General features: G+C 47.1%; 1 protein-coding gene across 1 annotated transcript; it reads right to left on the bottom strand.

Annotated features, from left to right (window-relative positions):
• Positions 1–17,279: 17,279 nt before the first annotated feature.
• Positions 17,280–66,226, bottom strand: ADRA1D (adrenoceptor alpha 1D). The gene is made up of 2 exons (XM_086464269.1): positions 65,260–66,226; positions 17,280–17,848 (listed from the first exon to the last, which is right to left on the bottom strand). Exons 1-2 carry the CDS (start codon positions 66,224–66,226, stop codon positions 17,280–17,282), a joined length of 1,536 nt encoding a protein of 511 aa, XP_086320395.1.
• Positions 66,227–71,574: the final 5,348 nt, after the last annotated feature.

The raw sequence follows: 71,574 nt of genomic DNA, 5'->3' as shown, positions 1-71,574 counted from the left end.
GGGTCACAGTTCAGTGCTTGGTCCCAGGCGTGCTGTGCTGGTTAATGTGCTGATACATGGCTTGGAAACAGAGGCAGATGAATCCGCTGATGACACAGAACTAATTTAGGTAGTCAAAAGCAAGGAGGAACTTCAGAGACACTTAAACAAGCCAAGGGAATTAGCGTCACTGTAGCAGAGGAAATTGAGCACTGATAAAATGCAAACTAACACAGAAGAGAGGAGGAATGAAGCAAATCCTGAGCTGGACAGGATTCTCGGATAACTCGTGCCTGGTCAAGAGTGCACCTCTGTGTCAGGACAGACAGTTCAATACCAACCTGTTTTCACTCTATAGCTGCAGTCAAGAAAACAAACAAACCGGTATGTTTTATAAACACTGAGATGCTGAGTAATACTGATAGCGCCTTCACGTAAAAATCAATGTGTAGTCCTCAAAGAAATAATGGCAAAGTCACTCAGATGGTGGTAGCTGGGATCCAGGACCTAGAGACAGCTGAGTCACTGGGAGAGACTGACAAACTTTTGCATTATTTACAACACGAATAAGGGAGTTATTTGGCAAAAGCATATGAAATAATATAGACTGTTTGATGTTACAGGCTGCAGAAGACCACAGGTGTGCTAGGACTTGTTGTCCTGCAGATGAAAAATGAAAATAACTCCTGGGATTAGGTTGTCTGGCCAGCTCTCCTTCCAGAGGAGGCTAATGAGCACGGCGGTGAGCCTGCACTGCTTTCCTGCAGTCCCATCAATACAGCACCTCACTGGGCCGCGGCATGGCAGGACCTGCTCCTACTGTCAAAAGGAGGTGTATGTTTTTATTTAATCTCACGTCCCCCAGTGACAGTTCCTGTCACCCGAAAACACCTCTGGAGCCCTGTGTCTCCCTGGTACAGGCTGTTTGCTTCTGAGAGCTGCGGTAGACGTACTGCTGCTCTGACCAAATGCAATTTTGAGATGCTTGATCACTGGGTTTTTTCCAGAAAGTCAAAATCTTGGGTAGCAAGAGCCATATGAAAAATTTGACAGCTTCTCTGCATATTTTGAGTCAGTCACGGAGGAGCAAAGATACACTTTGCTGGCTCTCTGTTTCTGATGTAGGTACTTGCTGGTGGATCTCTCAATTTTGTCCCTTCATGTATAATTATTTAACTTTCTTCACTGACGAGTTTGGGCAGGGAGTTGGACTCGGTAATCCTTATGGATCCCTTCCAACTAGAGATATTCTGTGTGAGTGCGATCAAAATATTGAAATTCCTCTCATGTACTTGGCAAGGATCTCAATCCATTAGGGTGTTTCAGGCTTAATCTAGTGGCCTTTTGTGAGGTCCGTGTCACATTAGGTCTTCAGCAGGTCCTTGGGTGCCATGTCTGTCCAGTAGAGACACAAGACAGCTTTCCAAATCCTGGAGCTGCTCTATCCTCTGGCCTCATCCCACCTCTGTGCCAGGGCAAGACCAGAGGTGCTCTGTCACCTTCGCTCTTGAGCTGGAGGAAATGATAGTGTGGAGATGAGGGGGAGCAAGGACTGAGGAGTGCACCCCCAAGGGCAATGCCCATGTTATGAAAGACCCTGATTAGGCAGGAGGGCTCACTGGCTCCACTAGTCCCAGTGTGATCACCCCTGTCAGGGGGTCATGCACCCCTCTTGGGATTTGGTAGGCTGGTTGTCGCCATGCTTGCTCACCCTACTTGCCCATGGGTTTCTTGGGCTATAGTGGAAGGAGACTGTAAATCTTGTGAAGTTTAATGAATTCCAGGTCATTAGCGTGGGAATGGTGGAGGGATGGTGGCCTGGAGCAGATGTCCTTACTATGGTGGAGGTGAGGGTTAAATTGCATGCTGGGGAAGGGGGGCTGGGCGTGGGGAGGTTTTCCCAATCCCTGCATGAATGAAGGGTATTCTGACCACAATCAAAATTTTTAAAGGGGGTAGAGAGATGAGGAGAGATGCTGATGTGGTTCATGACACTCCTGGTTAGAAAGAGATCTGAGCCAGCCACAACCAAGAGATGTAAAGCATTAGGAGAGATCAGAGCAGGATCAGTGGACTTTAATATGGGAATGCTTACAGGCAGCCTTCCTGGAAGATCAGAACAACTGTAAGATTTCTATTTATTTCCTTTGGAGTTGATTTTACCACCCTAGACCAGGGCACTTTGCAGTTAAGTGCTGCATTTTGGGCCTTTATCGAACGACAAATATTTTAGATCAGAGCAACAGCCTTTGAGTAATTGCAATATTTTTCTTCTTAGCTCAGAATCATTAAGGAGGAGGATAAAGAGAAGGAAAAGGCCATGAGAAATGAAGTCGTGCACCTCAGCAGCGAGAGGCAATCGGTGTCACACCAGTTGCAAGTGACCCAGGGACAAAGAAGATGGAGGTGTGGTACCCACGTGAGCCAACGTCTGCCTTTATACAGCTGGGAGAGATCTCTGCTTGCTTTGCTTGAAGGCCACACTTTCCAAAGAGAAAAGAATGGGGAGAAGTTCCTGAGAACAAAAAAGGGAGCGAGAAATAGGTTCTTCTGAATAGCTGTGTACATACACAGGAGTCTGAAAGCACTTTTATAATAAACTTCAATTACAATAAATAGACCATTTTATGTATTCACTGGGGAGGTCTGATGAAGACGTATTAGCATAAAAGTGACTCAGTCTCTCTATGTCTAGATGCTTCTGAGTACACCCCATTTATTTTCCACTCTTAATGACAAATTTCACTTTCAGTCACCAGCAATCTTTTCTAGCTGATGATATTTACAAGCCTTTTGTTTTGGAGTGAGTTGAGAGAAATCCAAACGAGACTGGCATTTTTGATTAAATTTCTCCATTATCTGGAGAAATGCTGTTTGTGCCCCCAAATGATGGTGGGTTCAGCCTCCCAGACCCTGCTGAGCTCAGGAACATGGGCTCTGGGAAAATGTTGGCTGTCACCCATGTGGGGTGTCCTGGAGAAAGGGGTCACAGCCAGCTGAGTCCTCTTCTCTCTCCTGGTACCCTCCTTGGTGAGGCTCAAATAAATACTGGGGTGTCAGGGTGGGAAGGTCTTTTCTTTGGACGTACACTGCTTGGCCTCGGTGCCCTTTTTGTCACTGGTGCTTCTGATGACAGGACAGATGTAGTGAAGAGCTATGACCAGTCAGAACAAAGTCTGGTGATGAAAACTTAGGTCACTAATGATTTAGGAGCAATGTTGGGGTGTAGGGTGTGCCGATCTTAAGAGCACATCTGCAATGAGACAACAGGGACTGTGCTTTCCCCTTGAAGTAAACAAATCAAAAGCAGCAGGGAAGAAGAGCATTTTTACTTTTTTATTATGGTTTTAATATTCTGGACAGCGGCCAATGTTTCTCAATGAAATGTCTTTAAAAAATGTGCCCAGCCGACTCTGAGGCTGTTTTGAGGGGGGTGTGTATGGCTGCTCTGCAGCCTGATAAGAGCTGTTTCTTCTGGGGCTATTCAGAGCCTCTAATCACACCCTCCTGTCGCTTCTTTCCAGAACAAAATGACCGCTGTAAAGCTCTGCGCTTGGCATGTCATGGAAAAAAGGATGGTGTTTCTCACTGGACCCTCCGAGGAATTTAGCCCAACACTAATGGTTGCCTAAAAAAGCATCTCCTAAAGGGGAGAGCTGGAAGCCTTACACATATCTGCTCCGTGTTCCATGGAATTGCAGGCTTGAGGAACAAATGAGGTTGGACATCCTATTTCAGCCCCTTGCTCACCATTGGGCCAACGTCAAGGTTGCTCAGGGTCTTCAGTCTAGTTTCAAGGATCTCCAAGGATGGAGGCTGCACAGCCTTTCTGGATCCCTGGTCCAGGGCTGCAGTATTTTTTCCTTTGCATGTGATGGGAATTTCCCTTGTTGAACATTGAGCCCACTGCATCCAAAGGGAGCCTGGCTCTATCTTATCCGCAACCCCATTAGAGCACTGCAACCAGATGCTCACCTAAAACCTGGTTTTCTCTAGGCTTGATGAACCCAGCTCTCTCAGCATCTCCTTGTTGTGCACATTCCAGACCCCTGACCACTGCCACGGCCTCCTCTGGACCCTCTTGTCCGGGTCTCTTTGCACAGCAAACCAGCCTTCCAGCGAATTGACAGCCCTCCCCAAACTGGTGGATCCCAGGGGCACCACCCAAAGAGCTGCTGATGCATCAGGATCAATGCCCAGATGTTTCCCCCAGAAATACTTGTTTAACTTTTCTTTAACAAGAACACTTATTTAACTTTTCTTTTCCTTTCTCTGAGTAATTATTTCTGACCTCTGCAAACGCAGAGGTTAATTTTTATTTTCTTTTTACTTTTTTTCCTTTCCTTTTCAACTAATGGTGGTGTTCTGGCTGCTCCGTTTGGTCTAAGACTCTCAAAGCGAGAGGTTCAGCCAGCTTCTCTTTCAGCCTCTCTCATAGTGAGCTGCAGAGCAGGAAACCTTTTTCTCCTTTGTTCTGCACTCAGCTGAGAGATTCCAATTTCATTTGAAGGTATTTCCAAATCCTTTTTCAGTTATTTTGGTACCTGATCCCTCCATTAGGTATTACCTGTTGAAGAGACCTAGGGGTTGGAGTGGTTTTAAGCTACTTAAGGTATTTGTAACCTAGTGCAATTAGGGATTTTTTTTTTTCATATTTACCTAAATTATTAATGGGAATAAGATAATTCATGCAAAGCTTGAGTTGTTCATTGCCCATGGCTTTTTTTTTTCTGTGTTGCTAGCAGTGTTTTTAAGAATACGTTGGCATAAGCACCATTTTCTTGTTGAAAATAAGTACACGGCCTTTTACTTTGCAGTTGCCTCTCACACTGACTTTTGCTCCCATGGAAAAATGTATTTGATCTAGTGAAGTTAGCATGTGACGCATACCGTACACAGTATCCACACACTAATGGCCTTTGCAAATTCCTCTCAAGTGATATCATCTGTTACTCTTCCTCTTCTTTTTCCCACATAGTCAATAATGCCTTCTTTTATGAAGGTTTCACAGAGTTTAGTCTTATGTCTAGTGTTCAGCAGCCTATCCTGAAAAACTTCCTATCTCTTTAAGCTGTCATGGGACAAGGTAGAAGGTCTTCTGGTTTAATAACTGGTGGAATAAGCAGAGAAGAAGCAACAAAAAGTATAATTAAACAGTCATTACTCACAGTGGAGGAAAGCTATTAGAAATTTCCTTATTCACTGTATTCCAAAAAGATCTGGGAAAAGCTGTAAATCGGTTGGTGACAGTTTGCTGACAATCCTTCATTATTCAGGGTAGTCAAAGCTAATGCTAAATGTGAATATTTGTGGAAGAGATGTCATGGTATTGGATTAGCAGGTGGTGAATTTAATACTGATGAATGCAAAATAATGTAGATGAGGAAAAAACTATGCATAGGTGGTTATGCACTCGAAAGGAGTCATTAGCATTCAGGAAAGAGGTGCTGGATCTTTGTGAACAGCTGAAATGGGAAACTCGGCTCTGTGCTCAGTGGTGGTCAAAAAAGCCAATAAAATGTTAGAAATTACTAGGAAAAGAATTGAGAATAAATAAAACTATCGTTATGCAATATGCATGATGATGTTACGCGCTTAACGATACCTCTGGTGGAAGTACAGCTGAAATAGGATAACTTTGGCCACACACTCTCAAAAAGGATGTAATAGGCCTAGAAAAGGTCAAGGGAAGGAGAGCATTAAGAGGTCTGGGGAAGCTTCGTATTCAGACAGAGTAAATAGGATAGCACTCCTTCACTGGAAAAGAGATGGAGAGGATGGGCATGATGGTCTATAAACCGTGAATTGATTACAGCCATCTACAGAGAGCAGATAGGGAACAGTTATTCATCTCACGTCAGAGTTTAAAATGGGGAAGCCCTGGGCTGCCCATCTACAACAGGCAGAAGTAATTGCCACAGGGTAAACTGGACACGGAATGTAGAGGTGGAACCAAAAGGGGATCAGAAAAATTCACCAATCTGAGGCCCATTGGTGACCACTTCTTTACTTGCCTTGAGTGCCAAAATCCAATTCCCTGGCTTAAAGGGAGGACAGATGAAAGGAGACACCTCTCTGTCTGTCAGTTCCTTTCTCTGCTAATAAATCCCTCCAAAATAAATACCTAAATGAAAAGAGTAAAAAAAATAACTTGCCTGGCCCATTTCCACCAGATAAAAATAGCTGCAGGGGCCCTTGATAGAAAAATGTAAAGCAAAGAAAATGGATGCTAAAAATAAAGTAAGAAAAAAACAGATTAGCCAGAGGAGAGGAGAGGAGAGGAGAGGAGAGGAGAGGAGAGGAGAGGAGAGGAGAGGAGAGGAGAGGAGAGGAGAGGAGAGGAGAGGAGAGGAGAGGAGAGGAGAGGAGAGGAGAGGAGAGGAGAGGAGAGGAGAGGAGAGGAGAGGAGAGGAGAGGGTAGAGGAGACCTTTTCTTCTGCTTTCCTTTGGGTCAGCAGCAGGTGCCTCAACAAGGTGTTTTTTTCTCCTTTCAGCAAAACAGGTGCAATCTTTGGGCAATATTCTGAGCTCAGCAGGACCTGCCAAGTCAGGCAGAAAAACATTTACTTTTGAGGCCAGGCAGCATATCTTGATAATTTAGCCTGACCTCCTGTATAAGCAGGGCAGGAAAGCAAATTTTTACATCAAGCCCATTACTTCTCCCTGAGCCAGAGCATGCATTATAAAATAATTCTCTCTTTTCTTCTCTCCTAAGTTTTGCATTTCAAGAGCCTCCCACATTTTTGAGAAAATACGCTCCAGTTGTTAATTACTCCCTGTGATCACTTTGCTTTTAATTTTAATAACCTCAGCTTCCTGCAAGTGGATGTACTAGCCCTTTGCCTGCTGAATGAAAGCATCCTGCTTACCCAGATCCCAAGAGGTCACTGCTGTAGCTGTGGTCTGCAGAGGGAGGAGCGCAGCTCAAGCATGTATGACTCTGAGGAGCAGCGCTGTGCCGGAGCAAGGGTGATCATTTAGAGGTTAACAGGAGAAAGTGGAGACTGGAAAGAAAAGCTAAACCATGTCTACTAGTAAATTAACCATCAGGGGAATGTTTATTCCCTTCTACAGGCAGTTTGTTAGCACAGTCCCTTGTTCGGTTCGAAAAGCTGGAGGTGGGGTTAGTACCCATAGTGCCATCAGCAATAGGTGGGCAATTCACAAAACTTGAAAAAAATGGGGTTTAATTCCTCAGGGGTGCGGTAGGGAGGAAAACATATGGAATAATATAGAATATGGAATGATATGGCTCACAGGAACCTCAGAAGGCTTAGATTGCCCCACCACATGCAGTAGGATTTGTCCTATCTAAAACGGTACCAAAGACAAATATCTGTCTGAACTCCAGTGATGGAGAATCCACAACCTTTCTGGGCAACTGATTTCAGTAACGGGATATTAGAAAACTCATTACTGATTTCTGCATTACCCACCTGCTGATTCAGCAGCTGACTTTTGGGTAGTGGCTTCTGGCTCAGGAGGACATGGGACAAAGCCTGGGTATGAAGGTAGCCACAGACAGAAGAGTGCTTTTGCCAAGAGAGCACAAAAACGTATTGGAAGGATAAAATCCATACATATTTATAGGTGTATCTGTGTGTATCTATATAGTCATATCTATTTATACATACATACGAATATATACCTATATAAAAACATATTTATACTGTCAAAACCCCCATACCCTAAAGCTCTGAGAAGAAACATTTAAACTTACAAGCCCAAAACAGGTTAGAAATGAAAGTGCCACACCAATCGAAGTGAAATTGGGTTTGTACTGTGAATCATCTGTTGAAGCCTGTAGTAATAAACACACATAAACCAATGGAAATTTACTTCCAGGTTAACATTAGGGCTGTCAAGGTAGCAATCCTTTTAAACCCATAAAACTACCTTGCTGTGATAAAAAGAGGGTAACCCAAGGGCATTCCCTTTTTCTGATAATTTGTTAAGAAATTCCAATCTGTGTCAAAGCGACTTGTAAATGACCAAGAGTTTTTGGGATAACTCGGTGTAGCTGTAGTTTTGCCTTGCGTGTTCTCGTCGGTGCATGCTGGGTCTTTTTTTTCTGTTCCTGCCAGGTTTCTGCATTTCAAACACCTTCTGTGAAACTCTGGAAATGAGAACTCTGCATTTGACAAGGAGAAAGGCTCTTGCAATGGTATTCCTCTACCAGCCATGCCACCTGAAGCCTCCTGGCCACAGATCGGGCTGGGCTTTTGGACCTGCTCTTTCCAAAAACACCCTCCTGCCACAACTGAACTCAAATTTCTGATCCGTGTGTTATTCTATCAGGCTTTATAGCAACCCCAGCTCTGCTAGGAGAGAGCAGTGGGGTTTGAACAGGCAGTGCTGTGTCTCTGAGCAGTGGAGCTGCTCCTTAATTATGGTCAGATTTCAAGGAATTTCAGAGTCGATAGCCCTCAGGGTTTTGGGTTTTTTCTATCCAGAAGGTAGCAGCTGCGGAGGAAAGAAGAGTAAATATTCAGCACGGGGCCTTGATTTTTTTTTGTTAAATACCTAAATGCTTTCTTTAAGTTCTTAGTGAGATTTTTAGCATTGGTCAACTGGACCTATCACTGGCAAAGTCCCTGCATTGCTTCAGTCTTCTTGAAGGTAAAGGAGAGAAGTGCATAAAGTCCAGCCATTTCCAAACTGTGCAAAATGTGTTTTAGGCTGTGTTGTGAAAATGAAACCAGAGAGCTGGGCATAATAAACAGTAGATAATATTTACAGAAAATGCATAAAAAATATTTTTGATGTCTACACCCCGCCATTCAAACCCCAAGACATCTGTTATCCAACAGTATTGCACACAGGAAATCTTTAAAGGTGGCTAAGTTTGGTTTATTGAGCTGAACAGAACTGAACATTTTGCTCTAAACCCTTTTTTTTTAGCCTCATGAGACTTCAAGATAGATTCCTATCTCTGACTTGTCCTTCCCACCCTCTTGGCAGGACTCTGTCTCCCAAGATGCCATAGGGACTGGGTGGTATGGTCCATCCTGCAAGCCAAGAGTTGATCTGGCTTTTGATGGTACATTCAACCACACTAAATATCCCGTGTCCTCTCCCCCCTGGGGAAAAGGGAGGATCAGACCTTTACTTTCTGTCTGTTCTTCGCCCAACATTTACTTCTGCTTCCAGCTTCCAGATCAGGTCCTTCTGCTATGTTCCCAAGTTTTGCACAACAGGTTTTCTGTCCTATTTCCTGGCTATGTACAGATGTCTTGGATGGCCTCAGATGGCTCAAATGGCATGAAACATCTACATTCAGGCAATAATTTTTTTTTTTTTTTTTTTGCTCAAGATCTCCATAATCGAGTTTAAACGTTTGGCTCATACATGGACACCTTACTGGAGCGGAGATGTTGTAAGTTGTGAGCTGAATGCCACTAGAAGCTACCTAGGGAAAAGAAACCTCCTTGTCAGTTGCCTTAATGTCACGATGCAGGATGTGTGTCTCCATGGAGGGACATTTAGAGGCCTGAAAGTGGAAAAGAAATTGAAAACTTTGCACAAGATGGCTGAAGTTTCTTGAGAAGAAACTCCAAGCCCCAGCTACAAGCCCGGCCTCTGTGGAAAGGTCTTAGAAGTCGACCTACCGAGGAGATGGTTTTCACTTCCTGAGTGGTGTTCAGTAACAGACGTTTCCCTTCAGGAACTGGCACACAGCGATGGCAAAATGGTATGACCTGGTTGATTGAATGTGCATTGGAGACTGACCTTGAGCTTTCTGTTTTCTCAATTTAGCCTGTGGGAAGAGAAATGAATGATGCCAGTGTGGCATGGATGGGCTACTCAGCATGCAGATGAAGGGGACATGCAAATAGCTGTACCAGTTCAGAGCCTGGGTCCTTCCAGCTGAGTCCCCACTCTCTGACGATGGAAACTTCGGAAGTGATATAGAGGAAAAGAAAAAGCCTACACCGAAATATCCCTTGAAATATTCTCCCAGCTGGCAACAATTGCTGCCTTAGGGACGTCTCAGCTCAGAGATTATATAAATGTTTCCAACAGCCCTTGATGGACTTTTCTGTCATGAAGACACCTAACTGCTGTTCTAACCCCCATAGAGTTTTGGCAGATTCAATATCTCCTGGTAATGAGTTCCCCCATTTAAATACGCACCCTGTGAAGAATTACCTCTCTTTGTTCATTTTGGTAATTGGGTTTGATGTCATTTAGTTCTTGTATTATGAGAAACAGTGAACTATCATCCACTATTCGTCTTCTCCCTGACATTCCTGATTTTATAGACCTCCATTGTGTACTTCCTCAGTCATCTCTGTTTTCCAGGAAAGTGCCCTTTGATTTAATTGTTGTTTGGATGGAAACTATCCCTTACCTTTGGTCATCTTTGTCAGCCTTTTCTGAACCCTTTCTAAATCCCTTCTGTCCTTTTTGAGGTGGGCTAATCAGAAAAGCAAACAATAGTCAAATTACACGTGCATCTAAGATTCAGAGATGCGAAGATATTTTTGAGGTTATTCTCCATCTCTTCCATTGCCCATTTCTTTCCCAAAATTCCCTAACATGCAGTTTTCACCTGTGACTGCTATCAAATACTGATCCAATGTTTTCGTAGTATATCCCCTTTTGATTGTCCCTTTTACCTTTCGCTTTCTTGTCTCACATAATATATAATACATATACACGTCTCATATATCCCAACAGGTGGTCTTCTGCAAAGCCTCAGCAGCATTTTTGGTAAGTGCTGTGCTGTCCTTGGCAGATTTTCCTGGTGAGGTTCCCATCTTGTGATGTGCCAGGCTCAGGGTGTGCAGAAAACCCCACAGGAAGGTGTCGGGGCAGGACCACCTGGGTTTGGCTGGTGATGTGGCAGCCCTGGGGTGAAAGCTTCCTAGATAGAGTCAGGGGAACAGAGCTGTGGGAATTAAATAGGCAAACAGCTGGGCAGGACAGAGGAAAGCAAGCACAGACTTGGTAGGGTGAGGTGGTCTGTTGGCTGTGGGGCTAGCCAGGTCCACAGAAAACCACTGGAGGAAGCAAAGAGAGACCAAGATGAGACGAGATGAGAAGGCAGAAACTGCCTAGGAGTGTCCAGACATCCCTCAAAATGGGGATGCAGAAACAGAGTAGCCAAATATATCCAGGTGCTACAAATGTCCTTTGCTTCCTAAAGGAGTGGTTGGCTTTTTGCAGTGTCTTTGGGCTATCTTCTTTAGCCACCAGGCTATTCCGTAGGCTGGAGTGGAATCTGGAAGTGAGTGTACTTAACTTTTTGGGGAGCCTGGGTGGTCAGGCACAGATCACAGGGCCTAGTGAGCTCGATTGCCTTCTCTGGCCTCAGAAAGGGTGCTAAACCCCCAGAAGTGTGCTGATGCTCCAACCTCCAAGGCAGTGTCCAGGCTCTGCCCAGGTTTAGCTGCAGTGCACTGGGACCCAAATACAGCAGCTCAGCAAATGCTGAGTCTCACATGCTGACAGGTCCATCACACAGCTGAGAGCAACCAAAATACCAAGTGGTGGCTTCCCTCCAACCTCAATAAAAATGAAAAGAAAGAAAATAAAAATAGTAATGAACTTACTTGGACCAGTTATCACCAGGCTTTTAGGGGTGCACCTTACCTCACTGCAATCGAAGAGCTCGTGCTCCTCGTCACTGACTGTGCTTTGGATCACGGCCAACAGTAGGGAGGCTGTTTGAGAATCACTTGCCCACAGGTTGCCCACCAGAGCAGAAGAAAGCCTCTTCTGCAGCTGGAGGCTGTCCGTAAGGGCTGTGGCATTGGGAAGAGACACCAAGGCCTTGGGTGAGACAAGAGAACCGAAGTCCTCCCAGGATCAAGGAGCCCCAGCGCTCTTCCCCTTCTGAGTGGAACTGTTCTGCCCAGGCAGTGCCCAACTAGCACATGGAAAGCCTGAGGAGCAAGAGCGTAGATTTTGGTGGGCAGGAGGAGCAGATTTGGGGATGCATGGGGCAAGGGAGAGAAGGAGGCACTGGGAGTTGCACAGGTCACATACAATCCCTGTGAGGCTGCATTAAGAGGTGCACAGCCTTTTTACGGGCTGCTGTGAGACGAGATTGCTGAGCCAGACCAGCACCAGCCTGGGCTCTGACAGACGGCAGGACTGCATAGTCCTGGCCCCTGACCCTGTCTGCGTAGCTCAGGCCACACAACGTTCTTAATGGGTTAAATTTGGGGTGAGGAAGGGTGCCAAAAGAAACATGCCCAGCCCAGTGGCTCCCAAGGCTCATTTGATCCTCGTGGCCACGGCACGTGCCTTTCCTATCATACCCTTGGAGAATTCAACAGCAAAGCACCTCATGCTTTCTTCCCGTCACCCGAGCTGGGCAGCAGCCTGGCTTGGCAGTCATACGGAAGGGAAAGACGTCCCTTTAAAAAATATGAATACCATCAGTTCAGGAACGTCCTTTGCTGGGGGCTCGCCCGGGGACACGGCATCCACCCCCCTTCCCCAGCATCAGTCTGACAACCATGCACGAGCGTTAGCAAAACGCACGCTGAAGTCGTGACAATCTTTCCCTGGAGCTGTTGAGTTGCGTGTGGTGGCTCCTTGCTTTGCCTCTGCCTGGAGCTGTGCCTGAAGGTCAGCCAGCCTTCCGCCGTGTTTGATCATCTACATGGTAAAGAAATGTTTCTGGAATACGTGTGGGATGATTTCAGAGCTCTGTTTCTCCCCTCACCACATTTCAGACTCTGCTGTGTGATATTACTCTAGCATCCCAGAGGTGAGGCAGGTGTTTTGTCGTCTTTTGCTGCTTTCCAATTTGGACTTTCCAGCTCAGAGTCCTTCCCGTGATACCCAGCCCTGAGACACCAGTGCCCAGTATCTAGAAGTGCCACCAGGCTACATTTTGTGGAGTACCTGGAGTGAGACAGGAGCAGAAGAAATGCTGTTTCCATTTCACCATGGGTACTGGTTTTGTCAGTGATGCTGGAATTTTAACTTCAGAAGAGAAATTAAAATCTTCCAGAGATATCTTCAACTAGTTAAAATTTCAGTTTTCATTTCAAAACCCTACTCTGATGGAAATCCTTTTCACCAGAGCTTGTTCCTCACCACCAACTACACAACAGCCTTCCCTCCTCCTGCCCTCCTCCACTCCCATAGGTCACAGCTGCATCCCGATTCCTCCTGCTCCAGGGAGCATCTGGGAGAAGACATGGCTGGTGCAACCCCTTCATCCCTACATGTCACAAAGCTGAGAGTGTTCTCTTCTGACTTGTTTTTATCATAAATTCTTGCATGTGGGAGTGATTATCCTTGAGAAATTACAAAGAGTCTTTGAGAAAAAAACAATGGCGGATAATTTGCAGGTTTTTCTTCCTCCCTCCCTCATCCCTTACAACCCCTGTTTCAAAAATCAGACACAGAACGGTTCACAGCAACGGTTTAGACAGGTTTGTGCATGTATTTGGTACAAACAAACAAAAATATGTGCATTCTGTTTCATAGAGTTTACATCAATTGGACAGAACTTGAATCACAAAACAGAAATACTCTGGCTAATAAATACATCTGAGGATGAAAAATAAAAATCTATACATAAAAAAATCCAATGTCTGCTAAAGAAAATGTACACTTATATACACACTGTAAACAATAATAATGCAACCCAACTGCAGTCCAGCTCAGGCTGACAGGGACCTTCCTTCCCCCTTAAATAGGACTTGTGAGCGTCTACTGACATAAAAGCTGCTGTTCACCACCCTCAACACTTGGTTTACTGAAGCAGCAAGGTCTGACGATGCAATAGTGACACAAAGCCAGCGCAATGAGGTGAGAGCTGCTGGATAACCAAGGTACGAGTGCTTTGGGAAATGGCCTTTTTTTGGCAAATTTGGAGAAACGGGGCCATACCCTCAGCTGGTCACAACCTTGTGGGTCCAGAGAAGTCAGTGGGATCAGACCAAATTTACCTCCTGAAGGTCTGAGTGCATTTTTTCCAAATTTGGGAGAGCTTGGAGATTAAGGGAATAAAGGAGAAATGCACAATTTTAAACACTCAGGTCGTATTTCCTAGAATATTTTCCTTCTTCCCCTGCCAGCAAAGGCAGCCCTGTCTATTGTAAACGAAGCTCTACGCGAACAACCTCAGAGTCCAGCCCTGGCGTCGCTTCTTCTGATGCAAAATCCTAAATGAAAGGGGGGCTCCGGCTTAGGTGTGAAACATGTATTTTGCCTGAATGCAGCACAGCAGGGCTTAAGACTTTCCTACAGCACCTTCTAGGGTATCTCTCAGGGCCCGATTAAATGCAGCAAGTAAATGAGCCAGAGTTTGGGCATTTACGTATGTGTCTGCATATGTGTGCTTAAACAGACTTTATCCTTATTTTCTCCCTCGTAGGTCTGCAAAGAATTGAGATGGAGAGGCAGTAAACCTCCAGACTAATCTTTCTTTCCCTCCTGGATGCTTTCAAGGGGCTGGAGGCTGTAAATGTAAATATTTCAAAATTGTTAACAAAGAAAGAAGTATATTTAAACAATCAGGGAGAAGCTGTGGCTGCCCCCTCCCTGGCAGTGCTCAAGGCCAGGCTGGATGGGGCTGGGAGTAACCTGGTCTGGTGGGAGGTGTCCCTGCCCATGGCAGGGGGTTGGAACTAGATGGTCTTTAAGGTCCCTTCCAGCCCAAACCGTGCCATGATTCTGTGAAGCGTGAGAAATAACGTCAACACATTCGTGGGAATGAACTGCTTGCCAGCAATTGACAAGAGCCCCTGCAATTCTCCATTTACAGGAGAATGTCTGCCCATTTGTAGGAGAATGTCTGCTATTTTGGAGATGACATGTATATAAGTATAGTGAAGGGTGTATGTGTATTTGTATGGTCATGGATGCGCATGTTACCATGTGCTATGGGTGCCTGGCTGTGGAGAAACATGAGATAAAACTATTCCTGAGCATCAGGGAGCATTTAATGGCAAATGCCCATCTTCCCCCTTGACTAGACTTTCGCTTCTGGTGACATCTGTATCAGCTCATCTTAAACTGTGCCCCCAAATTGCTTACATCATGTATTTGCATGTGTTAGACCTGCAAAGCAGCATCACCAGAACAGGGTTCAAAAATGCAGATCTGGGTGCATTTACTCCCTCTGGCAGTGGCATATGTGCACGCGCATCCTGAGAGGTGAGTGGAAGGTGGGAAGGGTAATGCCTTCACCTTGACCTTCCAGGCATCTTCTGCTCTTCAGCAACTGCCCTCTCCCTGATGGCTTCTCTGCTACATCCCCAGTGCCAGCAGCGTGGTCTCCCATCAGGATGCCAAAAAGGCCCAGGAAACCAGTGGCAGCTGCAGTCCTTACACTGTAAAATGACTTTCTGTGTCACCTCATCACCACTGTAGGGTCTCACTTCCCTTGAAGGCTAAGGAACCAGGGGGAAAAAACCCATGCATTTCCCCACAGAGGTTCCCATGGGGTATTGGGCTCTTGCTTTGGTAGGGTTGAACCTCTCAAGCTGGCAACCTCTGGCTGATTTTGCAGACAGTGGCAAACATACGTCTGGGTTCAGTGTAAGTGCAGTGCTACCTGTGTGCCTTGGGTGGGATTTGCTGCTGGAAGGAAGATATTTGGACAAAACCTGCAGGTCTTTGTGCCGTAATTCATCCAGTTTGGAGTCTTGCTTTGAGTAAAGGGCAGAAGGGTGTTAAGGGTGTTGAGAAAGGGCCAGCTCCAGATATCCTATTTCAGTATGCACTGCACTAGAAAGCAAAACATCAAAGAAGTCCAATTTTTCCTCTGTTTTGATTTCCTTCAAAGCAAATGAACGTCAGAAAGAAAGGTGACATTCTCTTTGCTATGCCTAGGAGCTTTTCATCTTCCTTTGATAGCCACCCTTAAGAGGATTAGCTAGAGGTGCTGCAGGCACGTTCATGAAAGAATCCTAATGGGTTTGGGGGACAGTGCTGATGTGGATGTTTCCATCCAGGACACATCCAGTGTCATGTTTCCACCCCTCGACTTCATGTTCCTGTTCTTTAGTCACCTGGCTTGAGACACAGCACCTTAGATCCAGATTTGTGTGAACCTGGCCGAGGTGGGCCTGTCATGGCTCCAGCCTCTCTGAGGTTCCTGGAGGAGGCCATGGAGGACACTCTGGGGCTGTGAGCAGGGCGAAAATACCCGTTATTGACATTGCTTTTGACCATGCTAGCAGATATAACCAAGGGCAACTTCGATTGATAGCCACCAAAGGCTTTGTTGTATCAGGTATGTGGGAAACCACTTGGGAGAACAGTCATGGGCGCTGACTGGGGAGAAGATCCATCTACGTGAGGGAGCTCCAACTGCACATCAGCTCCATTTAACTTTGACTTTATATGTAGTTTCTACAGGTGCCAAACTCAGCCATCCCACCTTTCCTGAGCCACAAGCCCCTAGGATGAGTCTTTGTTCCATGTTGTTGGAGAGAGACAACAACAAGAGCAAGAAGGGGACAGAAAAGGTTGGGGATGACTGACACCAGAAGGAGCTGCTTTCTCTCTGTATCACAGATGGGTGTGCACTAGAGCAAGGTGGGTTGCAAATGTTTCACTGGAAAGTGAAACGAGAAACACGTCACGGGTTGGAATTAGAGAAGAGAGACCTGCACACCCATTGACATCAGCACACACATCTGGACTGCTCCTCTGGCCCAAAACCAGGTTATGTGGAAGGGGCAAAGCTGTGGTCAGTGCAGACATGATGGCTGAGAGCTGAGAGGACCTCCCCACCTTGCTTGGGAATACCACAGTCTGCTTGCCTTCCAAAGCAAAGGCCTCAGCTGGGGTTCCTGTCCAGCCCTGAAGACCTACAAGATCCCAACCCGTTACCTAAAGGATCAGCTGTCAGCTACTGCTCAGCAGTGTCCTTTCTGGGTGCTACCTCTGGAAGGAAACATGATCACACGTACTAAGGCAGGGTTGGCACCTCTTGGGGTTTGATCTTTCTGTTAGATTTTATTTATGGTAGTGTATTTAAGGCAAAGGAGACATCCTGGTTTCCCTTAATTGCACATCTTCTTCCAAAGTTGAAGATAACCATCCACTGGAGGAAACAGCTCTTGTCCTAAGGCAATATCCACCCACATCTTCCCCTCCTGCCACCGCTCATTAAAATGGGATATGCCATTGGCTCTTATTTAAGGAACCCACAATCCCACAGAAGGGCCTGACCTCCGCATAGGGGATGCTTATATGACCTTTGGGCAACTGCATTTTATACCTGATTGCTGCTTCCAGTCTGCCTGACAGACCCACAGATGGTATTCCTTCACTTTTCTGCTAGATACCTCTAAAAAAAACCACCGACAGCTGTCCCGGGGGCTTCAAATATCCGTTTCTCGCAGCCTGCAGCAGTCTGTTAAGTCATAGGTTTGATAGTCAATGGTTTCCGTGAAGTCATGAGGGATCCCGATAGAGACAGACTCCACCTCTGTCTTGTAAGTGGCTGTCACCCCTCCTTTGCTGGAGCCACCCCGGATTTTGTTAGAAAGGCTGTTCATCTTCTCCTTCAGCTGGGTGGATGCTGGTTTCTGGAAAGGAGTGAGCATTTTCCAGCCCTTGAAGCTGAGTGTTCGCCTCTTACTGGCTCTCTCCTGCAAGGAGGAGTTAAATATGAACGAGCTATTCAGCGTGTTAATCTTGGGCCTCAGGTCCGTTTCAGAGTCTTGCACCGAGCTGTTCATGGAGGCCCCTCGCCAGTGGTGGTCGTAGACGCGCCAGATGGGTCGTCTTCTCCGGTGGCATTGGCACTTGAGCAGCCTGATGAAAGCTCGCTTGAACTCTTTGCTGGAGCACGGGTAGATGATGGGGTTTACACAGCTGTTGAAGTATCCCAGCCAGAAGATGACCTTGAAGACAATTTCGGAGGGCTTCAGAGATGGGAAGAAAGAACCTTGGAAGAGATTAAAAGAAATATGGTCAGAGGAAGGGGAAGGGTATGGCAGCGCAGGGTAGCAAGGGTGGTGGTCAGCCCAGTCTGGAAGAGGCGACAACTGCATAAAAGGCTGAAGGTGTGACTCTGCTATTAGGTCCTTGGCTAGCAATGCCGTTGCCACCAGAGTGAAGACCTGGCCACTGCAGGACTGCGAGGCATCAAACCTGAAGTGATAATGATGGATAATGCTATGTCTTTGGCAGGAGCCTTCTAGCCCCCATTGCAAAAGGCTCCTAGCAATGGACCCAGCACCCTCAAACGCAGCGGTGAGCCATCACGGCAAGCCCATAGAGCTTGGAGGGAGGCTGTAAATTAATTCTTGCCCGAGCTACACAAGTATGAGGGATGGTAGGGATAGAGGATTTTTCTCGTACCTGTCTCCAGATAACCCCTCCCACTCCAAATCCAGCATGCACTGTGTTTTGAAGGGGATCCACTCCAGAGGAGAAAGTCCTGGTGCAGGACCCAACAGCCCCATGGCCAAACCTGCTTGCCTCACTGTGGATTCAGCCATCCTGCTCAGAATTGATGCAGGAGATTTGCACCCAAGAGGTATCTTCCATACCTGAGCACTGGGCTGCTTTCTGAGATCCTGTAGTAGAGGCTGAGGTCATAATTTTGGGGAACAGCTTCAGTGGTCCCCCTGCCTCCCTGGTTTATCACCGTAAGGCAGCCAGGCCCTGTCCCATTCCAGATCAGACATAGAAAAGTGGTGTTCAGCTGGTTTGCATTGATCTATCTATCCTTGGTGCCTGCCTCTTCCTACGTGTTGCACTGCATGGTTCACCCCTGCAACACAAGAGGATGGATACAGCCCTGTCACCTGCCCTGATGGACGAGCAACACCCTGTCACCTCCTACAGCCATGTATTTTGGATCATCAGTGTCACACACTCTCTGTTCAAATTTGCAGTTATGCTAAGATGGACTCTTGCCGTGGTCTCAGGTAATATCCACCACTCCAAGCTTGTGCCTGCTGCTTGAAAACTCTTTTGTCCACCTATTTATGTTTTTGTGCTGGAGGTTCCCTGTGGTTTTCGTGGTGAAAAAGCTGGAGATTTTTTTTTGCAGCCAGAAGATGTCAGTGTTGCTCCCACATGGCCCCATCACTTAGCATTCCCCACTCAGATCTGAAATAACTTTCTGACTCAGCCTTAATTTCTTTTAATTTTAGCTCTGGATGACAAATCGTACCGCCATGAGACTGAGCGTTAATTTGTATTTTAGTAAATAACATTATCTCTGGGTATCATTATTATTTTCCCTGTGCTCAAAAGTCTGGTGTCAAAACAGTGAAACAGGTGCCAGGAGCCAGAAATTCGGGACTGACACTACATAAAAGCTCCCCAAACTGCTTAATGGAGAAAAAACATCATCCAGGAAACCCAGAGCACTGGTTTCAGCAAAGCTTTCTTTCACCCATCCCTAAAAGTGCAAAAACTACAGCCAGACTCAGCGTTATGTACATAGGCCACTCCATCATGGGGCTGCGGGAGAATGGACAGATCTCAGCATTTTCTGATGTTGGGCAGGGAAAGCACAGATGCAGCCATGCAGCTTAACTCTCTGCTGAAGGCCAACCCAAGTTGTAGGGCTGGAGTACACGCTGGCTGTCAATATGCGCTGAAGGAGTCATGGAATAAGGACAGTAAACAGGTCTGGCATCTCTGTGCTGGAAAGACCCGAAGTCTTCATGGAAATGAGTGGCATTTTCAGTTTAATGAGCAGCCGCTGGTGTTGTAGCCTGTGGTTTTGAACAGAGCAATAATGCCGGGGTTAGGTTTTGTAGAGGCAATGACCCCACCTTGGTTGTTTTTGACTGAAGGGCTTTATTCTTTCTGGGAGAGTGGTGCGCTTTCTAAGTTGGTGCTAGGCTGCTGGAATCACCACATCCGATTCTAACCACAGCAGACACACAATCCCTGAGAGCTTAGCCAGGAGATTTTAAACACCCCAGTAGTACTGGGGACAATCCCCCTTTGCATTGTACGTAGCATCTCCTGAGCAGCCTGGTCTAGTGGAAGGTGTCTCTGCCCATGGCAGGGGGTTGGAACTAGATGACCTTTAAGGTCCGTTCTATGATTCTGTGACTCCTCTGTTCTCCATCCGACCATGGCTTTGAGCCTTCCCCTTTTCTTGCATTGCCCCCAACCCACTGCCCTGGGCCTACAGGCTCCGTTTGATGCTTTGGGCAGTACGGATCAGTGGTGGCTTTCCGAGCCTGGCATCCATTCCTCTCCTCAACCTCAGGTCTTGGCAATCACAGATGGGCCTGTTTTTCTGCCCAGATTCCCCCCCACCTCTTTCCATCCTGCCCAGGGACCAACCTCTACCCAGAGCCCTGTGCTCTCTGCAAGGTGACCCCTGGCCCTCAGCCCTGAGACATTGCGTTGTCCCAGATTGACACTGCCATAGCTCAGTGTGAATGTTTGGGTCCAAGACAGGTGAAGGACTTCATTAAGCATATAATCCCGCTCATTCCCTTGTCAGGGAAAGGCTTCATGCCTCAGTTTCCCCACGGGAGAAAGCAGCTAATTACCATAAATTCTTTCACAGTGTTGCTATGAACCCTGTTTGCAGCGCACACTGGGTTCTCAGAGGAGCTGCAGCTTTATGTCACAGTTTTTAACTTTAAGAGAGAGGAAAAGAAAACAAAAAGCTATGGTAACAAAGCAAATAAAAGCAGGGTCTCTTTAGAAATGAGACTAGTAATTACTGCTTGAGCCAGGCTGCTTAAGAGATTGGTGCTTGCTTAAACAGCCTGATGGTTGTTAAAATAATAACTTATATCCAGTGTTTAATGGTTCATTGCACAATGCAGTTTCTGTACTTCATGCTTTTGCATCCACGTAAAGAGTACAAATTGAAAAGAAAGAAAAAAAGCTATGAATTCTCTGAATTTCAACTTTGGCTGTTTTTCACCCACTAGAACCTTGTGTCCATCTGAAGACAAGGGGCTCATTACCATCCTCATTACCATGCAAATAAGCGTGCCCCTTGGAAGAGGCGCGTACAGAGTGCATCCATAGTTTCCTCGTTTGATCACACTGGGATGAACAGAACTGGGCAGGGAGTCTCCAGAACAGGTCCTTGGCTGCTAACTTCGTACATGCTGGAGCACCAGACTCTCTTGATAGGCACTGGGAGGCTGCACTTAAGGAAGAGTTGCGGGGGTCTTATTTAGGGAGTGGGTAAAGAACGGAAGAAATCAGCTCTTGCTTTCATACACACAAATATGCAACATCATTTTGAGAGAGAGAGGCTTTTTTTTTTTTTTTTTGTAGCAGTTACTATATAGGAGCACAGGTGTTAGGATGCATGAAAGGCAGTACTGAGTAATGGACACTTGAAGAGCTCAGGAAACACAGCCCAGAAACAGAAAATGGGAGTAAAACAACATGTATAACAACACAGAGTGATGCACCAGCACTTTAGCCTGATATCTTAGTGGAAGAGCACTTTTTGATTGATCTGGCTCCGAAAGCATCAAAGCCAGAACAGGGCAATATCAAAGAACAGGAAGCCCAAATGTTGTAGGACCTGTGGCACAGTACAAGTTTGTGAAACCTGGTCTTGTTCCAAAGAGGAGCTCTTCCTACTCACTCAAAACCAGCCCTGTGGGCATCTCTTTTGGGCATCCAGCTTGACGCTTCATGGCAAAGCTTGGTGTATTTTCCAAAGCGGGAGGTGCTGACAGCTTCCTTGGGGACAACCACCTATAGGGTGGTCTTGGTGTGGTGAGCAATGCATTATGTGTGCTGTGATCCAGCAAACCCTGCTGTGCTGGAGCATCTGGAACCCCAGAGCCCTCACAGTGAGAGGGCAGTGGAGACATGACCTGCTCTGCTTGAACAGGACTGCTGCTTTTGAGGGTAGTGCTCCCAGCAGAAAGGTCTCCATCCAACCTAACCAAATCCATGTGTGAAACACAGAGACAGCCTGGGGAGTAGGGACAGACCTCTGAGGTGCCCCTTCTTCATCCTGACTGCCTACCCAGTGATGTTCTCTCTCCTGGTGGTTAGAGGGTCCTGGTTGTATCTCCGTGTAGGATGCTTCCGAGTAGGGTGGGATGCAGCTGCCTTGTTGAGAAGGTTCTGTGTTGGCTTGTAGGGATCCTGCTGAGGACTTTGTCTTCCCTAATAGACTCAAATTTTATAATAACACTGCTGGGGGGCTTGAAAGTCTATTTGGGGCCTTTATACATTTAATCATTTTATAAAAGGTCATTCCACATCTTGCAGAGTCTGAAGCCTAGTGATACAGCTGGGTCTGAGCAAGGACTGCAGACCCTCTTGTAACCCTAGACCGTTATCTTCAGGATCATTAATAAATTAAGAAAGCTGCAGGTGAGCTCAGGGAAAGGCTCCCCTGGACAGTGCAAAGTGACCGGAGTCATGGTCTAAACATGATCTGAAGACTGAATTTCATTTTTTTGGTGGTGCAAAAGTTGAGCCAATAAGGTACGTGCTCTGAAGTGAAAGCAAAGAAGGAACTTATTTGGTGTTCTTACAGCTGGTGCATATGTGTGTCTGTGCTGGATGTGCATATGTTTGTGTATACTGTGTGTGTGTCTGTGTATTTTTTTTTTCCTAGCTAATATCACCCTGCTCGTATCTTGGAAAAAACCCCATGCCCAGCTGTGGGCATGTTCCCCAATGCCGTGACACCCTGTGTTGTGTGGCTAGTGGGTGCAATCTCCCCCCCACATAGCCAAACACATATGCAATTTTTTTTTAGGTTGTTTGAGCTAGCACAATCTCATGATCTTTCCTTGTCTGCACTTCTCCACCCTGCCCTCCCCGTGACTCACTCGAAGGTGATATCACTGGATTGTTTGGAGAGTTGCTGGTCCCAGCGCTCAGCACGCAAAAAAATTAAAGCAAAACAAGAAAAAAGACAAATGCACAAATGAAAATGGACCCAGTCCAACCTAAATTCTGGCCCTGGCTCCCAGTACGCAGACAGAATCTGCGAGCAGGCTTGCTTTCTGCCGCAGTTGGCAGAGGCGTTTTTGTTTTAAAAGGTCCCTGCTTTACAGCATGTCCTGAACAGTCCATGGCGCAAAAGTGGTGCAGACGTGATAGCATGTGGGCAAAACAAAGTGCCAAAGTCATGCCCCAGTGCTGTCCCACCATGAATGGGAAATGTGAGGACCAGCAGGATTGTTCACACTGAAGAGGGGCCTCACCGGTTCTGAGTGTGGGCTTTGTGTGGGGAACGGCCCTGGACAAAAACAGCTTATGGAGAGCTGGACATTGCAGGTGTTGGTGGAATACCATGGAGAAGGTAAATACAGAGCTATTATTCACTGCCTCTTCCACTACAAGAGGCATCACAGGAGATGGAGACTAGTGGGTGGGAGGTTCAAAGTGAAGAAGACGTGTCATCTCCCAGCCTGTTGCTTCAGCTGCGGATATTGCTGCAGCAGGAAGCTGTGGATACTAAAAAATGGTTGGCCAAACTCATGGAAAAGAAAAAATCTACCATGGTGCAAACCACTCTGTTCTCGAGTTAAGAAGCTCCAGAAATCCATATATAGGATTAGGCCTGTGATGAGGACAAGTGTCCCATCACTCAAGCCTCTCCTGAATGTGACATCAAAGGTCAGGAGGGGTCTGAGGACTCCCTTGGGATGTGTCAGAGCGGCAAGGCAAGAGAATTGCAGATGATATAGGAAAAACCCTGACCTAGGAGGTACTGTAGTTGCAAAGATCGCTGTGGGCTCTCCTGGCCAAAGAAAGAGCCAGTCTCTTTGGTCTTTTCTTTCCAGCTCTCACAAACTAGATTAATTAAATATGGTCCAAATCAATCATGAGCTGCCATTTTCTGCCCATTATTCAGCTTGCATCGCTGCTTGCCAGCTCCTTCCCGGGCCCCTGTGATGGACAACCTCCTTGATGTGGCTGCCAAGCTATGCGAGAACGGGCTGGATATCAGCAAGGATTTCTGTCAATGTGTGGAACAGAGTCTCAGCTTCTGACCAGTCTTTCCCGACCTTCACCTACATCTGCAATTAACCACCTCCACTGAGCATCTTAGGCATTTCAGGGTCCCTAGAGGGTTAATACCTCCTTGCAGCTGGTGGTGTGTCATGGAGTGATGGAGGAGGTCACTGCCCTCCTAGGACAGATTCAAGAGCTGCTTGGCGTAGGGAGGAGGACAGCATGTTCACAGTGACTCCGGCGTTTTCCCTGGAGGACGATGGCGTTGGGATAACGTGTGGAATTCCTCAGGGCTGTGAGCCTTCCAGCTGACCCCATAAACAATGTCACAGATAAGCGACAGCTTCCGTCACGCCAATGCAAGCCCCGATGAGCTGCCTGTGTGCCTCTCTGTGCACAGGCATGCCTACTTGCTCCAACATCTGCACCCTGATCTGATCAGGAAGAAAAGCAGGGAGAAGCCACCCCTCCCTTGACCATTGCTGACCTTCTGGGCAGTGCTGTTTTGACCCAAGTTGATGACTGGAGAGGCCCTCCTCGAGAGCTCCTGGCAATGCCAAAGCCAACGGTGGGGTGTGCATATCTGGGGGGCGGGGTAGGCAGGGAGGGCAGCCTGTGGTGTGGTGGGGCTCAGGGAAGCGTGGTTTAGTCTGGGAGTAGTGAGGCAGTTGCAAAGGCAGGAGAGGCCAACCAAGAAAGGGTCAAGGGCTCTGAAAAACACCAACACTCTCAAGCAGTATCTCAAAGTTCAGGCCTGAGTGCAGTTTGTCTGTCAGTAAGAGAAGGGTGATGCAGCACAGCCTTGTTCTGATCATTCACTAATCTAATTCATGGTCCCTGAACCTGTCCCCTAACCTCTAGTACGGTTCTAGTGAAGTCTCCAAAGCTTTCTTTTAAGTTGCAGCACATTTGACTGAAATTGCCCTTCATTCCTCCTCAAAGCTCATATTGGAGCTTTTCTCAAAGCAATCCCATGAATCTAGACCACTTATGGGAGTCAGTTCCATGAGGATCTGAGGCATCAAATTCCTGAGGCACCAAATTTCCTGAAAATTGTCAGTCTCTGTTGTGAATCATCTAACTGAATTTAGGTATCTGAGCAGGTCCCTGGGCTTCTCTTACAGACAATGCTATTGTCAGTAGACTCTGGTGAGAATGGAGTGACCCATCTCATCCTAACTTTAAGCCTCTACTGCGCAGTTGGATCACACTAGGTCTCAGATAATTGGACCTAGACTCCTGGCTCATGGGCAACAACATCATGGGCATCCAAGGTTATTCCTGATGGATTCCACCCTTAATGTCATTGGCGTCTGGTGGTCTCCTCCTCTCTTATGAGGAGTTGCCAAAAATTCCCATGCATCTGTTTCTCTCCTGTGCAGGGCAGAACGTTCAACACTGAAAGAATTTCACCAGTGAGCCTCCCACAGTGGTGAAGGGTGACACAGTGAAGAGCCACACAAATACATCCACACTGTTACCTAAGGGGAAGACAACAAGCAGTTTCAAGTCTTGGATTGTGCACAGTGGTAATTTGCTTAGCATGGTCCAGCTAGACCTCTCCAGATAAATTTGGTCCAGGGAACAGTTCACTCCAGAGGCCATTCTAAAAAGGCCATAAGGACTTGACTGTGCAGTCCTTCAACATTGTTCCAGCAGGCTCTGTACTCTTAATTACCTCCATATGCCCCCAAGCCACATCACAGGGCATACAATGCAAAGCATCTGTTTCAGACTGAAGATCCACTCTGGTGGGCTGCCAAAAAACACCCTCTGCTCTTCCAGAGATCCGCAGCTCCTCAAGAGAGTAATTAGTTGTGGGACCACTGGGACACTGCATGGGGTCCAGGAGAGGCTTCAGGCCATGTGCTGTAAAGTACTTAGTCTGCTACAGTCTGCTCTACAGCCCTTGCTCTGGGGTCTTGTGACCATAAACTGGCTTTTTTTTTTTTTCCCTATTTTCATTTTAGCTGACCTCTAGTATTTAGCTTGGTTCCTGAGCAAGTTGTAGTTAAAATTGTCATTTACTGCTTACCGTTGGGAATGTGCTTAAGTGATACTACTACAGAGAAGTGAGGGGGCCCAAAGAAGGTTCAATATGCCAGGTTGGTTGGGAGGGCACTGACCCTTCATTTGGGGACACGCGGCTGAAAGCAGCAGCAGGAAATCCCTGGAAGATCATCACATTCTTTGCATTCTCCTTCCAAGGGCCTGGGTGTTCCACGGTAGCATTATGCACAAAGCTTTGTTGCCCTCAACTGAATACACAGGATTCCATCTTTCATTAGAGATCTATAAAGAAGAAAGTCGTGCTCAAGATAATGAAGGAATAATTAAGGGATTGTGGCCTACCACTGCAGAGCGGTTGATGTATAGAGATATAGAGCTCTGCATCTGTAGAAGCCCGAGAAGAGATTCCCTTCAACTCTGTAGCCCTGTGGCATGACAAAACCATCCCTTTCAAGCATATATGCCAGCAGGATGAGGATTGAGAGGAGTGCTGCAAACAGGGATCAAGAGGGTGCACAGACAGTTTGCGCATCAGTTCACACACAAGGACGTGTGAGAAGGGCCGTGCACCCTGCTTGTAGCCCAGGGAAGTGCTCTAGGTCTCTGCCAGGATGGTGGGCACTCATCCTCAGAGTTAAAACAAGTGTTTCTACAGAGAAAGTCCCTGAGGTGTCTGATGTTGCCACCCAGATGGAACTGGTAAGGAAGATTGCAAGGAGGGCCCGGATCCTTCTGGAGAAAAGGTAAGTACCTGCAAAAGATCTGCACAGACTGATGATCTGTTGTGTCAGGTGGCTGAGTTACAGGAAACATTTAAAAGGCTGTGCAGTATTTGAGGGGCCAAGATGGAAGATAAGTGGTTTCGGAGCCATGCTCCTGTGGTGGACACCACAGAGAATGAGGCACCTTGGACCCTGGTGACCCACAAATGCAGGACTGTGCTTCTGTTCCCACCCTCCAGCATTGCAACCAAAACCAGCTATGAAGTTTTAACAGCTGTAGACATCCATAAGCAAGGAGAAACTCTACCAGCAGCACACAGTGGATACCACAATGAGAAACAAGTGCTCGTGGCGGGTGACTCTCTGTTAAGCTGCACTAAGGCACCCATCTGCCAGCCTGTCAGGGAGTTATAAGAGGTATGCTGCCTTCCAGGAGCTAAGGTCCAAGATGTTGCCAAGAAGGTGCCACAACTTGTCGAGAGCACAGACTACTATCCATTTCTACTCTTCCATGGGGGCATAAATGACACTGCAAGCCAGAACCCGGGCAGAATCAAGGAAGACTACAAAACCCTGGGCGTGCAAGTGAAAATTATCAGTGCCCAAGTCATCTTTTCTTTCATTTTACCAGTTAGAGGAAAGGGTGCAGCCAGAAGTAGATGTATAATGCTACTAGCTTTGTGGCTGGTGACATCGTGAGGGTTTTGGCTTTTATGACAATGGGACATTCTTCAGTGGCTATAGTCTGTTAGGGAGGGTTGGGATCCACCTCTCTAGAAGAGGCAAGGGAATCTTTGGCAGCAGGCTGGCCAGCTTGGTGAGGCGGGCTTTAAACGGAAGGACTTGGGGGATGGGGTCCAAAGTGGCAACGCTCACACCATTGCAACCAACTGGAGGACAAGCTAGGCCAACCAGAGCAGCCACAAATGTTCCTTAGCTGTCCCCCAAGATAAGAACCAGAAGACCAACCACCTCAAGTATATGTATACCAATGCACGCAGCCTGGGGAAAAAACAGGAGGAGCTGGAGCTCTGTGCCCAGTCAGAAAGTTCAGATATCATAGGAGTGACTGAAACATGGTGGGATAACTCACGTGACTGGAGGGCTGTGATGGATGGCTATAGGCTGTTTTGTAAAGACAGGTAAGGAAGAAGAGGAGGAGGAGTCACACTCTGTGTTAAGAACCTGGAATGTATTGATGTCAACTGCCTTCAAACCAAGACGATAAGGCCAATGAAGCAATATTTGTGTCACTTAAGCACACTTCATGTCAACAGAACCTGCTTCTTACTACTGACTTCAACTACCCAGACATTTGTTGGAAGAGCAATACAGCAGCTCATAGGTCATCCATCAAGGTCCTGGAATGCGTAGAGGACTGTGTCCTCGCTCAACTGTTAGATGTGCCAACCAGGAATGAGGCTCTGCTGGACTTGCTGCTCACAAACCAAGAAAAGCTGCTTTGTAATACCTGGGTTAGCGATAGCCTTGGCTGCGGTGATCACAGTACTGTGGAGTTTGGGATCCTGCTGAGCACACTGAAGGTTAGTGCTAAGGCAAACATTTTAGATTTTAGAAGAGCAAACTTCAGCTTGCTCAGAGCTCAGTTGGAAGGGATTCTGTGGGAAGCTTCCATGGTGGATAAAGAAGCTAGTGAGTGCTGGGAGTTTTTCAAAACACTCCTGGAGGCACAAAACCAGTTCATCCCCTTTAAATGTGAGGGAAGTAGGTGGAGCAAGAGACCCTCTTGGCTTAACTGCGACTTCTGAATCTGCTCAAAACCAAAAGAGAAGTGTACCAGAGATGGAAAAGCAGACGAACATCCTCCGAGAACTACAAGGGCGTAGCCAGGGTGTGCAGAGATGCAGTTAGAAATGCAAAAGCTCAGCTCAAATTGAAATTGGCCAGAGATGTCAAAAACTACATGAAAGGGTTCTTCAGATACATAAACAACAAGCAGAAACAGAAGGAAAACATTGGCCCACTGTTTAACAGGAGAGGTGAATTAGTCACCAACAATGCTGACAACGCAGAAGTTCTCAGCACTTTCTCCACCTCTGTCTTTACCAGCACTGTTGGGCCCCAGGCCTTGGGAACAAAAACCCAGGTCGATGCAAACACAGACCCACTGCCAGCGAAGGAAGAGATGGTATGTGAACTCTTACAGGAGCTTGACCCCTACAAATTGATGGGCCCTGACGATATCCACCCAAGGGTGTTAAGAGAGCTGTCTGACACTGTTGTGAGGCCGCTCTCCATAACCTTTGAGAAGTCGTGGAGATCGGGGGCATCCCAGAGACTGGAGGAAGGCTAATGTCACCCCCTTCTACAAGAAGAGATTAAAGGAGGATCCAGAAAATTATAGGCCCGTCAGTCCTACTTCAGCCCCTGGGAAAGTTATGGACCAAATCCCGCTGGAGGAGATCACAAGTCAAATGAAGCACATGATTGGGAAAAGTCAGCGAGGATTCACCAAGGGCGAATCCTGCTTGACAGCCTGATCACCTTCTACGACAAAGTAACCTGCTCGGTTGATATGGGGCGAGCAGTGGATGTTGTCTACCTGGAGTTCTCCAAGGCTTTCGATACAGTTCCTCACAGCCTCCTCCTAGAGAAACTGATGCGTTATGGTCTAGACAAGGGGTCCATTCGGTGGATAGGGAACTGGCTGACAGGCTGCACCCAGAGGGTGGTGGTAAACACTTTTCAGACTGGCAGCCTGTCACAAGTGGGGTCCCCCAGGGACAGATGTTGAGTCCAATGCTGTTTAACATCTTCATGAGTGATCTGGATGATGGGATCAAGTGTACCCTGGTCAAGTTTGCTGATGACGTCAAACTGAGTGGGGAAGTGGACTCTTCGGAAGGAAAAACCACCATGCAGGATGGATAGGCTGGAAGAACGGGCTGACAAGAACCTTATGAAGTTCAGCAAGGGCAAGTGTAAGGTCTTGTACCTGGGAAAACGTAATCCAGGAGAGCAGCACTGACTGGGCTCTACCTGTCTGGGGAACAGCTCTGTAGAAAGGGACATGGGGGCTCGGTGGACAACGAGCTCAATGTGAATGAACAGTGTGCTGTAGTGGCAAAGAAAGCCAACAGAATGCTCGGTTGTATCAGCAAGGGCATCACCAGCAGAGACAATAAAGTCATTATCTCACTCTACTCAGTGCATGTCAGGCCACACCTGGAATACTGTGTTCAGTTTTGGTCCCTGCTGTACAAAAAAGATGTGGGCAGGCTGAGAGGGTCCAGAGAAGGGCCACAGAGATGATCAAAGGACAGGGAAGCCTGCCGTATGAGGAAAGGCTGAGGGAACTGGGTTTGTTCAGCCTTGAGAAAAGGAGGCTTAGGGGAGACCTTATCACCATGTTCCAGTATTTAAAGGGTGCCTCCAATGAAGATGGAGACTCCCTTTTTACAAGAGTCACATGGAAAAGGGGTGATGGGTACAAGTTACTCCTGGGGAGATTCCAATTGGACACAAGAGGAAAATTTTTCACAATGAGAACAATCAGCTGCTGGAATAATGTCCCCAGGGAAGTGGTGGATTCCCCAACATTGGATACTTTTAAGATTCAGCTGGACAGGGTGCTGGGCCACCTTGTCTAGACCATGCTTTTGCCAAGAAAGGTTGGACCAGATGATCCTTGAGGCTCCTTCCAACTTGGTATTCTATGATTCTATGAGTTTTTCTCTACTTGATTTTTATCAGGAGCTCTGTGGACTGTACTCAAGCAGGAGTAGGTAGAGGAAAGGAAGAGATATTTCTGAAGAGATATCCACCTAGGTTTGGATACTGCAAACCAAGCTCACTCTATAACAAAGCTTTTAAAATGGTGAAGGCAATGCTTTCACGAGGGAATGAGGAGCAGGACCAAATATCTCCTTCACACCTTGTGGAAGGCAGTGTTGGCCCATCAGCTTTCTCATGCTTCTAATGAAGCCAGGACTTGGGCTCTGTCTGAGGACTGCTGCTGACCATTAATCCTGGGCCACCTAGTGAGCTTTGCTTGCTCTTTGGTGAAGATGATGACTGGTTGAGTGTTGAAAGGGGACAGTATAGAGAGCCTGGGAGCCCAAGCTTGGTGTTAGACATTGTGCCCTCCATGCCCTCAAACCAAGCTGTCCATTAACTTGCCTCAACACTGCCCTGCCCAGTGCCTTTTTAGCTGCTTGGTTCCTCCTCCAAGAAGAAGGGCTGGGTGGGAGATTCAGGGCCACAGACAATGCTGAACACAGCAGGGTCAGTGGGAAGGTGGGCTTTGACAATGAGTCACAAAATTAAAAAGAAGACGAAGATGTAGGCTTTTTTCATCTTTTTTCATCTTTTTTCATCATTTTCATTTTACATCTTCTAGTACAGACTCCCTTAAAGGTAATATTTTTGAAGTGCTTCTTATGCTTGGGAAAGATATATGTGTATCCAACTGCCTATTCCTTAATGATTCACAGATTATAGCCTGACTCTAGCCCCAAAGGGGACTTTAAAACACATCTTAAAATTATGACAGCGAAAGGACATAAATAAAATCAGGAAAAAAAAATATAGTCTGGAAGACTGACCAATCTGGCAAATCCAAAGGGGGATATCAGGAAGGATCTTATTTGCCAGATGCAAATGAAGAAAAAAAAAAGTCCCCTGAGAGAAGAAACAAGTCAGGGTAAGCGAGTCGCATGTCAAGAGCTCTTGTCTTGCTGTCTAAGCAGGAAGAAGACTGGAATCCATGATCTGATGTTAGAGTAAGCAAGGAAGAGACCACAGTGAGATTCTTGCCTGGATAGTTCAACAGAGGAAACACGCTTGGGGCGGTCTTTGTGAAGAAAATTTCCATCTGGCTCAGGATCTGAATGAACACAATGGCCTTGTGGGGTTGCTAGGTTCCCTCCAGGGCAAGGCAAAAATCAGCGTGTCATTCAGAGAGGAGCACTCCCGTGGCTCTCCATTCTGCAAACGCGGGAGCTTCCTGAGCGTGAAGGTCTTGCTGCATCTGAGCCTGGGAGTCTCTTCTCCGCACGAGAGCATCTCGGGGCATGCTTCTCAGTAACGCAGCCGGTGTGACCAGCCCTTGAGGAAGGGAAGCGTTTACAGACAAGCTGACAACTGCCATCTGCAGCAGGAGTAAGCCATAGGTAGAATGTCTGACGGGCAAAAATCCAACCACAGGCATAGGTTGCAATTAATAATAAGCAAAGATGTTGCTTATTCCAGTCCTGTGTGAGCTTACCAGTGACTCAAACAGTATGACGGTGAACTGTGTAAGTTCTTCGCCTTGGATAACTTTGTCCTTAACTTCTGGCTTTCATGATGCTCTCTTTTGGTAGACCATAACTCTTTGCAGTAGGAGGTTATGTCCTTAGCTTCCCGATGCTTGCATTGCTGTCTCACTGGTGTGACTTGGTTGGTTAAACATAGGACGCTAGGGCCATTTTTGGCACCCCAGTGCATCTTGGTCTACTGCTGTTGTTCCAAAAGGGTGCGGATCCTCTGTAAATTGCCTCATATCAGCCAGATCTATGCAGGTGCCTCAGAGACCCCAGAGTGGTTCAGATGGCACTAGAGACTGGTGTTTAGGCTACTGAATTGAGCCCTGGATGTCTGTTTTTTAATCTAGGAGAAAGCCAGCTCAGCAAAATGAATCTCATATGTCTGGTGACAAACCTGTGCTGTGCCAAGTCAGTGTCAGGGCCACAAAGACTTTTGATCCGGTGCTTTCACACACAGAGAAGCAAGAGAGATTGGCTACAATTAAATCCTTGCTTTGGAGTCTTGAGGCAGTTGGTTTGGGAGTGCAGTAGGTCACCCCCACCACAACCAAAAATCTTCCTTTCCTCACTCGATGACATGAAGAATTGCCTTAAGTGATGCCTTTTCAGGAGACACAAACAGAAGCTACCCAGCGACACGAGACATCACTGTCATCAGTGCCTGCTGTGGGTTTCTGTTTCCTTCATGATGAGCTGAGGATTAGTTGGGAAAGTAAATTCTGACATCGGATTTCTCTGGAGTGGAGGCACAATTCAACGTGGTGTTGGTTAGGAATATAGCCTTCACATTCCTGTCTGTCCAAAGCCCCCTGGAAAAAGTTATGGAGGAATTTCTACTTGTTTTGGCTCCCAACCAGCTTTCACTGTCAATCCAGTGGATCTGTGTTTCAGTCTTTTGCACAGGCACCTCAATGGCTGACCAGCCAGCTCAGACAATATCCTGATATACCCTAAAACCATCTTACAGGGTTTTGCTTTCGAAGCCTGGGATAAACAGAGGGAAGAACTGATGCTTTCAGCTGGGTGGAGGCTGCAGACTGTGGAAGGGACAAATGCTGGGGGAGGTTCCCGACAGGCCTCACACTGGTGTAACATCTAAATTATATTAGGAAATATTGCACGACTTTCTTTGTTAAATGTTCTTTTCATGAACTACTCTAAAAAATCAACAAGGACTTCATGATCATCAGTATTATTATTTAGAGAAATGAAAATATTGTATATAGGGGCTAGAGAACTGAATTAAATACTGAACTAAGAATAAACTCCAATAACAAAGGAAGAGAGGTGCCAGAAAGGACTGGAGAGTCAGTTGAAGATTCACCACAATAATCTACTTGAGAAAACCCTCGGCATTATGAGAAGCAATGAGAAACTTCCCAGCAAGGCGGGTAAGTTAGTAGAAGAACTGCTGTGGCTTAGCCCTGTGATAACTTCTCTAACACATATTTCATGGAATGTCATCAAGGCTTTTATTTGCAAGAAGACAGCAAAAGTATATCTTCAGCCCTTGCCACAAAGAGCTCTTTGCTCCTGTATCCATAAATAGTGAATGGACATAGCACAAGGCTTTAGACTTTTACAAATTTTCTGAACCAAAACCTGTTAATCCTCAACATTTTTTGCAGGCTGGCTGGCTCCCTTATACTCTGGTTTTCCATTAACCTTTTACCAAGCCTTCAGGGACCATCAAGATCTGGAGACCACAGTTTGGGAACCACTGTTCTAGACTGCTGGTTCTTGCATTTGTTGGCAGACACAATGGTGAGCACTCCAGCTGGCTGCTTCTGTGAAACTCCTTTTGAAAGATTCCTCAAACGTCCCTTTGCAAGTAACTGCTGTTCCTCTGTGGCTACTGCAAACAGAAGCCTGGCTTCAACTCACCTCCAAGATAAAACGTTTCTTTCTATCAATCTGTCTCCTTCTGGTCAGAAGCATTGAGAACGTGTATTTTTTCAAACTAAAGAGCAAGTTTGGGAAATCCTGTAGAAAAGGAGTGAAGGGGAATGATTCTCAAGCAAGTCATCCAAGTCTTGAAAAAACCACTGTGTTTGCTGGGTCGGACCCAAGACTACTTTTTGTTTTTCCAACTCAGAAGTTCTTTTCTCTGCACTTGGTTTTCTAAGAATGTGAACTCACCCGCCCCGTCCTGTTTACAAGCTTGTAAATATGTAGATCAGATTTGGCTGTGGGGTAGGCCTTGGAAGGGCTGAATCCTGCTGGGAACACATGGCATGTTATGTACAGTGCGGCCAGATTCGAGCAGCACAAAGGAAAAAGGCAATTTTTCATTGGGCTCAACCCAACCCAGGAAAAAAAATTCTCCCCCAGAGCAAAATGCGTGAATCCTGACTTTAATTTACAGCGCGGGGTGAGCAGAACTCACCTTGGGCGGGTGAATATCGCCAAGGCCCAAACAGAGATAACACCATTGATCTAGAAGGATGCTGCCATGGAAGGTTTACTTAAGCTGATTGCTGGCAACGCTGGTGGCCCCGAGTCTAGAGAACTTGCTAGTGGCGGGACGCCAGCGTTTGGAAAATACACTATCAAGGGGAGGTGTGGGAGCTTCCTCAGTGCATTTCCACCGTGCTGGTCCCAAGGACATTCTGTTTATACCAGGATCGGGCAGACAGCACGTCACCAGCTGCGGAGCCTGGCACCGCAGCCCTCGCAGCCCATGCCCCCCTCCCGGCGTCGCCGGCTGTGAAGGATGCTGAACAGCATCCTCCAGAGAGCTGCACCGCTGGACCCGGGCGCTGTGACGTCACGGAGGAAAGGGTGGGGAAGAAAGGATGGGGGAGGTTGGTATTTTCAGCTCTGATGAAAAATTAGGACTGGCTTTGCAGGATCAGGAGGGGCTATTAAGACCAGCCAGCCAATTTGTTGTTTCTTTTCAGGCTTGGAGGGGAAAATCCTCCAACGCCTGCCTTGTTTCCGCACCCTGCTCCAAGGCACAGCCCTTCTGGCTTTAGCTTGCATGGAAAAATCTGCAGAGTTTCTCATTGCTCGCCTTCTCTTTCTTTCTGTTTTTTTCTTTCTTTTTTTTTTTTTTGTGACAAGAAGAGAAACTTAAAAAAGAAATCGTATTTCCTTCTTCTCCCCCAACCTGGAATTATTCAGGGAAGATAGCAAAGAGTTGCTCTATCTCTCCTCAGCCCTGAAAGCCATTTTTCAGCTGATACCAAGCTCTAAAAACATTGCACTTCAAAAAGAGATGTTTTCCTCCTCTCAGAAAACAATGGGTCAGTGTAACAGGTCTCCAAAAATATAACAGGAATGGTGAGATAACAACATCCTTGTCACTCCTGACAGTTCCTGAAGCCCTTAACTTGAAGGGATAAAGTCTCCTATTAAATGCCACATCGGTTGCCTGTGAAGGATCCCTCTTACTCAGTCATTTCCCCCATCTCCACAGGCAGGGCCATGTCATCCATCTGATGTGACCAGCTGTACAGCTCTTCTCTGGTTATTCGGCGGTGATGCACTTAAGCCACCTCTCTGTGTGTACAGCAAATAGGGACAGGACAAGGGACCAGACTTAGACCGAAGGGCACCCAGCCTGTTAGCATGGACCCTGGCATTACTTTGGCATGGACATGGTGCAGTGGGTAGCAGAGCCAAGGGATGAACCTGCATGCAGATCCCTGTTTGGGAGGGTTTAGTTGTGGCAATGCCAAGCACGTGGCTAAAAAATTGACCCTGATACCTTTTATTTGCTAGTGTCAATGTGATGGGGGGACTGCGCTTTGTGCTAGGTGCTTTACAAACAACGAGTGGTGGGAAAACCAGTCCCCAAACTGGGTGTTTGCTACCTAACGCTGAGCAGGGGTTTCCTGCACGCCCACAGCACGTGCAAGGTTTGTACCCCAGGATTTGTGATCCAGCAACGTGTCTGGCGGTGTGGATGGGAGAGACTGCCTGGGTTGCACCACATTAGGAGAGGAGTGAGCTGGCATTGTCCAGACTAAAGCAGTCTCCAGCAGAGCTGGTGGCATGATATAACCATGCACAATGGTGTCAGGACTTGTCAATGGGAAGGGGTGACAAGGCCAGAAAACCCAGATTCTTGATAGTTTTGGTTACATGAGCAATCCACCTGGATGTTGTGGCCAAATAGAAAGTAAAATGACACAAGAGGCAAAAAACTGGCTGCCTGGTTGCCTTAGCTACACAGCTGAGCCTGGGACAAGCATGAAGAGATGCTGGGAAGGACTATGAAACAGCAGCAGACCAACCATCATATCACTGTGGTTTTGTTTAAGCTTTACAGCCACGTGGAGTTTTAAGGAGATATGTCTGGAGTCAGAATGCAAGAAACTCACTGCATTGCCTGGTTTAAATGCCTGCACAAGGCAATGGGATCTCTGCTGAGAAGAGATGAGTGTCTCAAAGTGCCTCATTATGGTGATAAGGCTCATTTTCCACTGGCATGCTTCCTGCTCCATCTCTGCCCTATCTCCATTTCTTTTTTAATCTCTGATCCTAAAGGGAAAGGATGGAAATTTGCATTCAATTTTCATGGCAATTTCAGTTCATCCCATGAGATATCTGCCTGCCTCTCTCTCGCCTTTTCGTTAGATAAACAAGCCTTTTTGCCTCCTGTGCTCTTCGCTCACTGCTCAGAAGTAATAGCCATGGGATGTCAGGTGCACTCCCTGTCTTGATGTGTCCTTGACTCCTATTTAACTTTTGGATATGCTAATCTCACATATTCACTTCTCGTTCCAGGGAAGTGAACCTAAATGAACTTTCCACCCCTCCTTAGGAAAGCGCTGCTTTTAAGGACAGCCCCTGCCAAGACGGGTGTCATCCCAGGTAATTATTATCTCCTCTTCAATCATCACCAACTAGTTTCTGACTTGCCACCTCCCTCTTAGGAGACTTTGATGGGTCCTCGTGTCAACGGAACAAAAAAAAACTATGTCATGTAAAATTTGCTTTGCTTGTCCACTTTCACCAACAGTGTTGTCTAAAGGTGGGGCGTCTGGGGGTTCAATGGGGGGCTCCCACGGTGTCCTGGTCAGCAGGTGTGCAAACAAAGGTGTTCAGTCTTGTCTTGTGCCATGAATCTATGGCTGGGTAAAGAGACTCCACACCTGCTATGAGACAGGACCCAGCTTCCCTACAAATGCAAATCCCCTTAGTAATTGCCTTCAGGTATTCAAAATGCTGAAAAGAGCAGTTTCTCTGGCAGCTGACACTATCTGTCTCAGACAATACCAGTGATATGCTTCTTCAAGACTATCAACGTGTGTGCAGCTAGGGACAAATGTCTTGTAATACTGGGTGAAGCTGAGACGTCTGATGATCCCTAACATAAATGTCATGGCGCAGATTTTAAAGGTAGCTACACATTGAACTCTCACTAAACTCACGGGCATTAAGTATGAAAATACCTTCTGAGCATGAGGGTTCCCAGTATCAATCCCAGTATTGCATACATTAGCAATACTGTCAGTTCTGGATCAGTGTTCATGCCCGCCCTGAACAGCAGCACATGGGAATATTTTGGCAAAAGGTTTCGTTAAAGGAATATCTTTCCTTTCAGTAACAGTCGATGCCTTGCTCTTACAGCTACCTCCCTCACAGAAAGGCTTTCAAGGCTTTTGGCAAAAAGGAATGTGTGACCTACCTAGGGGTAGAGTTTCACAGAGTGTTACTAACAACAACACAAGCTCAGATCATAAGAAAGCCAAGAACAGGAACAGATGAACCACACCAAGGAAGACTGAAAAATGGAGGTGGCTCGTATGGAAAATCATGTCCCATTTCGGTGCCCACAGTGCAGAAAAGAAGCCAAGGGGGCAGAAAATGCTCTGAGGAGCTCTACGAGACAACGCAAAGGTTTGGAAAACTTGATTTAGTGCGTGAGATTAAAGGATCTTGATCTATTGGCATTATGCAGCAGAAATTGAAGCAAATTGCTCATGCATTGCAATGAAATACAGGGGAAGCTGTTTCTGATAGCAAACGTATCTTTAATCTAGCCAAGAATGGTAGAAAAATTTAATGGCTTGAAGTTATAGCTAGATAAATTTTCCCTGGAAAGAAAGCAGTCATTTTTAATAGCAAGGATATAAAGCAACTGGAAAAAGCATAATCAGAGACATGGGTTCTCCATTATTTGCAGTCCTGAGTTAACGCTGAGTGTCTGCCTAAGGAGAAAAGTCTTTCTGAGTAATAGGGGAGTTGAAGAAATTATTGAATGAGGTATGTAGGGTCACAGTCATCTGTAAATCACAGTAGAGAGTTGGAGCAGTCCCTTCTAGCCTTGCAAGCTACAACTGTGATTTTTGTGATGGAGTTTGCTAACTCCAAAACATAGTAGGTCTTGAATACAGAAGAGTTGTAAAAATCGTCATGTCACAGAGGGTCTTCAGACATGATAAGTGCAAGGACTGTTTGGGAAACAGTTATCTGTTCCAGAAACTGCTTTAATTGGGAATAGCAGTAGATCTTTATTCCCTGCTGCAAGATCTTTCCCCGGGTTTGACACACGAATGCGGTGATGTCTACATTTCTATGCATTTGTTCTTAATTAGAGGGACTGACAATGAGTCAAGCATCTGTGTCAAGGGGTTTAATAGAGTGTAATGAAGGTTTTGCTTGTTGGAGATCATGTCAACATTTAATTAATTACGATGAACTACAATGTTGGTATTTGAGACCAGTTAGTCTCTCTGCACTCTCACATCCAGAGCTAATAGCCTTTGGTGTGCTATTAATTACCCAGAGCAAACAAAGCTGGGAAGAAATCAGCACCACAGAGCGCTTTCTGGGTCCTTCCTCTCAAAGCAAACTGCGGATGTCATGAGCAGAGACCTGAGCCAGCTTTGAACTGCTGTTCAGTTCCCAGCAGCTTTAAAACTGCATTTTTTGTGCTGCTGAAGAAATCGATGCATGACATGCAAATACCACTTTGCAGCTCTGGGGGACAGCTGGTGGGAGCAGCCTTGGGTGTTCTTGTGCCCGACTGTCTGCCCAGTCCCCCCTGAGCCCGTAGCCCACCTGGGTGGGGTTCTAAGAAACCTCCAAAGGAGCTGGAAGAACATATGTATTGATGTAAAACTCCATGAAAAATAACTTTTCTAATAACAGCCCTTTGTCCTGACCTGTGAGCTTTCCCCTCTCAGTCCAGCAGAAAATGTATAACCAAGATCAAGAAAACAAAAAACCCTCAGACAACCAAAATGGCTTATTTAGAAAAGTATCTGCTTTCTCCTCCCTACACCTAGTGCTTTCACTGTGGAGACTGTCCTAAGGCCTCCATCAAAATATCCGCTGTTCCCTGTCAGGGCAACTAAACGGCCTCTGCCAGTGACTCTCTCCTGTGCCTTCCTCTCTGTGGTTGTGTCTCACTCTGGCAGGGACAGGTGCCAAAGGACACACGCTCGTCCCTGGCCATGCCCAAATGAGGAAAATCAAACCCAGGGCAGCCCTGCCTGCAAGCACTTGGCAAACTCTGACAGTTGTTCAGTGGCGCTGGAGTCCTGCACAGCATCAGTGCTGGGGCTCGGAAGGATTTGTATGCTCATGCTTCTACCGCCCTGCACTGCTTCTCCTCTTGATTGCCGCCCTTCTCCGTTCCTTCTACCTGATTGCTTTCCTTAAGTTTTCAGGGAGGTCACCTTATTTCCTTGGCCTTTTATAACCTGTTCAATGCCGGCTGCCTGTGATCTTTTCCTTTGCCATGTCCCTGCCACCCATAAGGAGTGAGGTAGACATCTGCTGAGAGCCTCAGAAATAAAGTTGGCTGTGCCAGAAGCCATCCTAAGTCTTCAAGGTAAGCCACAGGGACAAAAGCAAGTGGTGGGATGGCATCACAGATGCTTTCACATTTGTCCAGGGATATACTAATTTCCCCCAATGAGGATGTCTCAGCCCCATGAAGGTAGAAAGCAATGAAGCTGTCTTCAAATGTCTTTCAGGGTGAGTGCATCTGTCCCTTGCATACTTGCTCATGTAGATCCATGCAAAATGAAGTTGCTACTGTGGCTTCTTTTTCACCTGAGCTGAGTTCTTCGACCCCAGGTGTTATGTGCCTTGTAGGAGATAGTGGGCTTTATCAGAAAAAGATCTCAAATCCCATGACTGTAGCACAGAAGCATCTGGGATATTATTTTGTCCTACCTGCACGTATGACATCTGAGCCTTCAACAATCACCACTTTGCTTCTGTCTTTGAGAGATCCCTTTACCTCCTACTGGTCCAGAGGAGATGGGGCTGCTCTCCTCAGTGACTCAGTCGGGGTCAGTGTCACCTGGACTGCTCATTGCAAGGTGCTGAGGGAAATTCTTGAGGAATGGTATTTTCAAAACATGGCAGCTCTTCTGGGTCAGACTGGGCAGCTAGAGCTGGTCCACTTTGCACAAGGAAATGAATATTAAAAAAAAAAAAAAATTAAAATAAAAATCTCTGATGGATTGCTCAGGATGCTTTTTGAGGTATAGAAGAGACAGACTGAAAGCCTGAATGTGAATGTGGAAGAGCAGTGGCTAGGACCTGACACTCGTATGTCCCTGGAAAACATGTCAGCCTAAGACTGTGAGAGAAGGGGATGGGGTTTTTTCAACGAATATCTTGAAAAGCACTGCAGGCCAACAAACACATTTTCCTCCCTGCTAGATCTCCAGCTGGAGCTGCAGTGCTGGACAAGTCCTGGATGGCTGGAAAGGGGGGGTACACGAAACTATGAAAAATCACACCTTTGTCTTAACACTCCTCCTTTCCAGGAGTCAGATCTGCAGGTCCACCCGGCACTTCGGATCACTCTCTCACCACTGTACCCCTTTTTTGGGAGAGGCAGACTGTTGTGCTGAGGAGCCAGCTGCAGCTCTAAGAGGCTTTACAGAGCCTGGCCTGGCCTCGTGTCGCTACTGCCTGCCAAGCAATCCCTGCTGATGAGTGCCTTAATAAATATAGTTTATTCCAGTTGTACCTTGGATGCTGAGCTCTCTGTTGGGCTGAGCCTGATGACACGCAGAGTGACCTCCTGGCATTTGTCTCTAGGGGAAAGCAGATAAGTCCCCTGGTCCCAGCTCTTTCAACTGTATATGCTATCTCATAGTTGTGCATCAGGCCATGTGGCATCATTCAGATACCCTGGTCTTTTCAGAATACGTGTCTGACTTCCAGAGTGCACGACCATAGATAGCAAAGAACAGGGCAGTAATTACCGTTTGCTGCCAGACAATTCCTTTGCTGTTTAAAAAAAAAAAAAAATTGCTTTTCTATCTGAACCAAGGCCTTTCCTAAAATCTGGATGTATGTGTGTCTGTGTGTTGGTGTGTGTGCATGAAGAGAAAGGTGTTCGGGGTGGTGTTCCTGTATGTGGGGCCCAAAACACAGAGAGTATATGAGGCTTGGCATTTCTGTCTTCAGCCTTGGATATCTGGAGGCGAGGCCTACCCTAGCACCCCTGAGCATTTTTGGATCCTCCCATCACACTTGGAAGGCCCAAATCACTCCAGTCCACTGATGACTTTACATGAAAGTAGGGCTTGTTTGGTTCCAAAACTGCACATGACCGTGTGGCTCTCCAATGCCTAATTTCTAGGGCTGAGTCTTTACAGGTGTATTTTTGTGTTGTTGTTTTTTTTTTCTACTGTCTTCCAAATTTGAAAGCCCAGATAATCTCAGATGTGCCTTCAGGACCTGCAAGAGATCTGCCACTTTCTGGAACAGAAATTGGAAGATAATTGGAAGACCCTACTACACCTTCAATGGAAACAGCATGAAGCCCCGTACCTCCACAGGTGGTGATGAGAGTTTAGGCAGCTACCTGCTGTGTAAATGCCTGGATGTGTACGCCTATCTTCTGGAGCATTACTATGCCAGCCAGTTTGCCCTGTTTGCATATTCATTTTCAATTTAAACTTGCCTAGGAACATCCCCACCAGTGGAATGGACATTTCTGTGAAATCAAAAAGGAACACTTTGCTGGTCTGCAACCAGCACAAGGCATGGGGTGGGAGAGGAGCCTCCCAAAGTCCATTCCCAACAGACAGCCCGCACATAGCCACCCTGTTTTGAAGGTTGAGGGAGCCAAGATGAAGGCTGTCATCTACCAGCTGGCCTCAGAATCTGTCAACTTCCAAGTTATTTAGTTTTCTGGTACAGACACAACTTACTTCTCTGAAATTTTGAGACATAGGTGGGCATCAACTGTCTAATGATATAGGCCTAACATACTGGAACAAAAGGCCAAGAGTGGAATAGTTGAATTATAACAAACTGGGTCAATTATAACTTTACTGACTTATATGGCTCTCCAATTAAATTGATCTGATTTTAGAGACACGGAGTGAGTGAATTTGGAAGGGATCTCTGGAAGTATCTGGTCAAATCACTATTAAAAACATGGCCAACCAGCTTTTCTGTGTAAACAGCAAAGAGTATGGTGTTGGTGCCCATCCCTCCCATTGGGTTCCAAGTGTCTGGTCAGAAATTTGGAGATTTTTCTTAGTTACTAAATCATGCAAGGCACAGCAAAGCATGCCATGGTTGAGGGTGGCAAAATTCCAGGCTCACATGGATGACACTATATTTTTTACAAGTGACAATATTCATCAGCTGTACCAAAAAGATAGAATCAAATCAGGCTTTGTATTTAATCTTTCTTAGAGATAAATAATTACTTCTGAATAACGGATACCATGGTTTCATGCATTTAACCTGTGCATGAGATAATCTGTACTCCTTTGAAAGCTATGCTGCTTTGAAACATCTGCTGATAAACCGTGCTCTCAGCCAACTCACACCATAAGACAATCAGCTCAGCCTCAGGAAGAGTGTGCTGATGTGTGTGTTGTGTGTAGGGGAGTCCTGGGATAAAGCAAGCCAGTTACAAGTCTGGGGTAACGGAGCTTTTGGGAAAGAGAAGGCAAGCTTTGCAAAGGCTGAAGCTATTAATCAGGAGTTGGATTTAGGGTCAATTTATGTCACACAGTTTATATTTGCACTGTTGTATAATGATGGAACTTTTTCCTCAATGATAACCCATATAGAACAGACTTGTAGTGATGCAAATGCTGCCTGAATTACATGAGGCAGCAAAAGCAGGCTTGCACACTGGAACCAGTTTCATAGCACCAGGGCAAACAGAAATTCCCATGTAATGAAAATACTGTACTACTTACTCACTATACAGGTCAGATCCAGTTTCTCCGGCTTGAGGTCAAGGGAGAGACTAGATCATCTCTTAAGACAATTTCCAGCCCTAATCATCTATATTTCTACAAAGCCAGTGGTGCAAATCCCCATGATTTTGACGTGACAAGATGCAATTGTTAAGACCCAGTTTTTTCAGTGTGTCAGTACATGCTTGGGAACAGAGCTGTCCAGAAACCCAGATGCCTGGTTTGTGGGAAATTTCAGTGTTTGATATTTGTTTTCTTTCAAAACCAGAATGCAATAAAATAATTAATGAATATTTCCAAGGCACTATAAATTTTAAAAAAGAAGAATTCTAAAAGCCTCCAGTGCACACTGTTGTCTAAAAGGATTGTATCCCTGGAAACCTGACGACTACCAGCTGACGTGGAAATGCTTGTTAATCCATGGAGACAGACATGCCAACAGTTAACCACCACTAGACAGATCTGCACCGTGGGGTAGTGTCCCTTTCTTAAGCCTCCCCACCCACAGGGTACAGAAGATGCAAAGTCCTTGGCCAGCTACATTCCCTGGTCTTTCCTTGGGCTGAGCAACACAGATCAGGCAATGGAAGCCCTGTGGTCCTTGGAATTTACGAATCTGCAGTCTGGAGGGTCTTAAAGACCCCCAAATTAACATACTTGTAGCAGGAAACCTTGAGGTATGAGAAAACCCTTTCTGGAGCCAAGGTGCTCAGGGCTTCCAGGTTACACGCGTTGGATCCAGGAGGCAACCCCGGGTTAGCACAGAGCTGCCAAGGTTTTCACTCTGCTGGTTGCATGGTAAGAAAGCCATGGAAACTTGGCATGAACAGGCTGCCCCGGAGCTATGAGTAGTGATTGAAGTAGAGGTTGTTAAACCTGGGACATTTCCGCTTGGTTTTCCAACTGGCATTTTCCAATGAAATCCTCCTTCACTGGCCAGTGTCCAGACCTGCTACTTGGGAATCTTGTGAGTTCAGCATCTGCTTAAATGCTTCACTTATTTTGGGTCATTGCACCCAGGAGAATGGCAAGTGCTTTGCAGATGTGCAGGAGGCTGAATCCAGACCCCAAATATTGCAATGAGAAGGTCAAATGAGACAGATTTGCTTTTGCTGCTGATTCTGGATTGACACTGGACAGCAGAGGGCCTTCTGTTATGACTGCATAAATGAAGGAGAAGGGGAGAGGTCGCACAGATGGGTCTTTTTCTCCATCCCCATTTTAACCTCTGCCTAATCGTTTTCTTATTTGTTTTTTAACTCTTCCTTCCTCACTTACATACCTCACTATTTCCCAGTAATTTCACCCAAAAGATGCCAATCAATCACCTGCAGGACGTTAAACTGCCAATTTTGTACCTGGAATAACCATTTTCAGGTTTGCAAATGCAAATACATACAGGTCTGCAGTACAGTGTTTGTGCCTTGCAGCAGCATGGATGCCATCAGATAGGCCAGCAGGTTGAGGGAGGTTCTCTTCCCCCTCTTCTCTGCCCTGATGAGGCCACATCTGGAGTGCTGTGTCCAGTTGTGGGCCCCCCAGTTTAAGAGGGACAGGGAACTACTGGAGAGAGTCCAGCAGAGGGCTATGAAGATGATGAGGGGGCTGGAGCATCTCTCCTGTGAGGAAAGGCTGAGAGACCTGTGGCTCTTTAGCCTGGAGAAGAGAAGGCTGAGAGGGGACCTTATCAACACTTACAAATACCTAAAGGTCAGGTGTCAAGAGGATGGGGCCAGGCTCTTCTGAGTGGTGCCCAGTGACAGGACAAGGGGCAAGGGGCACAAACTGGAGCCCAGGAAGTTCAGCTTCAACATGAGGAAAAACTTCTTTCCATTAAGGGTGACAGAGCACTGGAACAGGCTGCCCAGGGAGGCTGTGGGGTCTCCTTCTCTGGAGACATTCAAAACCTGCCTGGATGTGTTCCTGTGTGACCTGCTGTAGATGACCCTGCTTTTAGCAGGGGGGTTGGACTAGATGGTCTCCAGAGGTCCCTTCGAGCCCCGACCGTTCTGTTATTTCAGCCCTGCAACCCTGAATGCTGTAAAAGCCAACACTTCCACCCCCAGCCTGGGCACAAAATTAAGCTGCTGATTTGGAAGAACAGAACTGATGCAAGCAATGGGAAACAGAGAGGTCCTTTATTCTTTTGGTCACTGATGAGAATGGAGGACAAAATGTTTCTACTCAGACAATTTCAGTTTCTGTTTGAAGAAAGTCCTTCCAGTTACTGGAGAATATTAAAACATGCCTTAACAAATGGATGCTGACTTTCAGATCGTCCTGGGGGGGATTTCCCATTTGAGCTCTCTAATAAGGTAACTTTTGCTTCTCTGCAAAATCAAAGCATAGAGGCATTCTGCGGAGTTGCAGAATATCGCACACTGAGCCTGTGGAGGAGGCAGGGAAGGAAGCGTCGCAGCCCCTCTAAGCCACAGTTTCCAGATGACTCCCAAGCACTGGGATGACATAGCATCACAGAATCATAGAATGGTTTGGGTTGGAAAGGACATTTAAAGATCATCTTGTTCCAACCCCCCTGCCGTAGGCAGTGACATCTTTCACTAGATTGGGTGGCTCAAAGCCCCATCCAACCTGGCCTTGAACACTTCCAGGGAGGGGGCAGCCACAGCTGCTCTGGGCAACCTGTGTCAGTGCCTCACCATCTTCATTGCAAAGAATTTTTCCTTATGTCCAATCTAAACTTACCCTCCTTTAGTTTAAAACCATTTCCCCTTGTCCTGTCACTACAGGCCCTGGTAAAAAGTCTCTCTCCATCTTTCTTAAAAGCCCCTTTTATATCTAGAAAGGTTGCAATAAGGTCTCCTGGAGCCTTCAGTTCTCCAGGCTGAACAGCCCCAACTCCCTCAGCCCCCTCTCCATAGCAGAAGGGTTCCACTCCTCTGACCGTCTTTGTGGTCCTCCTCTGGACCTGCTCTAACTGGTCCATGTCTTTCTTGTGCTGGGGGCCCCAGACCTACACACAGCACTGCAGGTGGGATCTCACCGGAGCAGAGTAGAGGGGGAGAATCACCCTCCTCAACCTGCTGCCCACGCTGCTCTGGATGCAGCCCAGGATGCATTTGGCTTTCTGGACTGCGAGCGTGTGTTGCTGGGTCATGCCCAATTTTTCATCCACCGGCACCCCCAAGCCCTTTTCCGCAGGGCTGCTCTCGATCCATTCAGCCTGTACTGACATCCTGTCCTGCCCTTGCACTAGGCTGTTTAAACATGAAAAGGAAGAAGTTGGGTAACACGAGATATTCCCCTGGATGCTGGGTGACAAATTAGTGAAGTTTCCACCATGGACTCTGTCCTCAGGGAAGGGAGGGGGATACTGGGCCAGCTGGGAGACTGGTCCCTGGAGGAGACCCTGGGGTGAACGCGGTCTCTGCCCTCTTCACACTCTGGGACATCTGTGCTCCTTTGTTCATTCCTTTTGACCTCCCTTGGCTTCGTTCCCTCAGAGACCTCCCTGAGGAATAAAGAGGCCTGGTATCAATTATCTTCATGAGACAGCTGGTTATAATCTCCTCTTTGATGTCCTGGCACAGAGAAATCCCTGGATGTTCCCTTTGAGAGAGAGGAAACGGTCCAGTTTATGGGCTGACTCTGCAGACTGTCAGGGCTCCCTTTGTACCTAGCCTGGGAACGTCCATGGTCATCAATCTGCCCTTGTTCCTCATCTCCTGGGCCACAGGTATCCAAGCTGTGGCCAATATGAGGAGGCATGGGTGATACCATCTGTGCCCAGAGCCCCAGACAGGGATTTCAGGGTAACACTAGGAAGAATTTGGCTCCATGGCTGAGCCTGACCTGGTGCCTGGACCTCGATGCTGCTCCCACTGGCAACTTGCAGGCCAACAATGTCAAACCGACCCTTCCTGCCTGGATTTTGGGATAGCTCAAGGGTGATTACTTTAAGGGCTGCGTGAGATCTTTCCTCTCTCTCTGCCACTGCAAACAGTCCATGACTTTCCTCTGAAAGAGGCCCCTAGCTGCCCTAAAATCTCTTTTGGGATATAAGCAGCAACAAAGGTGCATTTCAGTCTGGGACTTGCCCTGCAAAGGGAAACCAAAAAATGGGTACAACCAAGAAATGTCATGGTTGTTCATAGCAATAACATGTGTCTGCTTTATTATCCAACCTTGTTAATCATTTTATACACAGAGATTCCCAAGATCTTCCCAGGCTCTACCAGGATGTCCCTCCGGACATCATTCTCATTCAGCCTGCTGGAAAAAAAGACATCTGATAATATCAGGGCAAAAATATATTGGTTACCTCTTTCATTCACTGAAAGGCATACAGATTGGAGAAGAAAACACAAATTTTCACACAGGGCGAACTCGTCAAATTATTTTGGCCAAAGCAATTGAGAGAAAAAGAGACTATTTGAGAAACAGAGGCAAAGTTTCAATACTGAAACTTCTTTAACCAAAACTTTTCTTTTGGGCTAGGGTGGAACAGGCATGTCAAAGTACTTTGTATTAAAATTCACTTACATTTAAGTTTGCAAACCAAACCTAATCAAAACATAAAAGGATGCTATGAGTCAATTTGGAAAACAGAGTTTAATTTTCTTTTGTTAACCCAACAATTGTCTCTCTTCCTTCACTAGATCCTAAAACTGCTGATAATCCATCACCTGCTGATAATCCATCACCTGCTGATAAAGGACCATTATCAGCCTGCTGGATCTCCCTTGGGTGATTCAACATCCTCATTATCCAACTTTTCACTGAAAACACACACATTTGAATGCTTGATATTCTTCTGTGCATCTGCTGTGGACCACTTGTGGTAGTCCCACAACATAATGGTGCCCAGAGGTCAACAATTTGAACAGTTAAGCTCAAAAACCCAAGGCAATAAAGTCTTTAGAGTGAGGAATTATCATTTTGCTATGGGAGTTCCAGCTTCTACACACATGCTCCTAGATGTAACTGCAGTACAAATAGATTTTATTAGTAGGAATAACAAATAATGAATTGTTCCCAAATGATCACATTCTTGCATTTTCTGTTGTTTTGTTGGTATGGGTTGGGTTTTTTTTTGCTGTTTGCTAATGGCAATAAACAGCTCAGTTTGCTTTTAATTTGTAGTCCTTTTCTGCATGGTTTTGCAGGCATTCCCAAACTTAATGGAAACATCTGTCTATTGGGATGCTTTTTGCTCCTTACCAGTATTCGGTGTAATAGAGGCACAGCTACTGCTTAGCGCTGTTGTCAGCCTTGGTGGTTTCTGCCAAAATCTGCAGGACTCGAACTCCAGTTTACCTGTCAAAACCTGCCATAGTGTTTCTGTTTTGTGTAGGGAATGAAACAGAGCAACATGCAATGATGATAGCCTAGGAGAGGACGAAATCGAGAGAAAACTTGCTAGTGCTGAAACTTTTCTGAAAGACCAGCCTAGCACCAGCAGAGTTGGTTAAAAGAGGCATTCAGGGTGGGACAGAGACCAACTACATGAGGAAGGATTCAACATTGTGAAGGAAGGAAACAAGCTGTGGGCACAAGGATCTACGCAGGTATCAGGGCGACAACAGTGGTCACTCCAGTGAGGATCCCCGTGCAGAAACCTAAATTCAGTGTCCTGCTCTGCAGAGCCATTGAAAATGCCCACACCATTGCCTGGGTGTCTGCCAGACCCCTGAACATTTTTTTTTTTTTCTAACACCAAGAGATAGAGGTGTCCATTGCTATGAGAAGGGGAGGAGGAAGAAAAGCAAAACCCCCTGCCCTAGGGGCCGGGAGGTGCTTGCAAAGAGAGATGAGTCTCAGGGGATATTTTGGGCAGTGTAAACGGAAAGGATGGGATAGTATGGCTAAGCATAAACAAAGAGCTAGCCAAGAAAGAGGTTCATAAATTTTTCATTGAAGGAGGGCTTCTAACCTTGAGAACCTTTGCTCCTGCAGCTGGTGCAAAGTTGTGTTTTTTTTTTTTCTTGGGTGATGGGTGGAGGTATGATGCACTATCACCTGTATTGAAGACAGCCTGCTTTATTGCAGCCTGGGCTAACTTCCAATGCCTGTCCACCTGAGAACCTTACTGATGGAGTATTTGGTCGGAAGAGTGGAGAAACTAGGTTCTGATACCACTTATGGCTGGCCCAGTCCCTCTGTCCCTCTCTTCACAGTGATTTCTTATGGACCGTGACACCTTTTTCAAATGCGTGTGGTAGAATTGCCTCCTTGGTGATTGCAGTTTGGAATAAAATAGTCTCCTTGGTCTGTGCAAGCTGCTTTGTGCTTGAAATGCAGGTCACTCCTGGGCTGGAGAAGGAGAAGGGTGAGAAGCAGGCATTTGGAAGTGACAAGGAATAAATAGGGATAAAGAAAAATGGACTTTCCCAGATCATTTTTTCTGAGGTGCTTGACCCAGTCACCATGGTGACCATAAGCGAGTGTTCGAGAGGCAGGATGACTCATATCTGGCAGTGGAGCAGCATTTCTTAATCCGCATTTCAGCACTGGCTGATGGGGACCTCGCAGCTTTGAGGTATGCCCCCTCTAGTGACATGGGGAGCTGTTTCCAGCTTAGTTTGGTAGAAGGGTCCTTTGGAGAGTGAACTTGGTGGGATGGCAGACATGATCACACTTCTGGCTATGTTGCTGTCCAATGGCTTGTCTGAGTTCTGCTGTGAGTCACCAAATTCCACTTTGAGCGGTAAATGCTTGTTTTCGGAGCAAATTATTTTTGTTCCATACATTAGGCTGCTAATTTAATAACCTGCGGTTTCTCTAAGTGCATGCTGATGGGTGTGCAGCAAGAGTACAGAGAGAAGGAACAGACCTTTTCCAGCTGAACGTGTGGAATAAATCCTGACAGGCTGACGGCCACATTCAATGCAAACAATCTCCACTCAGCCCCCTACCCTCCCTGCCTTTAACTCAAAGCCTCAGGCACAGGGAAAGTTCTGTTTTGAATGTAAATACTTTCCCTTGCCCTGTCATTGCAGCAGGAAAAGGAAACCACCCACGTCCTGATTCCCCTGACCTTTGGGGGAAGTTCGTGGATCCATCCTGTAGGAGAGCAGTAGCCAAACAGCCCATTGGTGTCATCAAGGGATGTTAATGAAGCCAAGGAAAAGTCTGCACGTCACACGTGCCATGCTGTGTGTTTCTGAGCGAGTTCTCACATCTCAGCATTAGCAGGTGGGCAAAGACCTAAAGCTGTGATGAGACAAGCTTCATGCGCACCACCACCCTAACCAACAGCCTTACTGGCACTACATGTCCTAAATGGAGAGGCCAAACCCACCACTGGCAGGTAGCTCCATGTTTTTCTTCTGTTGGGCCGGTTGGGTCCTACTTGCCCAGATAACTGTGCCAAGTGATGAAGCCTACAGGAAAACCAGACAGGTCAGACCAGCAAAGTCACTTAGATGACTTTTGTTCTCTATCTCTGCCAGTCAGCAAAGATTAAGCCCTTCCTTCAAAGACTTTTCTATATATCTCCTACTATTCCTGCATTGAAGCATTAGGTGTGCTTTTAGTGCTTGACAGGGATGTAAATGAAGCCAGACTGACTCCTCATGGGCCATCTGAGAAAGCAGTACTGACCCCTTTATTTTTATTTTCAGGACACAGCTTCAGAATTAGCCTGTGGAAGGGTGCATCTGAGGGAAAGGTATTGACATACCAAGACACCAAGCTTCAGGGCACAACCCAGTTCATGGGACAGAGAAATAAATGTTTGTGTGGGCAGGTCACCAGAAGTATTTCCCATGAGGGTGTCTGGTTTTCTTTTTAATTTCTTGGGAAAATAATCCAGGTGCAATCCAGGTAATCCTAAAGAAGATGCTGAGGTTGCCTACATGTCTTGTGCCACTGGAGATAAATGCCATGAGATGCACCTCCTGGTTTCTAGATGTCCCTCCAGAAAAGCATGGGGCTTTTCTAGGTCCTGTCTTGCAATAAAAAACCCCACATGGTTGCCTCATCTACCTTAGGGAATCTTGGACAGCACTGGGCATATTTTAGGGAAGTAAATTACATCCTAAATCTGGTTAGCACTCTAGCTCTCTAGACGTGGACAATAATGGGAGCTGAGACATCCCGCTCACGTGCAGACACCTACCCATAGACAGCTATACATAGAAGTCTTCATCTGTGAGTCTGGTCCTACCCCTAATCTCCTTGTCTACCTGCAAACCAGAAATAATTACATGCCATGTTTATCAGAGGCATGGATGAGAAGGGAAGCAGTGGTAAGGAGATATGTGGGAAATTGGACCCAGGGAGGGAGGGCAGTGGCCAAGGAGGTGATCAGATGCAATGGGAATTGGTTCCTTCTCCTTGGTTGCTTTCCCAGGATAGCAGCAGCTGTCTGCCAACACCTGCACCACCAGTTCCTATTGCTATGTCTGAACGCCGGCAAAACTGCAGTCTGCCTGCATGCAGATATCACTGGGTGCTCTCCTGCCTCCCACATCTATCTGGATCCACTTACTTTGAGCTCCTCTGGGCTAGAAACAGCATTACTGTTTGCACAGCACCTGACACAAAAGGGGCTGAAGCAGGTGACTAATTGGCTTGTGCGTCGTTAAGGATCTCCAATAGAGCAGCCTGCAGAGCGCCCTGAAGCGCTGTGGCTGTGTGGTCTCACTGGAAGTGAAGCACAATGTGATTAATCCCAAATAACTCTGCTTTTGCAAGGCAGAAAAAAGGAAGAGATGTAATATTCGGAAAACTCTGTGCTTTGCTCCTTTTTCCTCTGCCTCTGCGTGCTTGTCTCTGCATGAGGAGTACATGGAGAGCAAACCCTGTGATGTGGAGACATTCTGTTTTGTTTCCCCAAATCCCCAGCCTGAGTGCGATATTGAGGGAGGCAGACAAGCCCATGGCTGGCCGCCAGCTTAACTTCACGACACATCCTCACAGCTTTCCAGATAATTCTTATGGAAAGGACCCCGGGAACAGAAATAGCCCATGGCTGAAAAACTTTTCTGGTGCAGTTTGGCAAGTGTCTCCTAGAGAACTTGGCTTTAAAGGCAGAGGTTCAAGAGCTGGCAGCTCTCTGAACCCAAGTCCTCTGCTGTCTGTTCTCAAACTAGGTCGACAAGCAGCTGATGGTGTTTCCACTGCTGTGGGGGTGTGTGTGTGTGTGTGTGTGCCCCATGCCCTTCCAAATTGTGTTTCTGAGAACACATCTGGGGTGGGAATACACGTGTCATGTCCCTTGCTTGGGACTCAGGTGAGAGGGCTCTCACCTAGGGCAAGAAATAACACCATTACCAGCTTCATATGGTGACCTAGGGGCTCAAAAGTGTCTCTGAGTCGCTGGATTTTGGGGCCAGTGCGCTCCACAATCCCTATTGTTACCTGTGGGCTGTTTCTCAGAGATATGTGAGGCTGGTCTGAGGAAATCTGCAGCTGGAAAATAACCAGGGACAAGAGGTGGCATGAGCCCGCTGTGCTTGTAACCTCCTCCCCTCAGCCTGTCCTATGCCTGGCTCCAGACCACCCTCCTGTGGCAACGAGGGTTCCTGTCCCTTTCCCTATCATGTCGCCCTAACCCCCTCTTGGCTCACTGCCACAAGAAAAGAGCACCATGCCATGAAGTTATCCCCATTCCTGTCTCTGTTCTATAAATCATCAGTTTTCCGCTTAGAATAAGATTTTCCCTCTAAACAAGTTTCTTTATTATCTTTTCCCACCAAAATGCTTTCACAAAGATCTTGTCTGTGGCAGAAGACCTGGACTGAAGTCCAGCGTAAGTCTTCCAGCGAAGGCTGGGGCAGCCTTCTTTTGTAGTGGGGGCTGTCCCCTGCTCAGTGTCTGTGTAAGTGGTCCTTGCAGGGCAGATCCCTTGCAGGGCTTCCTTATGTGGTTTTTTTTTTCCCCATCACGGACATCTTTTGAAGGATTTGCAGCCTGGCTCTTGTCTTCGGCTTCTCAGCACTTGCAAACTTGCATTGCAATAGTCTGGCAAGGGAATGCAGCCAGGAGTTCTTTAATTCAGGAGACCAGGGGAGAGAACCCCTGTGATTTGCCTTTGACTCACTGGGGGAAATAGAGACCCCATTAACTGTGATAAATAAAACAAACTGCTGAAGAGAAGAGGGGCAGGTCTGACTCCAGGTTATGAACTCAAGTGGCACCAACCACCTTATGTTCTTACTGCTCCAGGCGTGCTTCTTGGGCAGACTTTTGTTGGAGAGAGCAGGCTGGGACCAGTTAGGCACTTGCTGTCTCCTGCTGGTCTTCCTTTACTGAGTGCCATCAACATACCCACTGAGAGCAATGGGAAGGGCGGCTTGTCTGGGGCAGGGATTCCTCCCAGCAGAAATCCCTTGCAGACGTTTTGGGTTTGTTTATTTTTCACCTACTGGAGGGGGTAAAAATAAAAGTGGCATTTCAGGGGCCTTAATGACTGAGCTGTGAATTGCCTCAGGTTGGAAACTTCCCGGGAGGAGGAAATGCCCTCTCTTTAGCAAGCTGGCAGTTGGTTTTCTGCCACCAGACCTGGTGGTTCTCTGGCTCAGCTCTAAATGCATTAGCTAAGGAGCCCTCTTAGAGAAAGGCTATTCATTAGAAGTAGCTAAAAAGCCACATCCTGTTCCAGCCACTCCAGTAAATCCATCCTTGGGCTAATCGCACCCATAAATTATGGTGCAGGGAGAAGTACAGCCTTCTGCTTCAACGTGACAGTTGTACACATCACCGAAGCAGAGAAAGCAGGACAGGCAGAAGTAGCTGGTGTGTTAGCAATAGTGGAGAGCTACCAAGTGACCACAGATATGTAAGTGGTGCCTCAGTTTCCCTAGCCAAAAATGGAGCGTTGAAACAGATGCGTTGTCTCCCTCCCTGATGATATTTGTGTGTGTTCCCTTTCTTCCTATGTAATCCTTTGAACCATGGAGCTGGCACCACTGGGGTAAGTTTGTCCCCAGCACACGTTGCATAAGAAGATGTGAATGCTACCTCTGCCACTCAGGCAGGTTTCCTCACCAGCCCGGAGAGCAGATAGCCGATGCAACAAATCAATACCCAGCAGAGACTTCATTTTTGCATGGAGGCAGCTGGACTTTGCTTTGGGGGAAGGAGGAGGATAAGGATATTTGGGGACGTGTGTTCAGGCAGAGGTGCAAAGGGCTGAGAGATCTCTGGGTGGAAAGTGCTTTGAAAGGCAAAGCCTTTTGAAGGAGGAGCTCATCATGTGGTGTTCCTAACGGCATTTAAAAGGAAACATTTACAGCAAACAAGAATGGCAATTAACTGCCAAATCAGAAAGCAGGTCTCCTGTGAAAGCAGCCAGCTGCTGAACTTTAATACTGCAGCTACTCCTCATGAACTACCCTCGCTCCCAAATCCCCAAAGCCTTTCAGCCACAAACAAATTAAGAGCAGGTGGGTAAACAAAAACAAGACCATAAAACAAATTTGGCTCTTGGAAACACTCTTGTGAGTCTGAACATTAGGACAGAGAGGACAGGGTTCTGTTTTGGGGCTCAGCAAACCCTCTGTTGCGGAGTCACGTAATGGTAGGGGTTGGAAGAGACCTCTGGAGATGATCTAGTCACCTCAGGGAACCTTAAAGCCCTGCCACCTCAGGGCAGCTGGAGACAAGAAGGCTGCCAGTCCAGCCTTCCTGGCACCTCGCTAGCCTCACCGCACCCTGAGCCTTCTACTCCTTCTCCTCATCTCCTACTGTGCCTTCCACATCTCCGACTCCTTTCCCTTCCCCCCATCACAGATCTTTCATAAAAACAAGCTACAGTGGATGAGGTGCTCCACCATAGCTACACGGGGTTGGCTGTCTTGGTCCCCATGGTCACGCTGAAGAGGTCCCTCGTGAGGGAAAGATGAGTGCTCTCACGTACTCCACAGAGAAGACCTTGCCCACAGAGAGTTGCCACCCAACAGGTCCTACATGATAACCTGGCAGAGGGCTGGATGGGCCCCATATTTGAGGTCATCCTGGAAGACAGGGCACTTGGATTGCCTAAATCCTTCTTTGACAGGTTGGTGACAACTGGTATGCTATCGTAGACCCTTTTGCATTAAAAATGGCTCCAAATAGTAATTAAATCTTAAAGACACTGAGATACCTCGTGAAATCCAGAGAAGATCCTGTGTTGATCTGGATGTTCAAGTCTCCTCCAGAGAGGACTAGCCCTTAGTTATGTGGATGTGAGTCACTCTGCACTGCTTTGCTGGGGAAAGTGCAGGGCTTGATTCTTGGAATGAGTGCATTTATCTAGTGGATATAGCCATGGTGGCAATCCTGATGTAGCATCTGCTGTGAAGAATGAAAAAACAACACCATGAACTTCAAAGCAGCCATCCTCCTCTAGGGCCTGGCCCATCAGAAAAAGTCACTGATGCCTGCACCACCATTTAACAGCCAATGCACAGAAGAATAAAACACTGACTATCCTCAGAAGAGGTCTTTTGGGTTGATGCATGCAACAGATCTGCCTTGATGACAACCCAAGAGAAAACAAATGACAATCTCGCATTTATGAGACCACACATAGCCTTGCCTCATTATCACATGACAAGGAAGGGAGGTAATTAGAGCACAACGTAGAGCAGAAAATCAGATTTACAAAGTGTAGTTGGTACCAGGCTTTCCTGGGAAAGGGTCTGCTCAGAGAACAAAGCTGATCCACGATCTCCAGGGAATCCACTCAACACAAGAAATGTCAAGTTATTCTGCAAGGAATGATGGACCAAAAATCCCACTTTGACCCTCAAAGCTAGGTACCTTGGGAGGGCTTTGAAACTTTGTGTGTGAAAAGAATAAGGAGATGGAACAACTTGGGTTGGTCAAAAAAATTTAAACATCTATTAACTGGAAAAATGGATTTTTCACGATGTACATTTCATGCCAGAAGCTCTTTACAGCCTTGTTTTGCCTGAACACTAAGCAAATGAACCCTGAAATATTTTCTATTGTCAGTGACAAGGTCATTCTTCTGAGAGTTGCCGTTCAGTTGCTTTCCTATTGCTACTTGACTGGAGGATGTTACAACCTGTGATGCAACCTAGGCTAGCACTTGTGTCTTGGTTGAGTGGGAGACAGCGGGCTATACCAGGAAATGTAGGCCAGTTAGGAGGATCACCATGCAAAGGGCAATAAAGGTAAGAGACAGGCAAAATATATATCCAATGTTGCCGTACACTGTATAGAAATATCCGGGAGTAGAACTGTGTTTTCCTGAATTGAATTTATGTGGAAAGTGAAATTTCAAAGAAAAACCCTGTTTTCTCAGGCAGCTCCTGTCCTCATCAGCCATGTGAACTTGGGAGTTTAATATCAAGTAGATATGGCTGCAGGCACCACTCAAAATCTCACCCAGTGTCCATGGAAAGATGATTGCTGAAAGCGGGATGCGTAAACCACAGCCTTTGCAACTGCTGATTCTTGGCTTCAGCTGTTGTAAAGATTTATTTTCTCATACAGAGAACAAATATTTGAGTAGATTTTCACATTCTTTGCTTTGCCATTGTGTTAAAAATTGTCTTGTTTACCACTGTGGTGAACACTGATTTCTACTGAACACACAAAACAATAGCTTGCTGACAAGTTATACCGTATCCTATATCACAAAGCTGCTCAACGAACACTAAGGAAGCTGCAAAGTTAAGGACCCAAAAGATCAACAAAGCCAAAGTGGAAATCACATTTGCAGAACTTTGGCTTTGCATAGACTCTGCAGTGTCCCTGTCATACCAGTTGCAAGGAAAGGTGGGTCCTCAATTAGGTAATAGCTCGGGTGAGCTATTCGGTATATCTCGTCACCGGTCGGTACGTGGCTGCACACTTTACAAACTCACCCTGCTCAGCTCCGCTCTGAGGACAGAACTATTTGTTTCCTCATGGCTGTCTGAAGATACTTAGCAGAGTAATGGTCAAACATTTTGCAAATATATCTCTCTTTCTTTTCACAGCCCTCCAAGGAGAAAAAGGTGCTTTAGAGCCATTTTACTGTCCCATCGACAAAGCAATGCCCAAATACGTCTCTACTTTGAGTGTGGATTCCCAAGCCCCTGGTGTTATGGAGCACTTCACATCCTTTAAACGTAACTCCTATCAGCTCCAGCTCCAGCTCCAGCTGAAAATGTGTCAGTCTTTGGCAAAACTGATTCTGTGTTTGGCAAAACTGATTCTGTCTTTGGCTTCACAGTGAGATTCATCTCAGCTAGTTTAGATGTGTGCTGTGCGCCTTGGAGCTGGGGATCTTTGGCATCCCTCAGAGGCACTGAGGAGACACTGCTGCTTTTAGGGTGTGATCTGACCGGTTTGGATAGCAATATTAGGATGAGATGAACTGCAGCCTCCAAACACCCATTTTCCATTGTTGGTCATGCAAAAAGCTGAAGAGCAGTTGGCTGAAGACCGTCTGCTGTTGGCATACAATGCCAGGGACTGTCTTGACGTTGGAGAAGATGGGAACAGTGTGGAAATGAGCAGTACAGGGGACTGCAGAGGAGCAGAAATGCCCATCAGACACCATCAGGTCATTGCTCTAAAAAGCCCTTCTTCAGCAAGCTCCAGTCTTGTTAAACTGCCCATCCTCGACAACACCTCAGAAATGTGCTTTCTTCACAGAAGTTGGCCATATTGGGACAGCTTTGTCTAATTCCTGTCCTGTTCTGACATAAAGCACCCCCAACCCAAGTTTTTGCTCTGACACATGGTACTGCCCAAGCTTTTTAAACTCAAGGCTGTCCCCATAACACTTCTTATAGGAACTGAACGCTGTGTTTTTTCCTGTCATCTTTCTCAGGTATGGCTGTCTCGTTTTGTCTCACGTGTAGCAGAACATACCCAGCCTGTTACAAAGGCATGGAATGGAAAACTTTACTGAATAGATAATATTTGGCACCAGAAACTGGGACTTTATTCCAGAGGTGTCCCTTAATGTTAATAGGTGCTATCAGCCCTACCTAGAATACAGCAGGGTAAGCACAGCCAGTCAAAGTCCTGATTGATCAATTGGAAGATAATCCAGGTTGCTTTTCCAAGGAAATATAGTCATTTTCTGAAGAGCCTTGAGCAAACGTGCTGTATGTACTCACTAAAGTCAGCACACTTCTAATTAAAACCTACAGGTAGCATGGAGCTTTCACACTGTTACTTGCTAACATGACACAGTTCCCAGTACCTAGTTCATGCTGGCTGTTGTGTCAAAACCAATTACAAACAAGCTGGTAACAAGAGATTAATCAACAACCTTGCAGGAACCTACCAAAGAGCATCCCCACCCTTCCGCTCAATCTTTGTTACATCTCATTAACCAGACTATTAGAATTACTGAGTAAATATTTATCCAAATATAAATTAACGAAGATAGATTGGGCTAATGAAAAGCTCCTTCCCAGAATATCCAGGACAAAGTTTTGTGTGTGCAAATATAATAAAACTGTCAGACCCAGCTTAATATGGGTATGTTTAACGTTATATGGTGTATTTTGGTATTGGTTCCAAAACTCCTTTTCAGAGATTTTATAACATTTTGTCCACTGAATCACAGCAGTTTCAAATTTTTCAAGATCTATTTTTTTTCCTGTTTGTGGTACATCCATTATAGCAACTGCCTCCAGATGCGTCAAGGCACTGCGATATAAAAACAGACATTTGGCTTTAAATAGTTTTATTTGGTAGCGCGGTGGGTGGACTGGAAGCAGAGTAATCCCATGCACAGGTCATGGGAGAGCTGGGTCCTATTCCCAGTCACTTCAGTGAATTACTGCACTACTTTGGCGAGGCAGAGGCAAAGCGTGTGTTCAGACTTGGGTGCCCAACTCATTATTTGAGGTCCAGAATGCTGCATCTCTTGTAACAGCAAAAATTGCACTAAACCCTTCCATCTGTCTCTGGCCATCTACACAGGGTAACGGGTAGGAAGGGAACCACATGCACTCATTTGGGCTCCAAATAATCATTTTTTTGCCGGTTATTCAAACATACCTCGACTGTTTCCTTGTTGTTCTGCGCTCTGATGGATTCTGCACCAAGGCACACGGAGTGAATCAACACCATCAAATGCTTTAGCTACATAATTTACTCGCAGGCTCGTTACCCCTGTGCCTACATGTAATTCCCTCCTGCGCCCTTCTGCAGGATGTCAGCACATTCTCCCTGGAAAGAAACCCAGCTCACAGGTTGCTTTTCCATGGTATTATCTCTAGACAGACACAATCAATGCAGATCACTCCCAGCCAGGTCCCCTGTGCCTGGACTGTTCCTCCAGCACTACTCCCATGTGTCCTTGTGCCATGCCCACCACATGCATCCCTGCTATCATGCCCTAGGACTGACATTCTGGTAGGCTGCACCATGGCCCTAATGTTCTTGCAGGCACTCTGAACTGGAAAAGGAGAAGCTGAAATCACATTTGAGGACTGCTTAAGCAACAGTATGATATGCCTGGGAAAGCAATGGATTTGCCTTCACTGCAATGCTTGAAGAATAGTCTTGAAAAAACAGGTCAAGAATGGGTTGGGGACAACTGGTCTTCCCCTAAGAAGGGGAGGTGGGCTGGAAGACCCTTCCATCCCCTATGATTTAATGAATTTATGCTAATTTAGCATGAGCCCAATTGATGGAAACATCCTGGAGTGCAAAGCAGATGAGAAGAATCTTGCCTCTTGCCTGGACGATGTCTAATAAATCAAACTGGAACTTGGTACACAGCAGTTTTTGAGACTCTGTGTCTGTGTCTTTGCTGGCATTTTTGGTGAATGTACGGTTCCTGTGGACCAGGATCAACAGGGGACGTGTGGCAGATGGAATAGTTCATCTCAGTTGCTCTCGTTCCAGTTTGATTTGATGCTCTGGGTCATATCTAATTATTCCAAAGCAGTTGCCTATTCCTTTTTCCATGCCAATTCTGCCACTTCCACCATAACTCAGAAAATTTTGGGAGATACAAGAGGCTGACATGACAATCAAAGTAGCTGAATGGTCTATCTTTCATCCTCCTCCTTTCAAATCACACTTTTGATCAGGTCCTCCTGTGCACAACAGAACTTAAGAAGTTTTGTTTTCTATGGAATTGTGTCTCGTGGTGGACTTTTAGTGAGTATTTTCTGATGTCTAACCAGGGGCTGAGCTCACTTTTCAGCCTTCCTTTTGTGAGGGAGAGTATAAAAGTTCCCACTCCTTTACCCATCTGCCCCTTTTTATAGGAACTTGGTATATCGAGGACTTTTTGCACTTTCTCAAATGTGATTCAGATTGATGAAAGAGTTCATCAGCTGGTGGGGAAAGGCTTAGATGCACACAGTCAGAGAGTGATGACATAAGACCTTTCTTCCTTAGGAAGCCATGCTAAATGCTCTTCTACCAGCATAGAATTAGATCCTCCTACCAGAACAAACTTGGTCTTACTTGAAATGTGCTTCTACCTACATTGTCATGTCCATCATTCATTTCACAATTACCAAAGCCTGAGCACTGCTCTGCCTCTGTGAGCCCGTCTTCTGCAAAGTATTTTGTGAAAGGGCTTCTGCCCTGCGAAAACAGCATCTACAAAAATATTTTTGTTTCAGCTTGAAGGAGACCTTTCTGAGCCCAGTTTGTGCAGCAGCTGCCTTTCCTTCAGGATGCAGGTAAAAAAGCCAGTACAGTGTTTGTCTGAATCATGGCTGGAAACGAGTACCAGCTTCCACTGCAAACACAGGCAAGTCATCACCCAGAGGCAAAAATTAAGGCCATGAATATCGAGGGGTTTGCTCATACTGAGGGATCTCTGAAGTCATTCCTTGTCTGGGTAACCTGCTGCTTGTGGAGGGACAGAGTGAAGGGAGCCTTGGGTTGTGGCCTTCACCCTCGTGGTGTGTGGCACTAGCTTTGGGGGCTGCTGCGCCTTTCTCGCACCGGCCTTGATTTCTAACCAACTCCAAAGAATAACAAACGTGGGAGCCCACCATTTAGACTAAACTATGCTTCTTAAAAGCCAAGGGTGCTTGAGGTGTGCAAATGGCCATGTAGGGTACTGGCTAGTGCATCCTTGATCCCAAGGGATTGTTGTTTCCTCTTAAATGCTTCTAGGATGCTGATGGAGAAGCTCTTTGCCTCCACTCCTCAGCTGGTCCCATTTGGGGTCGCACATTGTCTTTGCATGCTCCCCAGCCACCGAAGAGTGGATGGGGAGCAGGGCTCCATCCCTCCTTCTGTTCTTACTTCCTTCCTCCTGGATCAGGTTTGAGAAAGCAGGTGACTATCTATCCATAGGTGTTGTATAGGGGATTCTGGTTACTTGACCCACTGCATAGATTCCCCAATGCCAGGAGAAACCCAGCACCTAACTTTTAGCAGGGTTTTCCATTAGCAGAAGAGACAGTGTAGCCTCTATGGTTGTGTGACTTAAGAAAGAGTTTCTCTGTCTATTCTCTCTCTCTAATAAAATCTTGACAGACACAGGATTGAGCTTTCTCTCACCTGGGCATCTTGCTTCCATTAGGCTTAAAAAAATCCAGACTTGGATACATCCCACTTCTCTGCAAACACCTGCAGCATAGACACCATTGGCTGGTTAGCTGCCCCTGGCTGCTTTTGTAGTGGAGGGAGAGGAAGAGGCAGATTGACACCACAATTCACGTCGTCCTAAAGAGGATGTCCAAAATGCATCAGGTGAGTCACACCTTCAGGCACTCCCCTCAGAAAGGTAAAGGGCATTTTAGGTGAATATGACTGATTGATCTGGTGTTGGGGTTGCTCAGAGAGGGAGTTGGACCTTCAGAGGTCCCTTCCAACTAGCATCTCCCTGATGCTACGACTAGCTGAGGTGAAGGCACTGTCCAAGACAACCAAAGGGGGATGAATGCTATCCTACAAAACATCCTTAAAATCCTGGTCCTCATCTCTGAGAAGCCTCCAGTGGTGTTCTCTGGACAGGTCTTTGCTGAGGAAAGAGGGATCCTGGCATAAACCCCACAACCACCACCCAGGATCCCCAGATGAAGGACCTTGGTAGAGCTCTACCGCACACACAGCAAAAGATACAACCCACACAAGAGTTATGTGGGTAATTAGGATTTTATCTCTTGTTGAACAACCAGCTGCCTGAAGAGTCTCATTAGACACAGAAACTGTTAATTGTGTTAAAACTGCTGGTGGTAGCATCCTGTGCTTGGGGATGTGTATCACAAACCCGAGGGTGAGCTAAATTACTCAGCTGATATATAGACTGTAGAGGTATTGGGGAGTTTGAGCTGATTTAAAGAATCACCTCTGTACATTATTCAAGGATGGAGAAAGAGCTGACAACATAGGTGCTGATAGTTGAAATTACTGGTTATTTCGTCCTCGCAACACTGATGTGATAAATATTATGCCTGTGTAACTAATGTGGAAACTGTTCTGCAGAAAGTTGCAAAGATGCGTGCAGACTCACACAGACACCCGTGACAGAGGCAGTGTAGAAATTTCTGATCATTAAGTCAATGCTAAATAGAGCTGGGAGTCTTTTTTCAGTTGATAAATTGGCTTATCCCTAAAAAGTATAATCAGACGACAGTCAGTCAACAGTGTAAGTCAATGACAACTTCTTGCAAATTCATGTCAAATAGAAAAAAAGAAGTCAAAACATTTCGATGTTTTAAGAAGAAAATAGATCACATTCATTTCATTTTAATGTGACAGCTCATTTTGAAATGTGTCTGAGTTCTCATTTTTTAATAAACTTACATTCACTCTTACATTGAAACAGTGCATTTCACTTCAGTTGAAAGCCATTTTTCTTTCTTACAAGTGTTTCATTTTCATTTAAAATGTGTATCGATGTCATTTCCAGTTGGCCCCAAATTATTTCACATAAGTTTGTCCAACAAGCAAATAAAAAGCCATTCTACTTAACCATTTACAAACTTCTTTTCAAGGAGAATTGGCCCCAGTAGGTTTCAGTTTGTGGATTTGCAGTGATTTCTCTGAGTTTCTGATTTCTCTGATTAGCTGCTTTCTCTGAGTTTCAGACCTGCCTCTTGAGCTGTAAGGTCAGAGATTAGACCTTGCAAAAGTTTCTGTTCTCCTAGATAGCATTGAATGATTCTCAGATTTGAATAGGAAATGGCAATTAATAAAAGGGGGGTGAAATCAACGGCAGCATATTTTGTAGTCACAAAATAAATGAACTTTTGCTCTGTTTATATTATATGTATAATACAGGAGGAAGTAAAGATCAAAGCCATGTTTATAAAGAACTTGGCAAGTTGCGCACTTGGAGGAAGCAAATGGGTTCACGGGAGGTACTTAAAGAATGAAGTTCGGATTTTTAGCTGGTATAAATCAGCGTATCTCCTTTGACTTCAGCGCAGGGGTAGTGATTTACACCAGTGGAGAAGCTGGTTCGAGGGTTTCAAGGGAGAACAGATATGGTAAAACAAAATAAAATATTTTTTTCCTACTGAAAATTATTTGCCTGATGTTTGCTCTCTGTTTCCAAGTATTGGGAATAATTCAGAGGAACAGGACCTCGATTCCCAGCTTCATTAGCTGTAAGGTGTAAAGGTGTGAATGGGGTTCGGAGCTGGTCCCTGCTCTGCTGATCAGCCAAGGAGGTGAGTATCAGACTGGGGCTGCCCAGAGAGCTCAGCCTTTGAGTATGGACATCTCCCCCAGTCCCACAATTCCCAAACTATTTATTTGCAGGCTACAAAAATCCCCCAATGCACCTGCTCAGTGAAAGGGAAGCTGAGGCATGATCAGACAGGATAATTCATTTCGGGTCTTGTGGTGAAAGAAGCTCACCGTAGCCTCGCTGCTCCCTGCCTGAGTTACGCCATGAACTCCCAGGCTCACACAGGGTGAAAACTTTTCGCAGCAGCTACTTGACCCCTGTATGGAGCTGAGATGAACTCACCAAATATTACCCTCACCCAGAGAAACAGACTGAAGCAAAGAGGTACAAGACAGCAGCATGGTGAGACCAGACACCCACAACCCTGATTCACCACCCTGGGGACACCTCAGCTCCCAGGCACCATCGCTCCCGGTGAATTATCCCACTGGAGGGCAAGTGGGGATTGAGTGGCCTCAATTAGGTGTCTAACAGCCTTGGGCTCCTGCTGTCCCTAGGGGGACAGCTACAATGCTGGAGGGAGATCAAAACCTCAGCAGGTCGAAATCAGTCCTGCAGTCCTGATGCTGTTTCCTTTGACTCGATAGGCAGCTTCAAGCAAGAAAATTTGAGAAATCCTGAGAAAAAGTGCAGAACTAGCTGTAATGTTTCCCTGGCTCCAGGCTTAGTTGGACACAAGTCCCCGGTGGGCTGTGGGACACGTGGGTCTCGCACAGCTGATGGGGTGACAGAGACGTCTGCTTTGCTGAGCCATGTACAAAGGCCACCATCAATGTTCAGAAGGTATTTTAATCTCTTCCCCCCCCCCCCCCCCAGGTTTAGCTACACCCCTCCAGAGGGTTAATCAGGTCCCCTGAGTTGGGTGCCTGTTGTTAGATGAGGTGGTGATGAAAAGCACTGGCTTTCCTGCACTTCGTGGGCCATGGGTAGCACTGGTGCTGGAGGGGGATGTCGCTTTGGACATCCCACTTCCCCAGTAGGCTCTGTGTCCACTCAGCCTCCTCTGCAGGCAGGGGCAGGGGGCTGCATCCTTTTCACCTGGGCAAACAACTTGCCAAAACTTTAGAGCACAACCCATCAGACAACTCCCAATGAGCACCCAGTGACACAGGCATCGTGGCAGGGCCAGGAGCTGAAGGCACAACTCCTGGAGGAGATGGATCAGCCCTGGGAAATCACCTAGGACTGTCACGCTTTGTAGAAAAGACCTGGCCCTGCTCCTGGTCCCTGCACAACATTGGCATCCCGGGAAGTCAGTGAGACTCTGACATGCTCCTTGGGGTGCTCAAACCTCACTCGTGTCCAACACCTTCACAACAGAGGTGGGAGCCCTGGGTCCACAGAGGCAGAGCCAGCTGCCCTCCCCCAAACTGGGGGGAAGGGAGGCTGGGGACAGGGACGACAAAGCTGTTTGGAGACCACTGTCATAATTACAGTCAGTTTGAAACAGAGCTGCTTCCTCCTTAGCCTGAACTTCATTAATTAAACTGCTGAGTGCAGGATGAATTAATTAAACCAATTATTATGCTGCTATTTTATTCATTTTCTATTTACTTTGATTGATTATGTGACTCTGATTAATAAATATTGAATGAGTGTTAATTAATTGAATTAATTCATTGCTGGTTTATTCATCTATCAGTTACCCCTCACCTCCATGCATGAGTTGTGGCCTGAAAGTTTGTCCCAGAGAACAGGTTCCTGGGGGATCAGCCACGGGCAGCGGGGCTGGGATGGGGGACCGGTTCACTTACCAAAAGGCAGGACGAAGAAGAAGGGGAACCAGCAGAGGATGAAAACACCCACGACGATGGCCAGAGTCTTGGCTGCTTTTTTCTCACGGGAGAACTTGAGGAGCCGCACGGAGAGGGAGCTCCTGAAGTTGTGCCCCTTGCTCCGGGTGCTGGAGAGAGGCTCCTCCAGCACGCTGCGGCAGTGGATGCGCAGTACCACCTCCATGGATTTATTCCTCTCCTTCTTGACCCCAGCCTCCAAGCTCCGGGTGGTCCGCCTGGCCACCACGTAGATCCTGAAGTACATCACCAGGATGACCATGAGGGGCAGGTAGAAGGAGAAGAGGGAGGAGAACAGGGCATAGCCCGGCTCCTCCGTGATGCTACAGATGCTCTCATCTGGCGGCGGCGGCTCCTTCCATCCCAGCAGGGGCCCGATGGAGATGACCATGGAGGAGAGCCAGACCACCACGAGGATGACCCCCGCCTTCCTCTCAGTCATGATTGTGGGGTACTTGAGAGAGTACTTGACACCGATGTACCTGTCCACGGAGATGATGCACAGGCTCATGATGGAAGCGGAGCAGCACAGCACGTCCACCGCTGCCCAGATGTTGCAGAAGATGCGCCCAAACACCCAGAAGCCCAGCACCTCCAAAGTGGCCGAGAAGGGCAGCACGGTGGTGCTGAGCAGCAGGTCGGCGATGGCCAGGTTGACGATGAAGTAGTTGGTGACCGTCTGCAGGTGCCGGTTGCAAGCCACCGAAAGGATGACGAGGATGTTCCCGACGATGGCCGAGAGGATGAAGACGGCCAGGAAGACCCCGACGCCCACCGCCTGCACGTCCAAGGCGAAAGTCAGCGTGGTGCCATTGCCCTCGGGGTTCTCCTCACCTTGCAGCCCCCAGGACCGGTTGACACCGTTCTGGCTGCCCTGTCCCGTCCGGTTCCCACTCAAGCTGCCATTGCTCAGCTCAGGGAAAGTCATTGTAGAAAAGCTCCGGGCTCCATGGAGGGCGAGGAGAAAGCGATGCCGAGGCGCAGCCCCCCCGGCATGATCCCCGCAGCCCCCTCCGAGACTCGCTCAACACCTCGCTCCCCGTCCCCGCTCCACGCCCGGGGGGGCAAAGCTCGGTCCCCCCAGCCGGGATGGAGGGATGGAGGGCAGGAGGGCTCCTCGCCCCCCACCTCCCCGCCACCGGCTCTCGCCGCCGTTCAGCCCCGCCGCCGGCCGGCCCGGGGGGGCAGCGAGGTCGGTGCCCCCCCGCTGCCCTCTCATGCTCCGGGGGGGCTGCGCTGGGCAGCGGCCGGCAGCGCTCGGCGGCTCCGCTCGCCTGCCCGCTCCTACGGGAGAGCTCCGGGAGGGAGAGGCGGGAGGGGTGGGGGGTGCCGGGAGCCCCCGCGCGTCAGGTGCCGCCGGAGGAGGAGGAGGAGGAGGAGGCGGAGGAGGAGAGGGAGAAGGAGGAGGAGGAGGAAGAGGAGGAGGAGGAGACGGCAGCAGCGCTGCTTTGCGGGACGAGGCGAGCCCGGGGCAGGGTGAAGCCGGCGGCAGCGCCGGGCGCTTGCAGACCCGGCGGGGGGAAGCGAGAGGATTTTGGAGGGGGGGGGGAGCAGGCACTCGTTTGGGGGGCAGCCACCCACTCAAGGGGTGTGGCCCGCATTTGGGGGCAGGCACAACTGGGGGGGACCAGGAACAGGCGGAGAGGGCAAGCACGTACTCGGGGAGGGAGCAGGCACCCCCAAGGACGGACAGGCACCCTCTCGTGGGGGGGTGGGGGGCGGGGGGGCATGGCGCACTGGGGTGCAGACATGCCCGGTTTGGGGGGGGTGAGGGGGGGGGGCAGGTACCCCGAGGGTGCAGCCGTCCCGCCGCCGCGCCGCCCTCCGCCGCCAGGGGGCAGCAGAGCGCAGGGTTTGCCCGGCGGGTGCCCTGCCCGGGGGTCCTGGAGCTGCGCTGCTCGGGGCGGGGGGGGCACCTCCGCGCTGGAGACCACCCATGCCTTGCCCCCCCGCACCATGATCCCACCAGGAGGATGCTCTGCAAGGCTGGAGTGTCTCCCCAACCCCAGCATCCCACCAGAAGGGATGCCCTGACAAGGCTGGCAGGTCCCCCCGACCCCAGCATCCCTCCAGAAGGGATCTCTGACAGGCTGGCAGGTCATCCCCAGACCCAGCATCCCAGCAGGAGGGATGCCCTGCAAGGCTGTCAGGCCGCCCTCCGCATCCCACCAGGAGGGATGCCCTGACAAGACTGGCAGGTCCCCCCCAGCCCCAGCATCCCACCAGGAGGGATGACTTGTCAGGCTGAAGGGTCTCTTTTCTTGCCCCACACCTAGGGCTTCCAGCAAGCATCCTTCCCATGCCAATCCTTGTCCTCCCGTCCTGCCACTCCAGCCCAGACACCCTGCTGGGGCTGCAAGCATGGGCTGCCCCTCGCCAGTTCCTTCCAAAAGCAGTAGGGACAATGGGGGTCTTGCATTCAGGGACAGTGTGTGATTGGCAGCTCCACGTCTGTGACTTAACCCTGCTGCAGCACTTGAAAACGTCAGCTTGTGATTAAAACTTATAGGCACATATTTCTGGCTAATTTAAACAGGGTTGTTTTTTTTTTCCCACTGATAAAAGCAGTTCCTGTTTACACTGGTTTCCTCCCAGTGACCCTACTCCCCTGCCTCCATACATTGCGATGGGGACTGACCCCAGTGTTGAACAGGGGCTCTCCCTCGGCTCCTTTTTACTGTACACAGGAAATATTTCCTTGGAGTGTGTTTATCCTTGAATTTTAACTTTTCTTTCTTCAAAAAATGATTTTAAAGTGCAGTCTAAGTGGACAGTGAGGTGAATTAAGTGTTGCTCTGTCAGAGCACCGATTCACTGGATATGAGAGTGGACAAAAAAATATAATAGTATATTTATTCCCTTATTTTCCTTGACAATCACTGCAGGAAATGACACATTTTGCTATTCCTTACTTCTTTTCCCTTCCTTAAGATTTCACCCTCCTTCGTGGAGCTGGGTTTTTGACCCTCTTGGGAACAAACAAATGAGAGCAACTGGAAAATACAAGCAAACAGGAACAAATACTGTACAAGGAAAATGTTCAAAAGGGTGATTTTGCTTAAAAAAATCCACCCAACAAACCCTTTATTTTTTTCTTAATGTGAATTAAAAAAAAAAAGAAAAAGCCCAAACACCCAACACTTGAGATCAAATTACTCTTTTTCCTTATGTTTTGATGAAAACATGTCAACCACCAAAATGAAGTATCATTTCTTACTGGGATGCTAAACTCAGCATGGGATGACCTCAACCCATGGAATTTTGTAGCTGTTTCTTTGCAGCTACCCAGATTGCTGTCTAGATAAATATATCTTGTCTAATCTATCCAGTGACATACAGAGATAAAGAAAACATGTGCTTTTCTCCAAAATTAAGGCTGGACCGAGCTTTTCAGGTACAGTGGGATTTTAGCAACCTTTTTGGTCAGAAAAGGAAGGTTTCCCCCAAATGCCATGATAGGAAATGCCATTAGGGTGAAGATTGCCTCTTGCCCTCCCTGGGTGAGCTCTCTTCCTCTCCTGACCTCCCTGAAGACAACTTGCCCATGTTGCTGAGAGGCCGGAGCTGGCATGGACTGCGGGGTTCGAATGGGGTGCAGGGATGGGATAGCTGAGCTGAAGATGCCCTTTTTGGTGGGGGTAAGGCTGGGGGCTGCCACCTCATGTACTGCTCAGGACTGATGGACCTGCTCCAACCATGCCTAAAACCTTTGAGGGCTCACTGATGCCTTTCCCCTCCCAAGCAGGGCGGGGAGAGAACATGTCCCGTGTCATCACCGCAGCTCAGCTAGCGAACATCAGCTCATTAAGAGCCAGTTACCTCATTGCTTTCCATCTGTCTCCTTGTTTCAGTCTAAACCAGGGCTATTACGGTTAATTTAAACTAATGAGGAACAGGTTTGTACTAATGCACTTAAACCCAAATAAAAGCGTTCGGGTAGGTCTGTGTTGAGGAACTGAAGGGCTTGAAGTAAACACACACAGAGATCTGTGAACGCCTGGGACCTTGCCAATCTCTTGGGCTTGAGCTGGAAGGAGGTACAGCTCCTTCTCCTCTTGACATGCTACACCTCTTTCCTCCCTCTTTTTTACCCTGTTGGTGCAGAGGTTATCTAGGCCTTGGGTAGTGCCATACAGTGACGTGAACGTGTTTTTTTTTTAAATAAGAAGAAAGACACGTACACCTGATGAGCAGTGTTTGTCGTGCTGTAATTACACGTTACGCCTGAGTCTTGAAAAGGAAAGGCAATTTTTTGGTGCAAAAGACCACAGCTTAGAGGATTTTGACCAACATTTGCATGTAGTCCAGGTTTAGAGCTAGGAGAGTGATTCCCTGGGTGCACTCTTGCTCTGCAAAGGCAGATTAGCCACAGCGCAGGTGCTTGCAGCATCTCCTGGGTCCAGAGCTGGGAGAGATGGATCCTGCTCATATTCAATGCAGAGCAGTGCTGAAATGATAACATTTAAGTGATTGCAAATGTGGGCTTGCCTTGCCATGGGCAGGACATCCAAAAATCCTCTGGGAAGCCAGGATTGGTCTTCGCTGCATGTGCCTCAGAGGCTGTGTCCAGCTGGAGGTTAGTCAGGTCTGCTGGCTCCTCTGTCCTGCTGACCCCAGGTCTTAAATCATGTTAAAAAATGGGCTAGAAGTGACTGCAAGAGATGATTCAAACCTGTGCTGCTGTCCTTTATGGCACCCAACATGGAGCTCTCGAGAAATTCCAGATAAGGGCAGTAGTTGTGAGAGGTAACAGGCAAAACATGGGATGAACATTGCCAGAAAGCATTAAAATTGCAGGGAATTTTTCTTTTAATTGTTGTTAAAGGATGAGGGGTGGAGTGTGAGTAAATTTTCCACCTTTGTCGGTGTTGTGATGATGTCATTTTGACTCTGGCGAGGTGAATTCTTTTTGTCGATGTAAGTGAGGTTTGTGAAGATGGTGTGATGAATGTATATTTTAATGATATTGTTGCGTTGTTGCAATTTTAATTGAAGTCTAGGAAAAATCAGGCTATGCTTTGAAAGTTTATGTCTTAATTAATGAGGCGAGAAGGATAAGGAGAAGAAATAGCTTATATTAGCTGACTGATAAAGCTGGGGGAAAAGAAAATCAGACAATCCTCTTATGACAACTACCTAAAATTACCCAGACATGTATTATACCTTCCTTTTCCCCTTGCCTTCCCACTCCCCTAAACCACCCCAGCCAACTATCCCATCAACATCGTTACTGCATTTGCCATTTTTCTCCTTTGCATGTGAACGTGTCTACTTTGGGTTTGGTGTTCACCACCCTACTGCAGTTCTGGTGGCCACCAGTGGTCCCCAGACCACATGTAGGCAGGACAGTGGTGATTTGGCCCAAGCCCCTTTACTGAAGAAGGATGTGTCTCTTCCAAACCCACCCTTCGTGGTGGCTTTCTTCTCCTGCAATGGACTCCATTAGAAAGTCTCCCCTGGTCTGGCCAAAACTTGCTTTGCTGTTATTTCATGAATTGTTGCCAGCTGATGTGGAGAGTAATTTATTGCCTTCCTCTCATAGGTTTTGATTAAATTTTGGAGCGATGAATAGAAAAGTACAAAATAAAGGGAAAAAGAAAAAAAGAACCGAAAGGAAAAGGGTTATCAAGCTCATTAACTCTTTCTTTCTGACCACTCTCTTTGTGCAGTGAAGATGTTTTTACAGAGCCTAGGTGTGATTATCATTGAAGACTCACAGGAGCAGAAATTATTTTGTCTTCCTTGGTGCAAGAGCTGACGCAGCAAGTGAGGGAGTGAGGCTGAAGCTAACAGGAGCCCCTCCGAACTCAAAACGAGAGGTGGCATAAAACGAGCTGGCAAAGCATCTTCCAGGCCGTCAGCAATCGGTGCCTATTGACAGACACGGGCTATGGGCATTTCAGGAGGAGGGAGCCTCCTCCCCAAACCTCAGACACAGTCTAATGGAGTGGGCAGGAGCCAAGTGAAGGGGCCAGATACTTTGTGTGCATGGAGAATGGCTCTGAGTGCAGTGCTGGTATCCGGGCAGCCGAGGCAGGTGGGATGGGTAGACAGAACAAGCAGATAAGGGTGGTTTATAGGGCTGGTTGGACATGTTTGTTATTTCAGTGGGAATGTTGATGTGTTCAAAATGAAGCATTCCTCGGGGATGTTCTTTTCTTGTCTTTTTCTCTGTTAAGAGACATATAACAAAATACTTCAATACCAAGCAGAACATTTTAGATCCACATTGCAAAAAACTTTCTTTCAGGGGTGAATGAGCAAAACATAAGGCCA

This window comes from Leptosomus discolor, chromosome 4 (assembly GCF_034619465.1).
Source record: "Leptosomus discolor isolate bLepDis1 chromosome 4, bLepDis1.hap2, whole genome shotgun sequence".
Classification (NCBI taxonomy): Eukaryota; Metazoa; Chordata; class Aves; order Leptosomiformes; family Leptosomidae; genus Leptosomus; species Leptosomus discolor.
Note: the sequence above shows the minus strand (reverse complement) of the source record. Positions and strands in the feature narration are given on the sequence as shown.

What these genes read in the sequence shown, in the direction of transcription:
- ADRA1D (XM_086464269.1), bottom strand. Translation starts at nt 66,226, where the DNA reads ATGACTTTCCCTGAGCTGAGCAATGGCAGCTTGAGTGGGAACCGGACG. An exon ending in CTTCTTCGTCCTGCCTTTTG is followed by an intron (nt 17,849 to 65,259) that starts GTAAGTGAACCG and finishes ATCTCTTCCAAG; the next exon opens with GTTCTTTCTTCCCATCTCTG.